Source organism: Phocoena sinus, chromosome 17 (assembly GCF_008692025.1).
Source record: "Phocoena sinus isolate mPhoSin1 chromosome 17, mPhoSin1.pri, whole genome shotgun sequence".
Lineage (NCBI taxonomy): Eukaryota > Metazoa > Chordata > Mammalia > Artiodactyla > Phocoenidae > Phocoena > Phocoena sinus.
This window is the reverse complement of record NC_045779.1, coordinates 59,934,343-60,006,431: the sequence shown is the minus strand read 5'-3', so window position 1 is coordinate 60,006,431 and position 72,089 is coordinate 59,934,343. Positions and strand designations below refer to the sequence as shown.

The following is a 72,089-nucleotide window of genomic DNA, read 5'->3' as shown; positions in this document are numbered from 1 at the left end:
TTGCGGAGCACAGGCTCCGGACGCGCAGGCTCAGCGGCCATGGCTCACGGGCCCAGCCACTCCACGGCATGTGGAATCTTCCCGGACCGGGGCACGAACCCGTGCCCCCTGCATCGGCAGGCAGACTCTCAACCACCGGGCCACCAGGGAAGCCCTATATGTGTGTTTGAACAAGTAGCTTTGTGTGGTTTAGATATAATTGGAGGAGGTTAGGATGAGGCTGGAAATGTAGGTTGAGATCAGGTTATGAGTGGCTTTGAATGGCATGTGAATGATTTAGAATTTTTTTTCATAAATTGTGGGGAACTATTAGTGATTTTAAAGAAGGAAATATTGATTAGAATAGCGTTTACGTTGGAAACATGTCTTCTGGCAGCACAGAAAGTAAACCGGAGAGAGAAGTACAGGTATCCCTCACTATGTGAATGCTCGCTATTCAAATATTCACTATAACTACTTGTAAAATATTTACCCCAAACTTACTACTTTAGTTGAAATCCATGCTAATGAAGTTACACACATGGGCTAGCAAAAATTGTTTAGATTGAAATCTGGACAAGAAGATTCAGAGGGAGCTGCTTTCACCTCTTCTCTGTTTTGACAGGATGGTGTCTCATGCTCCTCTTTTAAAACCACTTTCTGTATCCTTGCTATCATCTGCCTGACATTATTAAGTAAAAACGTTTTTAAAGAGAATTAGGTAAAAAAACTATAAAGAAAGGAGTTATCATACACTTAAAAAGCTCATACAGTTAAAAGAAATGCTGGAGGTGATAAAGTATATAGAGCAAAGTGAATGCATTAAACATATAAAACTTGGCCATACACAGGTCTGGACCTATTGTGTGTGTGATAACAAAATAAATATTGTGGAAGTGTTGTTGATGCTGGAAAGCTCCATTGTGTTACTTGAGAACAGCATAATATTTTTTAATAACTAGAGAAATACCTTTTGTAATGGCTTGAGAGCTACACTCAGCATGGGATGCCATTTAGCACCATGTTGAGATAGCAGAAGGCACTAGACGTCTCTAAAGATCTGAAGAAGGCAATGGAGAGAGGGAGTGATTAGGTGGGGGAGCTGAGTTTCTAAGCAAGTCAGGAATGGTTTGAGAAATCTGAGAAGCTGTAAGATTTTATACTTGGAGGATTATTGGCAGGCCCTCTCCAAACACTTGCAGAGCCTGGGGTAAAAGAAGATCCAGCCCACAGCTCACCCAAACTTCTCCTGACCAGCTCCATCACATCCTGGAGGGTCTCATCCACCTGAATATGAACATTCCGGCCCACACTTCAAAGCTCCATCCATTGACTCTCTCCCAAGCCCAGGCTCAACAAAGAGTTATGCATGGCCACTCCTCATGTAGCATCCAACTTTTGTAGCATTGGTCTAGAGAAAGGCCTGTGCAGGCCCTGGAAGTGAGCTTGTGTCCATGTGGGCAGGGAATTCTGGGTTTTTTAGGTACCTTGACTTTGGTCTAAAAGAGGGGCAGAGACACTAGGTGGTTACATCTTCTTGAACTCTAAGTCTACCTGCTCTGTGAGGAGGGGTCTGGAAGAAGGAGGGCCAAAGGTAGGCCCAGGGTAGGTTTGCTGAGGTCTAAAGGCACTATTGATTATGGTGGAAGAAGTTTCCACTAATAGTGAGGGTGAATCAATCCTTCTCAGTGAAATAGAAGGAACCACTGACGAAAAAGAGGAAGAACCATGAATGGTAGATGATAAATCTTTAAAAGAAACTTTAGGTGATATAGACAAATATTGCCTGAATATTGACCTGAATAGGTGACATTGACCTGAATAGGAATATCAAATTTTAAAAAGTGATGACATGCACCATCTCACACTAAAAGGAGCTGTATAGGGCTTCCCTGGTGGCGCAGTTGTTGAGAGTCCGCCTGCCGATGCAGGGGACGCGGGTTCGTGCCCCGGTCCGGGAGGATCCCGTATGCCGCGGAGTGGCTGGGCCCGTGAGCCATGGCCGCTGAGCCTGCGCGTCCGGAGCCTGTGCTCCACAACGGGAGAGGCCACAGCAGTGAGAGGCCCGCGTAACGCTAAAAAAAAAGAAAAAAAAAAAAAAAAAAAAAGGAGCTGTATAATTGCAACCAAAGGACTTCAAAATGGTTGCTAATGAGACTTCCGTCCCAATGCTTTGTCTATGGTTTTAGATGGTCGTATATTTTTGAAGTATTGGGTGTCAATAAGTGAAGTCTGTAAACCTCACACATTTACTTTTTCACTTATTTTTCTCACCAGCTCATTCTAGCTAACCTTGGTCACTACCAAAGTTTCCAGTGACTCCATCCCCTGCTTCTTAACCCAAACCTCACTCAAGCAACTCTTTAATCAGTACTAAACAGGTTTCTTCCTAAAATTTAAAAAATGTTATTTGGGGGCTTCCCTGGTGGCGCAGTGGTTGAGAGTCCGCCTGCCGATGCAGGGGACGCGGGTTCGTGCCCTGGTCCGGGAAGATCCCACATGCCGCGGAGCGGCTGGGCCCGTGAGCCATGGCCGCTGAGCCTGCGCGTCCGGAGCCTGTGCTCCACAACGGGAGAGGCCACAACAGTGAGAGGCCCACGTACCGCAAAAAAAAAAAAAAATGTTATTTGGTTTCTTTATGTACCCTAAACATGTAACCATATTTCATTGCTTATTTACATTATAGTTATATTCATTGAAGTATAAAAGGAAAACAGTTTGTAAAAATTCTTGTAGTTTCATTGTGTACTGAACATAAGTATATCCGCCGTGCCTGTTAAATGTTAGTTAATTAGATAATTGGTGTTTTGTATGCTTTGTATCACACAGGAATCCTTGAAGGATTACTGTACAAATATTTACAATAGCGTTTCTAAACTCAGCTGGGGGAATAGGTCCACTTATTTAAAAAATTTCCAATCCCACACAGACAAATATTACCCAAAATATGATAAAAATAAATTATAAACATAACAAATAGGTTAAATTGATTGAATTCAGGGAGCATTGTTTGATGGTTCCCATTGTCATACTTATGCTGCAGAGAAGAGCTATCAGATAGCTCTTCAAGGGAGTGTACCTTGAACTCACTGGAGGAAGGTGGTTAGGTGTTGGGTGAGCAGATTTTACTTGAAAAATCCACCCTAGCATTCCAAAGGCATTCTAAATCTTAGGACTCATTATTCTACACTACGCAAGAAAATTCTGGCATTTAAATTTCACTTAGTGTAACACTACCTTTAGGTTGAGGTTTGAGTCAACCAACCAAGTGAAGTGATAAATCCAATCCATGACCTTTGAAATAGTGCACTGAATCCAGACTCTACTTATCCATATCAGTGAATAATATCAACATACTTCTTTCACTCTGGTTCAACAGCATTAGGTTCGATTCCTATACATATTCCCTTGGTCTGATAATTCCAGTGTTGATACAAATGTGGAATAGTAGAAACTTCATACATTGCTATGATGGACAGTTTTATGTGTCAGCTGGGCTAGGTTATAGTCCCTTGTTATTCATTCAAACACTAACCTAGGGGTTGTTGTGAAGCTACTTTGTAGGTGTGATTAACATTCATAATCACTTGACTTAAAGTAAAGGAGATTATTGTAGATAATTCTACAATTATCTGCCCGATTCTATCAATTGACAGTCGTTAAGGGCAGAACTAAGGTTTCCCTGGAAAAAGAAGAAATTCTGCCTGTCTACTCCAGGTGTAGCTTGTGTCCAAGAGTTCAGTTCTTCCTTTCTGATGGTCTACTCTATGGATTTTGGATTTACCTAACTAGGCCCTAACAATAGCATAGGCCAATTCCTTTCAACAAATCCCTTAATATATGTCTCCTACTGGGTGTCTCTCTCTTTTTTTTTTTTTTTTTTTGGCCATGCGGCTTGCAGGATCTTAGTTCCCTGACCAGGCCCCCCTGCAGTGGAAGTGCGGGGTCCTAACCACTGGACCACCAGGGAATTCCCTGGTTTATGTCTCTTGTTGAACGCTGACTGATACTGCTTAGGATGTAAATTGATATAGAACATCTTTGTAGGCAATTTGGGATATTTACAAACTTGAAAGTGTGCCTATCCTAAATTCCGTTTAGTTTAAACATTTAAACATGTTTAGTTTAAAACACTAGGGAAACTCTCATTTGTGCAAAGAAAATATATATACATATTTAAATTTTTTTATTGCAGTATTGTTTACAATGTGACTATTTGGAAAATAATTGTCACTCAATTGGAGAATAGATAAATAAATACATAAATAAATAAAACATCTCACAAGAACAGAAAGTAACAAACCAGAACTCCCTGTATTAATATGAACAAATTTAATATAATATAATATAATAATATAATATGATATAATATAGTACAATATAAGAAAGGTGGTGGTGTCAGGGGAGTATTTTTTAAAGCTCCTTGAATTAAATGAAAATAAACAAAGCAACCACCAAAAAACCACAGAAAACATCTTCAACCAAATTAGATAACAAAATATCCTCATGAATTTCAAAATATAAATGGGGCCAAACTAGCAAAACCCAAAATACCTCATGTGATACTAAAAAAGTGGAGAATAAAAAAAAGAAAAAATGGAATATCTGAAACCCCTTGACCTGAAGCACTCAGAAATCACTGACAAGTAGTCATTTCCAGAAACAGGGCCTTCTTGGGAGACCCTGTTAGAAATAAGTGGCTAAAACTGGGAGGAGGCCAAATAGACTCCAATTCATGGAGGAGTGAGGACCAAAGAGAGATCAGATGATGCTGGGGCAGCCTGGGTCTTATGAAGTTCTGAAATTGATCAGGATATACCTGCTTCCAGGGCAAAGACCTGCATTGAGTAGAAACCCAAATTAAGCAAGAGAGAGTCATTTGGGACTTCATTCCCTGGAGTGATCACCCAGCTAGCTACCTGGTGGCAGGTTAATTACACTAGGCCACTCTCATCATAGAAGGGATAGCTCATTGGTTTTGCTGGAAAAGTCACTCTGGATTTGGATTTGTCTTTTCTGTTTGCAATGTTTCTGCCGAAACTTCCATCCATGGATTTACAGAATACCTTATCCACTGTCGTATTATTCTACACACCCTCTCCCTTGTCACTGCTCTTCAGTACCTCAATGTTCTCTCCCAGACATGCTTTCTCATGTCTTACTGGTTCAAAGTAGCCAAGTTCTGTAGTCTCTTTTGGTGAATAATCAACCTTTTCCCTACCTTAGCATGGCAGCACAAGTATGCAACGCTGATACTTGAACTTAGTTATCGCCCAATGGTCAGTAGGGGAGGTGGAGGCAGATCCTGAAAGGTACTGGTTGAGGCCTTTGCATAGCCTTCAGGCAGGAAGGGGAGGGCAGTTGGGGGGCCGATAGGGGAGCTGAGTGCTGTCTTCTAGCAAAAAGAAATAGCTATTGATGCAGACACAGGGGGCTCCAGGGAATATTCTCAAGTACATATACCCTGTTGCCCTATCCTAAACCTTTGGGTCTGACTCTTTTCTAATCAGGCCTCTGACTTTGGTTAGAAGCTTGTCGGGGCTGCTAATTCAGGCTCCTCTGAAGTTTTGCTTATCTTAAGTGCCATTAAAGAGGCCTTCTGACGTTCACACCATGCTTTAAGTTGTTAACTGGCTGACTTGAGTCAATTATTTTGTTTTTTCTTCCATCAATGGTGCCTAAGAGTATGATACCAATCTAAGCATCAAAGAGAATATCTGCAATTAATGAAAGCACCAAATATGGTACATGAGTTTATAAAGGTATTTAAAAATATATCATTGGTCACTTTTGGAGGGTGCAAGAAAACAAACTCATTATTTTAAAAACTGGTAAAGGAAAAGAATCAAATATACACACATACATTAAAGATTTTCCAAAATTTAAAATAGGGAAAATGCAATATAAAGTTTAAAAAATGTTGAAAGATATGTATAGTATGATGCCTTTGGCACAACATGCAAAGTAATAAAGTGTATTATTTATCGATATCAACCTGTGTAGCAAAATTTATAAAGCATACAGTGATAAACATTTCAGGATAATAATTATCTTGATGGAAAGATGAGAAAAGAATGAAGTCAGGAATTTTACACAGAAAACTTTATTGTATCTATAATGTATTTTTTGGAAAAAATTAGAAAAAAATATCTGAAGAGAATATTGCAAAATATTAATATTTGGCAGATTTGAATGGTGGTTGGTACATAGTGTTTCTTATTCTCTCATTATAAATATGCTTGAAAATTTTCATTATCTATACTTAAGATAAAGAACAAAAAGCAAACTTTGAGACTTCCCTGTTCCTAGTCCGAGTGCCCGGGTGATGGTGATATAATTCAGTGTGACAGAAGGAAAGAAGAACAACCAATTTCTAGGCAAGGATAAGGGATTAAGCTTTGGATGTATTAATTTAGAGAAGCCTGAAGTGTTTTTCCACCCTATACAGAGAAAGCTATCCTCATGTCTTTGTTTTCCTTTCTCTTTATTTTTTAATGAGTTTTCTATACTGGTTATGCTCATCGTGAAAATGAATAGCCTTGACAGAGTATGTCTAGACTTTGATAAAGAAAGTAATGAAGTTTCCCATGTTCCATAAAGACCCAGTGGAGAAAGGTGGACTAAATGGAAGTCCGGTTAGCATTACTCAGGATTTTTCATAGAACTAGTTATAGTTTGGCCCTGAATAGATTAGTGGCAAACAGCAACGATGTCTCTAACACTTAAATTGTATTTTGTAAGAGTTTTTATATTACAAGTGGTAAGAATGGGTTAATGAGCTAATCTTTGCAGCAAAAAAAATTGTATCTAACATTTTTTGTATCTAACATTCTGTGTGCTAGGCTGTGTCATAAACACTTTGTGTACGTCATCGCATTTTAATGATCACAACGGCCCTTTGAAATAAGAATTGTTACTATGCCAATTTCACGACTGAGGCAACTCAGACTCAGGTTAAGTAATTTGCCAACGTCATTCAGTAGCTCACACACTTATTTATTTTTACTGCCTTTCCTGAAATTTCCTAGGGGCCACGGGAAGAGGCAGTAAAGCAAGATGGTTATGAATGTGGATCATGGGAGTCAGGCCAGACCTTAGTTTGAGTTTCAGTTTTCCATACACTAACTCTGTAGCCTTGGGAAGTTACTTAATCTTTCTAATTCTCAATTTCCTCATTAAAAATGGCAATAATAATAAGTGCCTGATTTCATAGGGGTTTTGTGAAGAGAAATGAGATGGTGCATGTAAATAAAGCCCTTCTTACACGCGCAAACATGGTTGAATGTCAGCTAAGAGCCACCTTAGGATAACACAAAGGGATGACTAATATGAATGATAACCTCTTGGAAACACGTTTTTGCCCGATACCCTTGGGGTTACATCATCCAGTTGGCTCCTAGGTATGGACTGGATCCAGGTTAATCCACATTATGGATAATATGCATCTAGATCATTTTGGAATGAGCTCTTTTCTGCAATGATGACAAAGCAGAGACTGAGTTCTCGGACTTCGTTCTTTTGTTGAGAATCCAGTAGGCTAGAATCCAAGCTCTCTTCTACTTTGAGAGACCAGGAAGAGTAGCCCTGTTGATAGGTGAGCTTGTCACACATTTTTAAGTTTTGGACAAGCAATGAACTCACAGTGGATGTCCTGTCAATGCTGAGCAGGACACGGCAGAGCTTCAAATGATAACTCGATGATAAATGCTTTTCTCAGTCAAGCTTGCCAAGCTCACTCTGACCCAATAGGACCCGTTAGCCCAGAGCCAAGATGAATAGCTCAAAGCTTTAAAAGGTTTTTAAATATAACTTTTCTTGGCGTAAATGTAAAATAATGCTATTGTAGAAAATTGGGAAATAGAGATCTTCTATGTATATTATAAAAGTAAGGATATTTTCCAGCAATAGATGGTCTTAGTTACAATCATGTCCTTGTCTAGATTTCCTCTGATGTGTGCAGTGTCGTGAAAAAACTATGGATTATTTTGAAAGAGAATTTTACAGATATTTTTCATGGATGCTGTGTATTTCAGATTTTCAGTTGAAAAGGCTTCTTTCTGTGTCACGCTGTGAAATTTAAGTCAACATGACTTTTTTTTTTTTGTCTTAGAAAAGCAGGCTTAAGTCCTTGGATTCAGTAATTGGCTTATTTAAATCTCAGAGAAAGGGTTTATGGTGATCACCTTCCATCTGAGGTTTTATTCCACGGGGTGGTATTTGACACACTAGCATAAAACATGAGCTGAATGGAACCCCTCACCCCATGCCCGCAAGCAGCACAGCTCTTTGGGGGAATGAGTGCTTTGCTTTGCCTTTTCCTTAGCTTCTTGCATTAAGACAGGAGATCTCCAGGTATAGAGTTCAGGATAATGCAAGTATGTATTTTTGATAAGGTTTCAGGGGATTTTCTCAACGTGTTTAAAAAAACCATATTTTCCAATAATTCTTATTTTGTGGTCACTTAGAAAAATTCTGGGAAGCTAGAAGTTGTAATCTGTGTCTTTCAGATGAAAGGTTTATTTTCTAATTTGGTAAGTGGCTATTTGAACTCTTCCTGAGGCCATGTCCTTCCTTTCTGAATGTATCAGAACAATTGATGCATGTATTCCAGTCACCTGTCGGGTGCCATGGGAGAGCAGGGTGTTTTCCGACTTGGTGATGCTGGAGGCATGTGTTTTTGCAAATCCAAGAATATCTATTTTGCCCTCTAGGCAAAACACTCTGAGGCAGATGAGTTAATGTATAAACTACACAGGGAAATGTGAAACTTCTCTTGGAGATTTTTGGGAAACAGAAAGAAAAATTAAATTATTTAATGTTAAAAAAAAATTCTCCTGCATTTTAAGGGCTCTTTTAAAACCTGGCTTTACCTGGAAATAATTACTCTCAGGTGTCCAGTGGGATCCACTGACTTTTGGGGTCTAAAGAGAAGGTGATAGAGATTGGGGGAAGTTTAGCTGCTGTGAAGGCTATTAGGCCTCTGCCAATGTCTGAGTCCCAGGCTGCTTCTTGAAATGAGTCTCTGAACCCGAGACCATCAATGGAGGAGGATGAAGATGGGGAGTGGTGCCATTCAGAATCTCCCATGGGTTGTTAAAAAGTTATACGTGATCCCAGATCAGAATCTTTGCCTATGCGTTCGTGGAGAGAATTATATGTAATATGGGGGAAATACACTGTTAGACTGCTACAAACTAGCTGACTAGCTGTATCAGATCAAACCTTTCTCTGAGAATAGTTGAATAAAGAAAAGAAAAAAAATATTTGAAGGTATCTGAGTGTTTTTAAGACTGCCAAGATTCGTGGGTCCAAGATGCAAGGGAGGAACATTGGGCACCCCCTTTTTTTTCCAAGGCATTTGTAAATTTGAAAGCAGGAGAGGGGTTGAGGAGGTGAGCAGAGATTTGGGCTAAACACAGGGCTGGCAGGGCAATAATTGGAATTCGGAGCCTTACAAGGCCACACCCTGGATGTGAGGGTCAACTGGAAACAGATCAGTCCTCAAAAGACGAAACCCAGCTTCAAATGTATTCAATCTCGAAATGGAAACCAAACAAAACATGATAAAACAAGAACTAGTCCATCACTCTGTCCTCTCAGTAACTGGAGGGAAGTGACCTGTCTCTTACCCAAGGCCAAACCCTCCTCCAGGGCCCTCTATTAGTCAGCGCCCCCTTCCATCTCTCTGTGAGTAGAATTGACTCGAACCTCAGCTCGACACAGGGGCTTTCTCTGTGTTTTTTCTTCCCCAGTTGGTTTTCTTAGACGTATTTCAGATATCATAGAGTGATTATTATGCTAATTAAATACATGAACTTTCTTGTCAAGAATCTTGCTCTTTCCTGATTATTCACCACAGTGCAAACCATATTACATGGCAGACCTTCCTGGATAAGCCCATGAAACACATGGGATAGGGTCCCCAAGTACACATTTTGGCTGAATGCTCAGTGACCAAGGGTTAAAATCCATGTTTGGCCAGAACTGAAGCTGAAGACTAATGGACTGAATTTCCAGGACACAAGAATAAATATTAAAATTTCCAAATTTAATTTTGTCATTCAAAGTACCAGTAGTCAAATTTTAAAAGTTTGACTTATTGTACATGACAGCAGTTTCTTAGACCTCGCAGCTAAGGTCCATACGTTCAGCCTTTGCAATACTAAATAGATTCTCACTTTCAATTCAGGTCAAAGAAAGACGAAGCTATTCTCTTTTGAGCTTTGCCATTGTAAGTGCTTCATATGGTGAAATAATCCCCAAGTCATTGAGCTTTCCTTCTGGACAAAATTGCAACATATAAAGCATATAAGGAGATTATTTTTTACTCTAAGTCACATATTTTGTTTCTTTTATTTTGTTTTGGGGTTTTTTTGTTTGTTTCTTTTAAATTTCATTTTTATTTTATATTGGAGTATAGTTGATTTACAATGTTGTGTTAGTTTCAGGTTTATAGCAATGTGATTCAATTATTCATATACATATATCCATTCTTTTTCAGATTTTTTTCCCATACAGGTTATTACAGAATATTGAGTGGAGTTCCTTGTGCTATGCAGTAGGTCCTTGTTGATTATCTATTTTATACATAGTAGTGTGTATATGTTAATCGCAAACTCTTCATTTACTCCTCCCCACTACGTTTCCCCTTTGGTAACCAAGAAATTGTTTTCAAAGTTTGTGAATCTGTTACTGTTTTGTAAACAAATTCATTTACATCATTTTTTAAGATTCCATGAATAAGTGATATCATATGATATTTGCCTTTCTTTGTCTAACTTACATCACTTAGTGTGATAATCTCTATGTTCATCCATGTTGCTACAAATGGCATTATTTCATTCTTTTTTATGGCCGAGTAATATTCCATTGTTATACGTACCACATCTTCTTTATCCATTCTTCTGTTGATGGACATTTAGGTTACTTCCATGTCCTGGCTATTGTAAATAGTGCTGCAGGGAACACGGGGGTGCATGTATCTTTTTGAATTATGGTTTTCTCTGTATATATGCCCAGGAATGGGATTGCTGGATCATATGGTAGTTCTATTCTTAGTTTTTTGAGGAGCCTCCATATTGTTCTCCTTCGTGGTGGTACCAATTTACATTCCCACCAAGAATGTAGGAGGGTTACCTTAGGAACCAAGAAAAGACTGTTAATCTAAGTGAGGAAAGATATATTTTTTTGCCTACAAAAAACAGCCTATAATACAATCTTATTAGGCAAATAGAAGGAGATTTCTGATGGCATCTGCATAAGAGACAAAAGTTCAGTCTCTTCACATGGATGATTCTCTGTCTACCAGAGCCCCTTCAGTTATTGCTCAAAGTTAAAACTTATCAAAGAGCCTTAGCAATCTAAGCAAGATGGACACTTTCCTTTCAGATTTAGGCTCTGCTATTTGTTTTTACTTGGAATTAAATAAAATTGGATTTTCCTTGTTACACTCTGATATTGGTTGACTATCTGCATCAAATGCAGTCTCCAAGGAGGCAGGGCATTGATCATTGTATTCTAGTGCCCAGAAAAATATCAGAAACATAGTAAGAACTTAGGAAGTATTTGTGGAATTGATAAATGGTGCTCACATTCCATAAACGAGTAAGTAGATTCTCAAAACTGAGTTAATTGAAAACTGTGATCAATCCTGCTAAGGAGGAAACACAGAGCAAAGTGAAAACGTATTTAGGGAGATTGGAGGGAGTGACATCTGAAGGAGACCTGAACCATGTGCTCTGGCAGAGAAAGAGCGTCACAGGCAGGGAACAACCTCTGGAAATCCAGAGGAAAGAAAGGACTTTAGGTGTTTTAGGAATTTAAAAGAGGGGTGGTGTGCTTGGAGCAGAGTGATGAGAAGAAGCCTCAGATGAGTTTAAAGGAGTAGCCATGAATCAGATGGTTTGGGTTCTTGAAGCCTGGGCTAAAGGATTTGGAATTATTCTAGTTGCGATAGAACATCGTTGAGGGGTTTTAAGCAGGATGTGCCATGATCTGATTTAGGTTTTTTAAATGTTTATTCTGACTGGTATATAAAGAAAACATTAGAGGTGGTTAAGAATACTGGGGTGTCAGATGAGAGATGATTATCACTTAGATTAGGATGGTGGCACTTGAAACGGAGGAAAGTGGGTGGCTTTGCAATGCACTTTGGAGGGAAAAGGGAACAAATTTGTTTATGAGTTGGAATCAGGGGAGGGTAAACGAAGGAAAAGAGAACAACAAGGAATGACTTCTCTTCCTTCAGCTTCAACAACTAGTGGTGCCTTCTTTAAATAATTTATTTTTGGATGTGGGAAATGAAGAGCTTTGTTTGAAAAATCTATTAGGTGGAGATGATGAGTTGAAGATCAGTAGGGCATGAGTCCGGGGTGCAATTTGGGAATGAGCATATGGATGGTATTTTAAACCACAGTCCTGGATGAGATAACTGAAGGATAGACGTATACAGGGAAGACAAACTAAGCTAGGAATGAGTCCTGAGTCATTCTCTCTAGGAACGCATCTTGTGAGAAGTCTGGGCCACACCACGTGCAGAGGTAAATCAACTAGTCTAGCCAGGAGACAGAAACCACACCAGTTATTTGAACAGGGAAGAGTATGGTACCAATTATTAAAGTAGAAGAAATGAGGGAAATAGAAAAATTATCTTTAGACAACAATAGCAATAATTTTACAGATAAGAACCCTTGATAAACGCTAAAATTAGTAGGCAAATGTATATAATGAAAAAGATATTTGTATGAAAAGATACTCCACAGCATATGTAATCAGGAAAATGTATATTAAAACAACAGTGAGATATCTCTGCATATCTATTAAAATGCCCCAAATCTGGAACACTAACAACACCAAATGATGGCGATGATGTTGAGCAACAGAAGCTCTCATTCACTGCTGGTAGGGATGCAAAATGGTAGAGCCATTTTGGAAGACAGTCCTGAAGTTTCTTACAAAACTAAACATATTATTACCCTATGATCCAGTAACCACCCTCCTTGGTATTTACCCAAAGAAGTTGAAAACTCATGTCCACACAAAACCCTACACGCTAATGTTTATAGCAGCTTTATTCACAATTGCCAAAACTTGGAAACAAGCAAGATGTCCTTCAGTAGGTGACTAGATAAATAATCTGTGGTATATCAAGACAATGTAATATTATTCAGTACTAAGAAGAAATGAGCTATCAAGCCATGAAAAGACTAGGAGGAACATTAACTGCATATTAGTAAGTGAAAGAAGCCAGTCTGAAAGGGTTACACACTACATGATTCCAACTATATTCTGCAAAAGGCAAGACTACGGAGACAGTAAAAAGATCGGTGGTTGTCAGGGGGTAGGTGGAGGAAGGATGAATCGGTGGAGCATGCTGGAAGTTTAGGGCAGTGAAAATAGTCTGTGTAATACTACGATGTTAGACACATGTCATTATATGTTCGTCCAAACCCATTGAATGTACAACACCAAGAGTGAACCCTAATGGATATTGGGTGATTAAGATGTGTCAGTGTAGGTTCATTGACTGTAACAAAAGTCCCACTCTAGTGGAGATGTTGACAGTGGGAGAGACTATGCATGTGTGTGTGTGGTGGGGGGGGAGGGGGTAGATGGGAAATCTCTGTTTTGCTGTGAGCCTAAAGCAGCTCTAAAAATGCAAAGTTGTTTTTTTTTTTAAAGAAAAGGATATTTGCGTTATCTCACAGTCTTTCTTCATAATCGATTCATTAATTACAGTGGGGAAAAGAGTAACTTTACAGACCTGAAAGACACCATGGTAACCAATTCATCAAAGTTTATATATCACCAGTAGTCAGACATGTCAATATAATGTACCCCATCTGACGCATTGAGAAGGACACAGCATCACTTCTGTGACATCCTTGCCCAAAATGAATACTCTCTATCTTTCATGTCTAACATGGGGAAATATTAGACAAACTCAAATTGAAGAGTATTCTAGAAAATAAGTGACCAGTACTCTTTGAAGGTGACAAGGAAATGAAAGGAAAGAAAGACTGTCATAGATTAGAGAAGGAGATTGACAGTGAATTTCAATATGAGATCCTAAATTGGATCCTACAGCAGAAAAAGGACACTGTGGGAAAACCAAGGACATTTAAATAAAGTCTGTAGGTTAGTTAATAGTATGGTAGCAGTGTTAATTTCCTGGTTTCAATAATTGTACTATAGTTATGAAAGATATTAGCATTAGAAGAAGCTGGGTGACAGGTATATGAGAATTTGCTCTACTATTTTTGTAACTATTCTGTACATCTAAAATTTTTTCAAAAGAGAAAGAAAAAGATACCTGCTTAGTAAGTCTTTTTAATTAGACCGATGAATAAGATCTTTTGCCTAACATCTTTAAATACCTATAATCTCTTTCAGATTCTCTACATCAGCATTTTTCCCTTTTCTAGCCTAGAATTTCCACTTACATGCACTCATCTGCTTTTTCTAACTTCCACCCATGCTTCTTCCTCTGATGTACAGCTTCTCATGTTTCAGTGGCCCTCTAATTTATACTCTACAGTGAGACCCTTTTGATTTATACACAACAAATTTCCTGGTACATGGAGACACAAAGCCTGTCATTATCCTTGCTCATATACACCCAAGTGCTTATGGGTGAGATCACCAAAGCCTCAGATGGTTATTTCTCTATCTTTAGCCTTGTATGAGAGGTTTTTTAAAAATAATCATGTCAGATTCTTAATCTCAAAATTTGAATCCCAAGAACAAAACAAACCCAGGCTGGTATCTTGAGCTTTGATATAGCACTTTCACCAAGGAATGCAAAGCATTTTATGGCATTGAATTCTTGTAATTAGGCCTGGCGTGTTGGGCAAGTATTGTAAGCCTTATTTCTATGAAGGGATAAAATACTGAGCCCAGAACTCGAGTGTTTCATCCGACACTTACAACAAACTGGCAGCCGGAGAGGAGGTGTAGTCTGGCCTCTGACCTTCATTTTCCTGCCGTCATTAAGAGTTCCACCCACTCTCCCTTTTTTGAGATTCCTTATCTGCAGGTTGATAAACCAGAGACTCATATTTCTGAGTAGTCAGCAGAGACGTCTTGGCCCACCTTGTCTCCCAGCTGCCGTTGAATGAGGGACGGAGATAGGTTATGGATTTGCTGGTCACTTGCTCTGTACAGCTCAGTACCTCTACTCAGAAAGTAGGCTTTCCATTCATGTTTGAAGCTGTTTGTTCTTGTTCTCAAGGAGACAGGCTATTTTTCTTTTCTTTGGTGAAGTGCGCTATATTATAGGCACTATTTCAAAGGGAATAGTTGGATCAGGCTACACTGAGAAAGCCCTAGTAACCTGCCATAAATTTAAAACTTTTTAGTAGAGTCAATATTTTTCAAATGCTATAGATAGGAAATATGGCGATTTAAAAAAATTCAGCTAGTGTATTCCCCAAGGAGAACCCTTACCTTCTTCCCACTCTTAGCTGCTGACTTATTCTAAGGACTCTTTCTTATCTTAAAATATGTTGACCTTAGGAGTAAGCCAGTAGGACCTAGCTCCAGATTGAAGAGATGAATATTCAGAGTGGGAACCCTACGATATGTATCTGAATAGACCTACCTTTGTTCATTTTATGTCAATTGGGTACACCAAACTCTTCTAAGAAAACTACATTAGTGTACCAAGGACTCTGAGACTACAGAGGTTGCAACCTAATAACTTTAAGGCAAATTCCTTCTAATTTTCAAATTAAAGGTTAAAATTTCCTTCCATCAAAACAAAGGGCTTAGGAATGAATAAAATCTATGAGATGCTCATTGCAGAGATGTAGTTTCTTAAATCCAGACCAACTGGACTAAGGTTGCATAAGAATCCCCCAGAAATCTTGCTAAAAATACAGATCCTTTAGCTCCAATATTTGATACCCCAATTCAGTGATGCATAGCCAGGCTAGGAAAGCATTGCCTTGAAGGATACAAAGACCGAATCATACTAGAGGTTTATAAGTTTGGAAAATATCTTTTATTTATTCATCTTTTCATTTATCTATCCACCCATCTGTCCATTCAATGTATGTTTATTAAATCTCCCTATATAAACATCTACTGTATGTTAGCAATAGAACTATGTGCCAGGTGTATAATTACAGTAATATATAATCACGGTCTAAAAGGGCATCCAGTTAGAGAAGATGTACAAGAAAATAGGCGACTTTGCTGTAGTCTATTAAACGTAATGTTAGGGGCATGCACATGGTGAAATGGAACCCATAAAAACCAGTACTGAATCCAGCCTTGAGGAGTTGGGGAAAATTGCTCAGAGGAAGCAAGTTCTGACTTGGGTTTTAAACGACAGTAGCAATTAAATGGATGAAGAATAATTGGTAAAGAGGGGTGAGATGATGAAAAAGTGTATGCCAAGACCCCAGAAATAAAAAGAACATGATGGAGAGATTTCCAGTAGCTTAATACAGCAGGAATACAAGAAGGCCATGAGGAAATTGGTGAAGGGTAAGACTGGAGAGTTAAGAATAAGTCATGGGGCTTCCCTGGTGGCGCAGTGGTTGAGCGTCCGCCTGCCGATGCAGGGGACGCGGGTTCGTGTCCCGTTCCGGGAAGATCCCACATGCCGTGGAGCGGCTGGGCCCGTGAGCCATGGCCGCTGAGCCTGCGCGTCCGGAGCCTGTGCTCCGCAACGGGAGAAGCCGCAACAGTGAGAGGCCCGCGTACCGCAAAAAAAAAAAAAAAAAAAAAAAAAAGAATATGTCATGAAAAGCTCTATAGTGGAGTGACTCCATGTGCCAATTCACCTGAGGCAAACCTGGCTCATGCCTGTTGCCCCAGATGAATTTTAATAGACTCTCCTTTCACTCTCAAAAATGATATATGTTATGGTTGGGTAATACATTGTATGATTGGCCCACTTCTAGCTAATGCCAAGAAGTCTGCCCTTTTGGTCAGTGAAAGACACGTTGTCCTTAAAGGGTTTCAGAAGAACAGTGAAGTGATCTGATTTCTGGTTTGACAATTTCACTCTGGCTGCAGAATAGAGAACAGATTGAAGAGCGACAGGACTGGAGTCAGGAGTACTGTTTGGTGAAAAGTTGTAGAAATCCTGGCAAGAGCTGATCGTGAGTTGAACAAGATGATGGCGGTGGGAGTGAGCAGGAAGGAATGGATTCCTCAAATACTAAGACTTAGACTGGACTTACCACTTCACATGTGATCTTGAACAAGTTCACCCAGCACTCATCCTGTGAGGCCCTCAATAACTGATTTCCCTTTCCCTGGTAACCAATCCCTTCATCTCCAGAGCACACTGCCCAGGTCCACCTCCTATGGTCAGCTCTCCATTTTTCCAAATTAGGTGGTTCTAATCCTATTCCCAGTTTACTGGTGCCTCTAACCCCACTTTGCATTCCTTTAATGCCGAGATACATACAAGTAGATGTCTCCAAAAACAGCCTGATTTACTGAAAAATATGTTTAAGATTTATAGTTGCTTGAAGAATGCATGTATCGATTAGAACAATGACAACAACAAAAACTCCACCAGGCTCTAACCTAAAATCATATGCCTTGAAGGCTACACACTTAAGAAGTGTGACCTATGAACATGGTAGCTGTGTACTCAGGGTTTCCTAAAACAGTTCCGTCACCTGTCCCCGTGGTTTTGGTTTTGGTTTAGAACGGTTCAGTCACCTGTCCATGGTGTCTTGGAAGAAAGATGGCGGTTTCTAAAACTCAGCTTCACCCTCCATCATAAACCTGCTTTCCTTTTCCCTTCTCCTTTTTTCCACCCCTTCTCTCCTTCCTTCATTTCTTGTCAATGGCTTTTCCTTTTTCTCACTTTCCCCTTCCTCTTCTGTATATGCGTTTTCCTCTAAGCTCACCCCTTGGGAACCTTGACCTCTGTCGTTTGGCTTCAGTGCCCTTTATAACCCAGTTCCTCTCCACCAAGGTGGACTTTTGTCCAAGTCAGTTCCTTTCCTGAAGCATGGCACAATTTCCCCTTGTCGCTGTGTTTTATGCTGAGACTTTACCCATCAAAGTTTTGCGTCTGAGTTGATTCTACTGAGCGAATATCCTCCTTCTCCATGAAGTGCTTTCATTTTCTACTCTAGTCTGGAGTTGGCACCCTTCTTTCTCACCTCCTCCCAATTCCTTTAACACCGATGATCTGACTCTTTCTACAGTATACAATTATGCTCTGTAGTGTTATAAAATTTTTTTATTCATGTCTGTCTGCCTGATCTTACCAACTAGGCTGACAGCTCCTGGTCAGGAAATTTTTGTCTTACATGCTCTTATATCACCCACCAAAGCTGGCATAAACTTTACACACAGTAAGTTATAGATTATTATTTTTTTTTTTTGCGGTATGCGGGCCTCTCATTGTTGCAGCCTCTCCCGTTGCAGAGCACAGGTTTCCGGACGCGCAGCCTCAGCGGCCATGGCCCACGGGCCCAGCCGTTCCACGGCATGTGGGATCTTCCTGGACCGGGGCACGAACCCGCGTCCTCTGCATCGGTAGGCGGACACTCAACCACTGCGTCACCAGGGAAGCCCTAGATTTTTAATTAATATATGAGAAATAGAAAGAAGAGCTCCTTATTATCTCTTTCTTTTAGGCTTTTCTTTTCATTTGGCTTCCAGGTATCATTAGTGTTCTGGTCTCTTAGTAGGAACCTTGTTGTAAGTCACCAGGATTCCCGGCTTGGGACCCTAGGAGAGGTTAATTTCTCCTATGGAAAATGGGCATATGAAATACTATTACATTTGTCCTTCGAGTTATCACAAAGTCAAATGAAACAATGTATTGTGGTTTATGCTGAATTTATTTTGTGAGTGCACATCGATGGAAAAGTCAGTTAATATGTTTTAAAAATGATTCACCTCATCATGGACAATATCCAGCATGATACCTTTCCTGTTTTCCATTGCTACTGAGTCACTGCTCCTCTGGGCCACTGTTATTTGTCCTCAAACCTAGGGGTAAACGTACAACTGGTTCATCCCTAAGTGAAAGTCCAGGGGGAAAATCACAGAACTCGTTCTAGTAGACTAGAACTCTAGATATTTGATTTTTCCTAATTTGTAGAGGTAATTGGACAGTACGTGGTCATTGTTGGAAGAATTCACTATGATGTTTTAATCTTTTTAGATTAGGCTGTGAGACAAGAGATCATGGTACATGCTGCGTTTCTTAATGGAACTTAATGGAAGCTAAACAGGTAAAGAAAAGTCTTCTTCCTTCTAACCTATCTATGTTAGCTAATGTTTAAGTACAGTAACCCTTCCCCTCTGCAAACAATTCTTTAGGTGAATGGGAAATATTTTTGGAGAAAGATGGAAAAGAGGCATATTTGTTCAGTTTCATCCTTCATTCCTTTACCCTGCCACAAATATTTACAGTTTGTACATTACGTGGCAGGCACTATTCAAGGCTTTGGAGATACAGAAGTGAACAAAAAGAAAATTATGTCTGCATTTTAGGTGTTTATATTCTAACAGTAGAGACAGTAAAACAAATAAATAAATAAGGTACGTATAATCGCTATAACAGCCACATAGAATGTTAACAGGATGATATAAGAGAGAATGATGGGGTATGGGCTATGTGAGATGGGATGAGCAGAGGTCATTCTGAGAATAGCATACGGACAAATTTGCAAAGAGACATGGAAAAAGTCTTTTGGGCAGCAGGAATGGCTAATGCAAAGCTCTGAGGTATGAAAGAGCTTGACAAGTTCAAGATACAGAAAGGGGGATGATATATAGCTAAATAGGACTAAAAATCAGAGAGTGGCACGGAGTAAAGTTGGAGAAGCAAGTGGCCAAAACCAGGAGTGACAATAGAAATGAGCAGGCAACTGAATGAGAGGGGTGAAGTCCCTTTTCTTCAGTTACTATTGATGTCTTTAAGTAACCCGTGTCCTTTTCTCCTAAACCTGAAACTGCCTTATAACCTTTGGCTCACCCCATCTGAGCAGTGGTATATGAGTTGTCTTCTCTAATTCAGACCTTCCTCTGTTGATTTTACTCAGGAAAGCTCCTGTTTGCGAGGCCGTGGGGAGACACTTTCCATATGCAATTAAGATAATTATTCAATAAAAATGTCCTAATGTAGTGTAGACAAACAAGTTACGTTTTATCCATCTTCCCATGGGGTTTCTTAGAAATCAAAATGTTTCTCTTTGGTTTATAAACTCATATGGAGTTGAAGGCAAATTTAATCTGGAAGGTTCTGATTCATTTACATTTAGCATAGCATTCTTTTACAGTGGTTTGAAGTTTAAGAAACCTCTTGAGACATGTATTTTGAAAAACAACTATTTAACTTTTAAGAGCCCTTTTAGCTCTCTTTGTTCTTAAGAACAGGAAATTACGATTTTTATAAACAAACAGAAAAGCCTGTTGCTAGAGTCCAGTTTGCAACATAAACAGTGATGGTGCTTTTTGTGTAAGTTTCAAATTAGGCAAATAGATTCACACGTTCATGGTTTAATGAGAAAATCAGACTTTGGTAAAATGAGCAATGGCGTCTTTTATGTAGAGTAGAAAACTATAACTTGTTATCGAGATGCAAGAGTTTCGCTCTGCATATTTTCTCACTTCACCTCAGTTCAGTGAGTTATTGAATTTCAGAGATTCCAGAAATACCAGACCTTTAGAAAAAAGTTATCAAATCATAAACGGACAGTGTTTGGAGAGACTTTGTAAAAGGTCATTTTATTGGTTAAGGCATTCTACATTGCAAGTGACAGATAATCCACCCAGACTGGGCTTAAACAGAAGAAGAAATTAATTAGCTTATACAACTGAAAAAGTCAGAGGTAAAGGGGGTTTCAGGCAGGGGAGAATTTAGAGACAAGCAATGTCATCAGAACTCTGTGTCCTTCCACCTCTAAGCTTCGGCTTCCTCTCTTGGTTTCTTGTGATAGCGAGCTGGCTTTAAGTAGCTTGAAGCCACGTGTTCCTAGGTTCCACTGATGTCCAATGGGGGATTAAAGAGACACACACATGCCCCTTTCTCAGTTATACTGGGTTGGCCAAAAATTCTTTTGGGGGCTTCCCTGGTGGCGCAGTGATTGAGAGTCCTCCTGCCGATGCAGGGGACACGGGTTCATGCCCCGGTCCGGGAAGATCCCACATGCTGCGGAGCGGCTGGGCCCGTGAGCCATGGCCGCTGAGCCTGCGCTTCCGGAGCCTGTGCTCCGCAATGGGAGAGGCCACAACAGTGAGAGGCCCGCGTACGGCAAAAAAAAAAAAAAAAAAAAAAAAAAAAATTCGTTTGGGTTTTTCAGTAACACCTTATGGAAAAACCCTAACGAACTTTTTGGCAATAGTTTCCAGACTCCCCAGATCTCTGGTTGGGTCAGGAGTTCATTTCTGAGCCAGTCACTGCTCTTGAAGGGTGTGATTCTCTGATTGGCCTGGCTCCAGTTATGTGGAACTAGGGATTTGAGTGAATTTTGCTTGAACCACAGAGATAGAGATGGGGAGGTGATATTCCAGAGGAAAATTGGATAGTAAAACAAATACTCCAACAAACAAAGCCAAACAAAAATGTCCACCCTAGAACCTTCTGCACCCATTCATCTGATGTTTGAATCCCTTGAACTGGGAAAGTAGAACAGCAGCCTGGATGGAAGTCTTAGCTTTGCCATAAATTACCTTGCTGATGGCGCCAAGTCCCTTCACTTCTCTGCACCTCGGTATCCTCGTTTCTAAAAGGAAGGGATTGAACTTTATGTTCTCTCTGAGTTTTCTTCCAACTCTGAAATGGTAATGATCCCAAGCTCGCCAAATGAGAATGGGAAGATTCTTCTGGACTAAGATTTCATGGAAAAGAAAACGGAAGCAGGCCCAGGTGCAGGGCAGAAAAAAGCCAGCAGACCCTGGGCCGTAGAATGAATGAAGCAAAGAGAATGCCCGGGGGAGCAGGGTCAACTGTGGGACAGGACATCTCTCTGCAAGCTGAGGGGCACCCTGCAGTCTCTGCTGAGTACTCTGGGGGTGAGTGCACTGGAGCAGCGGTGATAGTTGCCATAGAAAGGGATAAATAGACTGTTGTTTGTTGCAATAACTCGGTTTCCGCCAGAAAGTTTCACACTCAGAATAAATATTATATATGGCTCCCATCAGCAGTTCCTAATCCGGAAAGGAAAAAAAATGTACATTTTTGGAAGTGTTTTAATAGAGTGCTATGATTCTAGATGTTCACAATTTCTCATATAAATTCCTTGAAGTCATATGTGTTTTGGAATCCAATTTTTTTTTTGAAAAACAATTACAGAACACGTACCATATATTACCAAAAGAGGGATATAGTGTAGCTGTAATCATCTGTAATCATCTATATCAATATTTCTGCAGTAAAACACATCAATGTTCACACTGAGAGATAAAAACTAAAAATAGTCTCTTAATAGGTCAGGTCAGATTTTTGAAAAAAGAAACAAAACCTGTTTTCAGAGATTTTTGGATTTTGGAGTTATGGCTAACTATGGACCTATAAGTACTGGAGTTGATTGAGATCATTTTGGAAAAGATAAAGAAAAGAGATGGAATCTGGAGTATTAGTGAGTAAATTGAATTGTTTTCCCTTATTAAAATCAAGGGACATAGAATTTACATCCTTGTCTTTTTCATCTGTGCCTAGTCTCTTGTAGGTGTTCAGTAACTCTTTGTGAAATGGATACTTTCCATTCACTGGCTGTGCTCTTACCATTACGTCAACTTCTCCGCTGAATGGACCACATCAGATTCATGCCCTTACAGCATTTGACAAGCTGATCACTTTTCCTGGCTCTGTCTTTCACTGACTTGTGTCAAGCCACACTGTATCTAAATCTCTGGTTCATCCTCCTTGATTTCTTTCTTGGGCTATTTTTCTTCCACCCACCCTTACATACTGGTGTTTCTCTTTCTTTTTCTTCGCGAATTTCTCAATGGTGTGCTAATAGATCACCTACCCAAGGCATCGCCCACCACTTGGATGCTCACATCTCCAAAGCTGTGTCTCTAGTTCCTGTGGTTCTTCTGAGATCAGAACCAGTAGTTGAGAAGGCATTTCCAAATTCAAATATGCAGATGAATTTCAGCAGGAACCTTGCCTCCCCTTATCCTCCATGCGCGCAACTTGCTTTAGTGAAAGGTACCACCATCCGTTCAGGTACTTGAGACAGAATCCTGAGAGCTATTAAGTTATCAAGTGTACCTAGTTCATATCTTCCCTATATATTTCTTTTTCTCCGTCATTTACTCTGCCACTGTCTTAATTCTGAACTTCATCATCTCCTGCCTAGATGACTCAGGGGTCTCTTAACTCACTTCCCTGTTTCCAGTGACCACTTCCATCAGTATGAGAGAAATCCTTCTCAAGCAAAAATCTTATCAAGCCACGACTCTTGTTTCAAATCATGTGGCTTTCCTCACCCTCAAGATCAAGCCCAAACTTCTTTATATGGAAAATACTCCAGATGAACTAGCCTCTAATATCTAGACTCACTTCTGCTTCCTACATTTTGCCCCAATCCTAGGAACTGTTTATAGTTCTTCCAACATGCTGAAGCCATCTTGCCTTGTTCCTTTGTCCAGGATATCCTCACTTTCTAAGTGGCTCATCCCCTCAAATGCCTGATTAACTTACATTTGTGATTCAGACTCAGTTCAGACAGCTGCTCCTCCAAGAAGCTGTTCTGATCATGCAGCTGGGATCAGGGTCCTCCTCTGCACACCTATAGCATTCTGTTTATGACCTTATTACAACATACTTTATAATGTCTATAGTTTTTCACGGGATTGTTAGCTTTTTGTGAGCAGCGGCTAAGAAGTTCATATCCTATTACGTAGAAAAATGCCTGACCCATAATATCCCTCAATACATTTTTGTTGAATGAAGGAATGAATGAACACATACACACACATATACACACACACACACTCACACCCCACATATTAAGGCTCCTATAAGGCATTCAATATGTCCTTTTACTTTCCTAAAATGTAAAATATTGGCCCATTAAATCTAGGAAATGTTTTTTTGATTTTTCGTGACTCAAATGACTAGTATATCGTTCAGGGTAGGTGCGTTATTCTGCAGTAGAAAGCAAATAAGGGTTCAGAGATCCATAGATACCAAGAAATTTTGAAAACCCAAACTACTACACTGCTTGTGAATCAGTTATACTTAATATAATTATAATCACAGTATATGTGTAATTTTCAATTTTACTCTTTCACTTAATGTTAACACTTGAGTTTTTATGACTCAGCATTCTTCTGTGTATTGTCTGAGAAGGGTTTCTATTTTTTGTCTAACATTTCAGAAGCTACAGTTAAGCATACAGACTGCTGTACCTCTGAATAAGTTTTGCTTTGATTCATAACACTTTTGCATGGGGCTTTAAAAAATGGAATATAATTTACTTACAAAAATTACAGGTCAATGACAGTTGTATACCCCGTTTTGCAAGTTGTATAATTGCATTAGCCCACTACACAAAACAAGAAATAGAACATTTACATTACCTACATTACCCCAAAAATTTCTCTCATGTCTGTTTCAAGACAGTTTCTTACCCCCGGGAGGCGTCTATTGTTCTGATCTGTCATCATATCACTAGATTTACTTGTTTTCCAATTAAATATAATCAGTGAAATCATAAAAAAAAAAAAAAAGTAGTCTGGAATCTTTGAGGCCACCTGGGTCTTAAGCAGCACAAGCCCACCATGTGCCCAAATCGTGAAACATCTCGAGTATGTGAGGATCAGCAGAATTTTAGATATGAAGACATTTAGTTTGTTTTTCCACACTTAGAACTTCAGATTTATGAGGAAAAGCACACCGTTTAATATCACCTGTGGATTTTTTTAAAAAAAGCAACTTCTAGATCAATATAAATTTATTTTATTCAACTTCTTCTACATCAGCATCAGAAGCCCTGATTCTCTCAGCTTTTACATCTTTTTGTTTTGTTTTGTTTTTGTATCTTAATTTTTATTTTATATTGGAGTAGAGTTGATTAACAATGTTGTGTTAGTTTCGGGTATGCAGCGAAGTGATTCAGTTATACATATACATATATCTCTTCTTTTTCAAATTCTTTTCCCATTTAGGTTATTACAGAATATTGAGCAGAGTTCCCTGTGCTATACAGTAGGTCCCTGTTGGTTATCTATTTTATATATAGCAGTGTGTACATGTCGATCCCAAACTCCCAATCTATCCCTTCCGGGACCACCACATACCCCATCATCTGAGTCCTTCCTTCCTCCCTCTCCCTGCTCCTATCACCCTAACCATCACCTCTGCGGGCCTGGATTACAGCACTAGCTTGCTGGCTATCCCGTGTCTCCTCCTTCAATCCATCTCTACACATTACAGCTAGAATAATCCTGCGTGTCAGTGTTTCTCCAGAGTTTACAGAATAAAATATTAAAGCTGTAGCTTAGTATCCAAGACCTGTTATCATTTGTCCCTGACCTCCACTGTGACCTCATTTTCTCATTATCTCCCTGTGAAAGCCTTTGGCTCATGCCCAGCGGTCCTCCTTGAGTCTTCTGTGTCTTATCTGTCCTGGCTTAATAATGATAGTCCTTACCTCTTAGGGTTGTCATTAAGATTGAATGAAACAATATATGAAAAGCCCCTAGCACACTGCCCTGACATACGGTTGGGCTCCTGATGTTATTGTAGCACGTGGTTAAAAATACACATGACACCTTTATGACACTCTCATTAGCAATCTCTTTTTAATTATCAGTGCCTGTGTAGTGTGCCAGTGGCATCCCTCACTCATTAGGATACCCTGAGCATAAAGAACATTGTAACAAACACACACATGCCCATCAGTCATACTGAAAAACTAAATAGTTCTAACTTAGTTCTTTGTGGTAATAATTCTAGGTCTCATCTTTCAAATGAGGGCGTGCACGATATAGTCCTCAGTCTTGTGGAGCTTCGCTGTGACCACCAACAGTTAAGCAGCCACTCAAAGTTACTATTATTTTGAAGATCAAAGAATTTGCCTTTTTTAGGTACCAGGGATGGACTGTTATAAATCCACTATGCTGTGTAGTATTTTTTTTTTTTGGTACGCGGGCCTCTCACTGTTGTGGCCTCTCCCGTTGCGGAGCACAGGCTCCGGACGCACAGGCTCAGCGGCCATGACTCACGGGCCCAGCCGCTCCATGGCATGTGGGATCTTCCTGGACCAGGGCACGAACCCATGTGCCCTGCATCGGCAGGCGGACTCCCAACCACTGCGCCACCAGGGAAGCCCCTAGTATTTTTTTTTAATAGAAGTATAGCTGATTTACAATGTTTCAGGTGTACAGAAAAGTGATTCAGTTATACATACATATATGTATACATACACATATATTCTTTTTTAGATTCTTATCCATTATAAGTTACTACAAGATATTGAACATAGTCACCCCCTGTGCTATACCGTGGGACCTTGTTGTTTATCTGTTTTATATATAGGGTATTTATCTGTTAATACAAAACTCCTAATTTATCCCTACCCCCCTTCCCACTTTAGTAGCCATAAGTTTGTTTGCTATGTCTGTAAGTCTATTTCTGTTTTGTAAATTAGTTCATTTGTATCATTTTATTAGACTCCACATATAAGTGATATCATATGATATTTGTCTTTGTCTGACTTACTTCACTTAGGATGATCATCTCTAGGTCCATCCATGTTGCTGCAAATAGCATTATTTCATTCTTTTTTATGGCTGAGTAATATTCCATTGTATATATATATATATATATATATATATATATATATATAAAACTACATATTCTTTTTTTTTGGTGGATGGCTAACATTTATTTCATATCTGAAGCTGCACATTTAAAAAAATTTTTACTGGAGTATAGTTGATTTACAATGTTATGTTAGTTTCAGGTGTATGGCAAAGTGAATCAGTTATACATATACGTATACATATACATATATCCACTGTTTTTTAGATTCTTTTCCTATATACACCATTACAGAGTGTTGAGTAGAGCTCCCCGTGGTATACAGTAGGTCCTTATTAGTTATCTATTTTATATATAGTAGTATGTATATGTCAATCCCAATCTCCCAATTTATCCCCCCCTGACCCCTTGGTAACCATAAGTTTGTTTTCTACATCTGTAACTCTATTTCTTTTTGTAGATAAGTTCATCAGTACCCTTTTTTTAGATTCCACATATAAGCGATATCATAATTTTTTTTCTTGCCTCTCGGCATGCAGATCTTAGTTTCCTGACCAGGGATCAAACCCATGCTCCCTGTAGTGGAAGCTCGGAGTCTTAACCACTGGACCGCCAGGGAAGTTATACCACATCTTCTTTATCCATTCATCTGTCGATGCACATTCAGGTTGCTTCCATGTCTTGGCTATTGTACATATTGCTGCTATGAACATGTATCTTTGCAAGTTAGAGTCTTTGTCTTTTCCAGATATATGCCCAGGAGTGGGATTGCTGGATATGCTGTGTAGTATTAAGGTGATCAAGGATGTCACACTGGTGCACTTGCTGAGAACAGGGGTGGGACGCTTGTTCATTGTTTATAAATGTACCTTTATTTAAATTGCCTGAAATCAGGCTATAAAAACAATGCTGTACTGAAGCAAGACTACTGGACTAGGAATCTGAAAATCTGTCTTCTGAGACCTGTTTAGAGCTAATGGTGTGATCCATTAGCAACCGTTTATTTCCTGGTAGAATGTGAATAATACCTGTCTTCTTAGAAGACTATTGTAAATAAATTACACTTGTGAAAATGTCTTGTTTAAATTGATAGTTTGGTTTCTGTCTGCAATTTGCACATATAAAACATAGTGTAATATGCAAAGCATGTTAGAAAGATTTTCTTTATATTTGTGGTATTTGCTGAAAGCATTGTTTCTTCAAGACCAGATTAGGGTCCATTCTAAGATGGAAGTAACCATTACACTCAGAGTCAACTACAAGTAAGTATGGAGAAGGTTTTTCATTATTATTTCTTGTTGCTTTTGCTGTTGGTATTCCTGAAGGGAAGGAAGGCGCACGGAAGAAAGGGATTTTATAGAGAAGAGGTAATTTGAGAAATATGACTATTTTGGGGTGCATGAAAACAAATTTGAATTTTTCTCCTTTATATTGAAAACTGACTTGTTTGATAAAAACCAGATTTATTTGGGCTAATGTCTGTGCTACTAGAACAATGCGAAGGCTGCACTACACCTTGGAGGGACGTCGCAGGTCTTTACCCAGCTAGTCTGGTCGAATAACAGTGGCAAAACAGCAGCCCCTGCTTCAATTCTTACTGCTCAATAAAATCAGAGCGCTGCTCATCTTCCAGACTGCAGACAAACCTGACCCAGAAATGACGAGACTGGCCCCAAATCTCACGACTGAGCCAAAATATGAAACAAGTTCTACCTGGCTCCCAGCTCTGTGTTCCTTCCATGGCACCACCCAACCAAGTTGGTTGTGAAAATAACTGTGACTTCAATCCAGAGGACAAAGACAGAAGTAGAAGGTTACTACAAGATGCAACACTTTTCCTTTTTACTTTGCTTATTACATAACACGCGTGCTGGCCTCAAATGTGTTACTAATAATTCAACCACCGCTAAGGCTGTAAGTGAAGGCTGACAGAGCAATGCCCATCCTCAGTAGGAGGAATGACCAAGATTTGCAAACGGGGAGCCCAGGGACTATGTTCCCAAATCGTATTTTGATTAACCGCGAAAAATATTGAAAGGTGTTGAAAAAGATGATTTGTAATTGTAATATAGTGAGTGTCTCAAGGACATGAAAGGCACTGATGTTTTTAGCGTCTCCCCTCACACCCCTACCCCCAACAAGTGGAAACGGGCATTATGATGACATTTATTGCTATCTGTTTTTAATGATTAAGTCTTAGCTTAATGACTTAAAAGGAGCCGTTAACTCTCAGCCCTTACTTAGAACAGTATGGCCTGAAACTGTGAGTTTACACGTTACCTTGAGGCAAGGGACTCAAGAGTATGTCATATTAAAATGGAAAATCTTTCTGACGTTTCCCACCCTTAAGCAGCTGCCTATCGTCTCTAAAATGTACTCGGACTGCCCTCTGCTGGTTGGATGGGAGAACAGCGAAAAGAAAAGTGATGAACATTGGTTTCAGCATTGAATGCTCTTTGATTAATCTGAATTTAATAGAAATGGAAACTACCAAGTGGTCAAGAGAGAAAAACAATGGGACAGAAAAAGAATTCTCACTTGTCACTTTGCAGTGTAAATATAAACCCAGACTCAACGAATTGCATGAAAAAGCATCCCAATGTTGGACTGAAGTCTTGCTTTAGGGTCATTTGATCAGTAATGTTGTCCCACAGCTATCGACTGTGAGTGACCAGAGCTCATCTGAGTTCTGAGTAGATTTGTCTCAGGTCCCCTAAACTGTAGGACAGGATGCAATGGAGCCTCGGGACAATGTTGCATTTGCTTTCATTCATTTGTTCACTTCATAGCCTGGTGCACTTTGTTGAACCCTGGTGGCAGATGAAAAGATTGGTATCGGGCTGGAGTGCAAAAACAGAGGTAGCTGAAGATCCATGGAAAATGTTATGTGTTTCACTTTAAAATGCTGTCGCATTTCTCCAGTGTTTATCTACCAAATTCATGGCCATGATAAAATCTAAAAAGTATAAATTTACTCAACTCATTGCACTAGATTCAGAATTGTAAACTGTCTTAGGTACCAGTACTTCCTGGCTTCTTGGACCATATCGCTTGGGTTGGAGGTGTGGCTGTGCTCCTAACTGCATGCCTTTACACAAGTCCCCAAGTTTCAGCGAACTCAGTTTCCACATCTGGAAAATGGTGATCATAAGGGTATGTCTTGGGTTATTTGGAGGGTTAAGTATGGTACATCCAATATTCTTGGATCAGTGATTAGCACATAGTAAATGTTCAATAAATGTTAGCTGCTAATATTATTCTACAGTCAAAAGAGAGGGAACTTCTGCTAAAACCTTCATTCACAGAGGAGCCATAAAATCATTCCCTGACATTAACGTGTCTAATATTCAGAGAGCAAAAAAAAAAAAAATGCACATTCAAATTGGTACAGCCACTATGAAGAACAGTATGGAGGTTCCTTAAAAAACTAAAAATAGAATTACCATATGACCCAGCAATCCCACTACTGGGCATATATCCAGAGAAAAACATGGTCCAAAAGGATACATGCACCCCAATGTTCATTGCAGCACTGTTTACAATAGCCAAGACATGGAAACAATCTAAACGTTCATCAACATAGGAATGGATAAAGAAGATGTGGTATGTATGTATGTATACATACACACACACACACACACACACACACACACACACAATGGAATATTACTCAGCCATTAAAAAGAATGAAATAATGCCATTTGCAGCAACATGGATGGACCTAGAGATTGTCATACTGAGTGAAGTAAGTCAGACAAAGAGAAATATTGTATGATACCCCTATATGCAGAAGCTAAAAAGAAATGATACAAATGAACTTATTTACAAAACAGAAACAGACTCACAGACTTAGAGAGCAAACTTATGGTTACCAGAGGGGAAGGGTGGGGGGAAGGGATAGTTAGGGAGTTAGGAATCGACATGTACACACTGCTATATTTAAAAAGGACAACCAACAAGGACCTACTGTATAGCACAGGGAACTCTGTTCAATGTTATGTGGCAGCCTGGATGGGAGCAGAGTTTGGGGGAGAACGGACACATGTATACGTACAGCTGAGTCCCTTTCCTGTGCACCTGAAACTATCACAACATTGTTCATTGGCCATATGCCAATATAAAATAAAACGTTAAAAAAAAAATGGCCAGGCAATGATAAGTACCCCTCGAGGGCTTCACTTATACACATGGACAGGAAGTTGGCCCCATATGTGCTTGCCTTTCATCTTAGCATCATTCCAATCGTTTAAACTAAAGAAGACTTGGCACGTGACTATACCACATATCAGATGTGCACATTTGCTCTCGAATCTGTGAGCAAACATTGAAAAGGGAGAGGGATTTCTGGCCATTCTTCATTTCAGAAACAAATAAAAAGGATAGTTGTGTGCTAGGTGAGGTTGCCATGTTAGAATACCAGGACACCGGACAGCTGACAGCTGATCAGGGGATTAGGAGAGTGAGTTAGTAGAAAGAGAAAGGAAGATGGACTTCAAAAATAGGACCTGCTATCTCTGATTGCCAGAGGATGCACTGCTGTATGTTCCCGAAATGAAGCACTAAAATTCTCAGACTAACATGGTACAGCCAAGACTTTTGGACAAACGTCCAGGGCAACCGGGAAAATCTCAACACTCGCTTGAGGCAGAAGAAAGTTCTATGTGTGAAGAAAGAGAATTTTATGACAAGTTAGCTGGGCAGGTGCAATTTGGTTTAGAGTGGGCTTAAGCCTCTTGGGGCAAAGCCCAAACTCCTTAGCGTGACACGGCAGGATCTTCATAATGGGAGCCTGCCAACAGCTCCAGCATCATCCTTGCATCCGTCACTATCTCACATTCCAAGCTGCCTCCACACTGAACCATTTTGCTTCCGGAACACAGCATCTCTTTTTCTGTTGGACCTCTACGCAAGTGAGTCTGATACCAAGCAGGACCCTGTGGGGCTCCAGGGCACAAAAGCCTTTCTCCATCCCCCATTTCTTGATTACAGGAAATAGGCTTCATTCAGCCTCCATGACCTTCCATGAGTTCCAAGGGCAGGTTCAAACAGACACTAACTAGGGAAGGGAGAAGACGCAGAGAAAAGGGGAGGAACAGTCAAAAGAAACAATAGTGCAGCCTTGGGTCAGGGTCCTGGTTCCCCCTCAAGCGATATACATAGCGATATCTTTGAGCTGTTTTGCAGGTACTGAAACCTCCACCAGGTGGGAGAAATTAAGGGTATGGTGCTCACCAGCATGTAGACCCCAGACCTGGTGGACCCAGAAGGTTGATGATGCTGACTCCCACTTACCTCACCATCAACCAATCAGAAGACTGTCCACAAGCTGATCACACCCTCTTTGAACCCTTACTATAAAACTCACTACGCCCTCCAGGTTGGGACACACAGTTTTTGAGGGCATTAGCCTGCTGGGGCCCCCTTTGCCTGGCAAAGCAATTAAAGCTATTCTTTTCTACTTCACCCAAAACTCTTGTCTCCAAGATTTAATTCGGTTTCAGCGTACAGAAGCTATATTTGGCTTCAGGTCCTTCTGCCTGGAATGCCCCTCTCCTTATTCTCTTGATACTTTCTCGACTAACTCAATTAATTCTTCAGACACCTTGCATATCACTTCCACCAAGAAGCATTCTAACACCTCTCCCCTCTACAACCAGGTTAGTTAGCCTTCTCTCGTGCTTCCATAGCATCCTGTGCTTATCTCTAAAATTAGCTTTTTCTATCTTTATTGCATATTTATTTATAGACTCTCCTCCTTATGGACAGTTGCTGGGTCTTATTCATCATCATAGTTTCATCTCTTGTACAATGCCTGTCCTAAAATAGGTTCTCAATGTATAGCTTGAATGGGTGAAAAGACTTTCTTACTTTCCTTAGGAATAATCCAGAATTTCTACTTGAGAGGTTCACTTTGTGGTTGATTTTACCTTAGTGGTGAGGTCACCCTTTGGGCATTGCTTAAGGAAATGTCAACACTTTAAAAGCCCTGACGTCAACAACTGCTCTAGAATTCTTCTTCTATTTTTAAGACTCTCCACCAATGTATAATTTATCATTATTTGTATACAACAGCTGCCCTGAAGCAAGCTGACATTTTAGCTTTCAATACAACCAGTGATATACTAAAGCATGTTATACTCTGAAAATACCTGTTCCAACAGATGACAGCTGCATACAGAGCTATCCACAAAATATGAGGGGCTTTGATTCATTTGCTTGGTGGTACTTGAAACGTCTTAGAGGGCTTCACATTCACTGTCCTATTAGACTCTCACAATAGCCCTTTACAGGCAGGGATTGTATTTTCCAGTCTTATAGAGGAGGAAATTAGGATTGCTTTATAGTTTTCCCAGACTTATTCTGTAAACGAGTGGGTGCCAGAGTTGACAACCCTTTACCATTTCTAACATGGATCTTGCATCTGAACTCCAGATGTGTATATCCAACCACTTCTCAGCATGGATACCTAAGGAATCTCAAACCTAAAAGCAAACTTGACATGTCTGTATGGGTTAAATTGTGTCCCCTCCCCGCTGAAAAAAATTATGCTGAAGTTGTAACCTCCAGTATACCTGGGAATGTGACCTTATTTGGAAACAGAGTCTTTGCAGATGCAATCAAGTGAAGCGAGGCCGTTAAAGTGGGTCCTAATCCAATGTGACTGTGTCTTTTTTTTTTTAACATCTTTATTGGAGTATAATTGCTTTACAATGTTGTGTTGGTTTCTGCTGTATAACAAACTGAATCAGCTATACGTATACATATATCCCCATATCGCCTCCCTCTTGCGTCTCCCTCCCACCCTCCCTATCCCACCCCTCCAGGTGGTCACAAAGCACAGAGCTGATCTCCCGGTGCTATGCGGCTGCTTCCCACTAGCTATCTATTTTACATTTGGTCGTGTATGTATGTGACTGTGTCTTTTTAAGAAGAAGAGACAAACATACAGAGAGAATGCCTTGAGATGACAGAGGCAGAGATTGGAGTGATGCAATTGCAAGCCAAGGAACCTCAAGATTGCCAGTCACCACCAGAAGCTGGGAAGAGGCAAGAAAGAACTCGATCAGAGTCTGAGAGAGGGCGGGGTCCTGCCAACGCCTTGATTTCAAGCTTCTAGCCTGCAGAACGTGAGTGAATACATTTCTGCTGTCTTAAGCTACCAGTCTGTGGCACTCTAATACAGCAGTCTTAGAAAACTAACACAGTGGCCCAGACCTCACATTTCATTCTCTCCCAAACCACTTGCTCCCATAGCCTCCTGTAAAGCAGAAGATGGCCGCTTCATCCTTGATCTCAGTTTTGTTTCCTCTCTTGCTCACACCCCAAACCCAATCCATCAACACACTCTGCTGTCTTTCCCTTCACAGCGGGCCTGGAGTCCAACCACTTATCACCACCTCCACTGCTGCCGCTCTGGTCTGACCGTCAGCATCTCTCTCACCGGGTTTATTGCAATAGTCCCTTAAGGAGTGTCCCTGCTTCCACCCTTGTTCCTGTAGAGCCCATTCTCAGCCCAGCAGCCAGCGTGATCCTGTTAAAACTTCAGTCAGATCATGCCACCCTTCTGCTCGTGACCTTTCAATGGCTTCGCGACCAACACGGAAAAAGGTAGAGTCCTTTCATTTGAACACGAGACCCTATATAAGCTGCATCCTCCAGCACTGCTTCCTGCCTCATCTCACCCCACTCCTCCTGTTCACTTCTCTCTGGACCCACTACCCTCCTTGCTGAGTCTGGATCGCACCAGACATGCCCTGAACTCAGTCCTTTGGAGGGACTGTTCAAATCTCTAAGGCCTTTTCCCTTAGACACCTGCTTGTATCCCTCCCCTAGCTTCAGGATTCTGCTCATTGCCTCTAAGCTAGGCTTTCCCTACCCAACTTATTGATTAAAATGATAACTCTGCTTCCTCTGACCCTCCTATACTTTTTTTTTTTTTTTGCGGTACGCGGGCCTCTCACTGTTGTGGCCTCTCCCCTTGCGGAGCACAGGCTCCGGACGCGCAGGCTCAGCGGCCATGGCTCACGGGCCCAGCCGCTCTGCAGCATGTAGGATCTTCCCGGACCGGGGTACGAACCCGCGTCCCCTGCATCGGCAGGCAGACTCTCAACCACTGCGCCACCAGGGAAGCCCCCTCCTATACTCTTTACCTTGTTTTGTTTATCTCCGTAGCACTCATGAATGCCTTAACATTTCATATATGTGCTTTGCATTTGTTTATTGTCTCTCTCTTCACATTAAAATGTGCTGTATAAAAAAATAAATAAAATAAAATTAAAAAGTTTTTTAAAAAGAAAGTAAATAAATAAAATGTAAACCCTATGAGGACGGGGACATTGCTTTCTCCCCTATCTCTGTAGCATCTAGAACCATAGCTGACACGTAAAGGAATTCAACAATAAAATAAACATGTGTTGAATAAGTGGATGAATGAATAGTCTCTTAAATCAGTCTGCTACTTGTGTCATTTGTGACACAAATGACAAAAAAGAAATCCAGTGTCAATGACATAAATGACCAAACTAGGTTAGCTTTTAAAAAGCTACTGAATGCATCCAATACACTAACAATTCATTTGCATTCCCCCGAATTAACCACCATAAAATATTGAAACAATTTAAATACCCTTGTCAGACTTACCTGAAATAACCAATAGATTCAAAAGTGGAAGAGGAGAAAGAAAAGAGAGAAGAAAGAGGCAGGAGGAGACCTTTTATAATTTATCAAGATGAGAGTGTTCACTATCAAAACAAAATGAACAAATACCACAAGTAGATTTAAAAGTGAATGGTTTCAGGTGACATAGAATTGTCTGAAGGAGATTGATGCTAATTTGGGGAAGCCCTTACATCTTTCCTCAACTTTGTTTTAGCGATTCATCTGGATTTCTTTTCTATGTTTGGAAACCAAATCTACTCAACTCTCTGGACTAAAAACATGTTATGTTTAGCTATTGGAATCTTAGCAAATTTAGCAATGATACCCTAGAGTGAAATAGTGCTTTTTTGGATTAGTAGCAAGCACAATTATACATTTATATTCAACTCTGTAAGAATAGTCAGTGGTGCTGATAAAATAAAAATCACAAATATCTTACTGGGTAAATACAATCTCCCTAACATAGGAGAATGTCCCAATGGAGAGGAATACTCTGGGCGATATGATAATTCAGGCCTTTGAAAACACAGAGGAAATAACACATGGAATGAAACAATGGGAGAAAAACGCAGCTAAAAGCACACACTCAAGATCTGACAGGTTTACCGAACTTCAAAGGAGGCTCCACTAGGGCAAATCTATAACACTAAGGTCAGCATTCTGGTGAGGAAAGCCTGGGACACTGAAACATGCGATGGGCATGTTTGAACAGATACTGTCAAAGACTGTGGTCCTCTGGAATTCCCTGAAATACTTGGAGCTGCAGAGGTGACTCATCCCTCCTTATTTAGAGTTAGTACTTTCCCCTGCAGAGACCTCTGGCCGAGGACGTGTCCTCACCTTTCTCCTGGACATCTCCCTCAGGGTAGCCCAGCTGAATTCATGTTGGGTCTGATAAAGAATAAAGAGATTTTACCCCAAAATAGTTGCAAACTTAACTAGCATGTGTTAGCAGGAGCCAGTGTACCAATGCTTGATCAAGAAAAGAACATAAGACTGGATAAGAAAGAATCCCTTAACCCCAGGGGATGGTGCAGACCCCTCAGGGATGAGGATTTGGGTCCCAATACTGGAGAGATGACCAAGACCTGGAGAGGAAGGTGATAGCTGCTGGGGGAATTCAAGGTGGATAATCACAGAGAGATTACGAGCATCGAGCATCGGTTATGGTCCCAAGACCACCTGCAGTGCTGGGGTTAGTAGTTTGTCTGACTTCCTTGTTCTAATTCTTCCCTTAGGACAAGAGGCCCACAGGAACCCTGGAGAAGTGGCTCCTGTGACATGCATGGAGAGGTGGATTTATTTGGCACAAGGAGTGGAAAGTGGCCGTCACCAAGGGTGCTGTTCAGAATTCCAACAAAGAGCCATCCACAGGGAGTGCAGGTATCTGACAGCCTCCAGCTGCAGGTGCCTTCAATCGTCCTTTAGCTTTTAAGGCAGTGATCTGAGGTCCTACTTTTTCTGGGCAATCCACAGCCCATGCCTGGAGTAGGTACAAGGGCTCATCTCTTCTAGCTAGTGTGGGATTCCTCTATGGGCAACCTTGGTGCTGGAGCTCCGTAGTGCGTTTGGTTGAGACTTTCTCAGAGCTGGAACCCAGTCTGGAACTCCTCCTGCCTACTATTGCTTCCTTTTCCCTTTCCTCTTTATATTTCATAGGCATTACTTCCAAAAAATTGCTTGTACTTTTGACTCTGTCCTGGGTTCTTCTTCCCAAAGGACCTACCGCCACAGGTCTGTAAATATGCTCCCCATTGATCGATGAGAATGTAGGCTTGGATAAATGGACTCACCTCAAACCATACAGCTCTTAATGGAATATTTTTTCCTATTTGTTTATTTAGTTTCATGCTGAATAATATCCATGAAACCATGCCTCTGATGTGCCAATTATACTTTCCTAATGAACACTGAAAGCATAACTATAAAAAAAACTGTCTGCAGCAACTCATACTCAACTAGCATTGGGAGAGAACGTAGCATATCCATGTGCCGAGAATTTATTTGCCCCATAAAACTTTACTTTTAGACATAAAATATATTTAGACAACTTTTCCACTCAGAAGAAATGGAGTAGCTATCATCTCACCAGGAAACCAAAGCGAAGGTATTGATAAAAGTCAAAGCCTATGACTGCCAGACCCTAAAATACACACCTTCTCTCTCTTATCTAAATAAGTGTCTAAATAAGACATTTACTTAACACGTCTGTCAAACTAGGAAAGGAGATAAATCCACTTTCCTGACCTCCAAATCAATGATCCATCTCTGTGGCCTCTCAAATGAGTGTACGCACCTTAAGAAATACTGAAGATAACATCTTACACAGAATATATTTTGACTCTGTTTTAAAATTAAAATGCTTTCCTAATATTTAATATAGGTTGACACTAGTTCATACATTTCATACACATAAATAGGGTATTATGTTCAAAAATTGAGACAACTGCTAAATTGCCTAAAAGTAACAAATCTTTATTCATCCACTGTTAAATATTTTATACGCTTATGCATATAAATAAATGAATTTACTCACACTTCAAAACATTTCCACACAGTTTTAATGTATTCAGCAGGATGGCATATTTAACGATCAATAACATGCATAATTTCATGAAAAAGCAATGCGGCCCAGTATACTGATGCATCAGAATGTCCTTGCTTCAGCTAAACTGTACCTTGACTCAGGACATCAGGGCTATTTAGAATGGCACATTAAACTATATACAGGGAATTCAACAATGGCCTTCATCTAGAATATCTCTCATACATACATATCCAAGGATAAAGCTTGGGGTTGGGAGACATGAAAAATCAAAATGCCACATTATACAGATACCTCCACCTCTTGTTAGGTTTACAACAGTAACTATCATAATCTCTGGCCAAAACTACTAGCCACAGCCCTCCACTCCCATCATAATTATAGAAAAATGACAGTCTTTGATAATTAGTTCTTAGTTCTGATGATGCTTTCAGGATTATCTAAGTCAGCTGAGTGCACAGTGACACCTTTGAAAATGTTTGAATAAAGACCTAATGAGTTTACATGGAATGTTTAATTTTTATATGTTATTATTTTCTCTGCTATGGAAGACTGATTATATAACATTTTCGTAATATATTGATACATATATTTAATTAGTAGACAACCTATGAGGTTAAGATTCACTTGAAATAGATTCAGAGCTAGGTAAAAAACACCTAGCCATTTTATACCAGAACTTTTCAAGTGCTGATAAGATCAATTTTTATAGAATATATTGACTGGAACACAAGAGTAAGGTATTGTCATTAATATTCATTCATTCTCTGATTCAATATATAATTACTGAGTACCTGCTATTTGTCATGCTCTGTTCGAGGCACTGAGGATAAAGCTGTAAACGAAACAAATAATTCCTTTCTATAAGTCTTACACTCCAGTGGAGAAGAGGACAAACAAAATAAACAAAATATATATGCTATATATGCTATATTGAAAATATATAAGTGCCATGGAGAGAGTGCAGAAAATAAGAACAGGGAGTGCTGGTGTGAGATTCAAGTTTAAACTCAGTTCTCAGGGAGGGCCTCCCTGCAACGGTGACAACTGACTTGAGACCCAAACAGGGTGGGGAAGCAAGCCATGAAAAACTCGAGAAAACAGGGCTCTGGAGAGAGGAACTTGTATTGACCTACTGCCCGGGGCACAGCTTAATACGTGCTCACTCTAAAAAGCTGAGCTTTCAAAACATTAAAATACACACACACACACACATGTGCGCACACACACACACGTATGTTCTAAAGATGATCACCTCTCCAAAACCCTGGACCCCTCCCCCATGAATACATTAAGTTGCCACCTAAGACACTGGTTCACTTAGTCACAAACTTGAAACATGATGTTGAGGATAGAACCTTTGTGATTATGACCCAGAATTCCAGATTCTGACATATGAAGAGGTGTAAATTCATACTCTATGTGTAAAGGTCTAATGGTGTATCTCAGACTAGAGAACCCTTCTGATGTCAGTTCCGGGGGATGATCAGAAAGCCAAGCCCATTCAGGAAAGCACTGACCTGATGCAAGGCAATGGAGCAGACTGAAGCCACATAGTCCATAACCAGAATTAACGGACCAGAGAAATAATTCAGGCAGCTAAGCGCTCTGGAGAACTTTGCAGACCAAAGCGGCCTAACTTTTTCCCTATCACGCAGGTTTCACCTAAGTTCTTACAGCTAAACTCATGAGCCCTTGGTTATGACAAAAAAGAAGTTCTAAAAGATGACATCTGTCATAAACAGTTTTGTGTATTCAACATTCTTCTAAAAACTTCTTTGGGAGAAAAGGGTCATATTTTTGGATATATAAAATATGTAAAATCCGGGAGAACTGAGTGATACACAACCATGAAGAGCCTGGACTTTGCAGCCAGACTGCTGAGGTCTAAATCCCAGCTTTCCTACTTGCTAGGTACATGACCCCGGGTGTTCTTAAGGTCTCTGTTTTGGTTCCCTCGTCTTTAAAATGTAACAATAATATCTATTCCATAGAGTTGTCACGATGACGATTAAATGAGTTAATATTTGAAAAAATGCTTAGAACACTGCCCGGCATATATTATACCTATATAAATGCTTTATAAATAAAATAGAGTAAATTTAAACTTCCTTTATAATATCACCTCCAAAGACTCACCTCCTGAACCTTCACCAAAGAAAAAAGATTTACTGGCATTTCCTGAGAGACTGTCTTTTACATAGAAATGTTTAAAGCCGAACTCTTATATATTATGAGTCTAGAAGCTCCAAATCTGTCAAGTTTATATCAAACCTTTAACTGAATTTCAAAGTAAATTGTATAAAAAATAGATGACCCCAAAAGATTATCAAATGAATACTTTATTAGAGTCATAACACTTATAAAATAAATTTCTTTTCATCATGGAGTTAACCAGATTTTAAAACCAACCAACGCTTCTCATTTTTACAGCTAAGATATATAAAGAAATTCTCAAATGCCATAATTTTTGTTCAAGTGCTTTGTCAGTCAACTCACAAATCTAGATCGTGATTAATTTACAATTCTAAGTATTCACAGTTAGATGAGCTTTAGGCTTCGTTCTTAATGTCCTAGAAGCAATCCATTTACAAAAGTGTCACCAAAGCAGTTTCGTGAAATCATTTAATTTAATGCCACCAAGCATGGACCTGTTATACCTTGGAAACAAAAATACAATCTCACAACTAAATCTAGCAGACTAACTTTTAACAATTCTAGCCGGAATGGACAATATATCCTTATGGCACATATATGACTCTGTAATATACAATTCATAATTCAGGGTTTAGAGTGTGGCATGGAGCTAGAAAAACCAGGGAAGTTGGATATTATAGAAAAGCTATGACATCAGTATAAAGTCACAAGACTGATATCCTCTTGCCGCATAGTAAATATACCTTTTATCTCTGTAGTTACATCACAAACCAAACCCTAATCAGATTCTTCTTTCTAAGGGATTATCACATAAACAGGATTTGATCATTGAGCATTGATTATGCTACTCATTCAGGATTGTTCTATTCCATGAAATCTAACAGCCCAGCTTATACATGGCACTTGTAGTGGATGATTTAGCCAAAAAGCAAAGGGTTGAACGTATAAAATATTCAAAAGCCCTCTTTTCCCAGAGGTAGCCCTCTTGAGGCAAGAGGTAAGTATCTTGTCTGGATGGGTGGTGTGAGCTGGGGGCCTAACTCTAGCTTGTTCTCCCCTTCAAGCCATTTTTGGCATGTCACCACGACCAGGGTCTCTGAGGAGGGTTCAAATACTTTCCTGTGCTACTCATATTCAATAGATGTCAGGACTGTTCTCTAAACACGTGAGGATCTACAACTTTAAGTTATATTTCGTACTCTATTCAAATTTAACTCAGAGTCATGTAAAAGAATTAGAAGTAAAAAGTTCACCCTTTGGAGAGCTCTACTGGATAAAGCCTCACATATCCACACATTAATATCTGTATATTCAAGCACAGGGTAAACAGCTGCATTTGAAGCATAAATAAACCCACAGTAAGACATCAGGAGCTAGATACCAGTTCCAGGAGTGGTTAGTGGTCTCTGGGGCTCTCATTTTAAGGACGCCAGATGAGCATTTTGCTCAGTTGTTAGGAAACACTTAGGTGGATTAAGCAACTAGGGTTCACTTCATAAATTACTTTTTCCTGTACCCAAGACTCTGCTTGAATTAGCTTGAGAAACTATAGCCCCTTCAAGGGTAAGTATTTGACCATTAACCTAAAGGCAATGTAATTACTGCATGAGACTAAATACTATGTGACTTCTCTAATTCGCTTTATACCTTTCAGGATCAGTTCCATAAAATACAGAACCCATAACCAAGGTTTTACACCAGAGGTTCGCAAACGATAGCCTGCAGCCCACAGGCCAAATCCAGCCTGCTGCCGGTTTTTGTAAATAAAAATTTATTGGAACACAGCTACACTCACTCATTTACTTACTGTCTACGGCTGCTTTCACGTAGTAACAGCAGAGGTGAGTAGTTGTGACAGAGACTGAATGGCCCACAAAGCCTAAAATATTTACCATCTGGACCTTTAAAGAGTGTCGATCTCTGTTTTACACTAACACACAGAGTTCAGTGGGAAGTTTATTTGAAATGTGTTTTTCTTGAGGAGTTTTAGTTACCTATTAAAATTAAGGTTCAGGTGACTCAGTAACTAAACACAAGAGATACCCCTTTTTTTCATGAACAATATCTGTGTATTTTATGGATGTAAAGGGAAATTTTCTTTAAAATAAGAAAAAGAAAGAGACAGATGTAAAACTAAAGGCTATTTCTCTGTTTAACATCATACTGAAATTAAAATTCCATCCATGAAATGAACCAAAACTTATACTTAAGATTCTCTCCATATACTAAACAAATTACTTTGGGGATGTTGTTATATCTGGACAAAATGGTATCCAAATTGATGAGACATAAAAAGTACACAAATGAAACTAACACACAGGCGGCGAGTTTGTAAGGGGTGTTACGGTCGCCATCGTCGTAAGGCCAGACCCAAACTGCAACCGTAACAAGCTGTCGTCACAAAGGCAAAAATCTAAGAAAAAAGAAACAACAATTCACATCAGATTCATAACCCTGGCTTTAAGAGAACATTCGTCCAAAGGAGCAACTGTCTGAAGACTGACCAGCCTACTTAAAGATACTTCAATGCTAATGAGAATCGTTTATATTTCTCTCTTTTCTTGATGATTTTATCCCCTCACACCATTAACCTTTCTTTTCAACGTTCTGGCCCCTAATAATTTTCTCATTTGTAGACAGCCTCAGGGTGAGCCTTTTTTCACGTACTGGACTCATTTGTTAAGCAGTGGTGAAACCCCTAACATGGTACGTATTCACGAGGAGATGTCTATTTGCACAGTGATCTCACAGCCAAGCAAAGGGCAGCTATCAGGACTTGAGGATGTAGCAAATCATTTCTGTGACAATGGAAAGTGACCTTAGAGCTGAGGAGAGAAAACCCACAGAAATGAATCATCAGATTGGCGTGGGAGATAGTCCTCAAGTCTGTACTTAGCTCTGAATCACTGTTCTTTGCATTCAACAAGGATTTCTTTAGCACCAACTATGTATACATCAGTACATTTGGTACATATAAACAGATAATAGGTATTGTCCTCACCCTTTTGGGGTTTATGATTCATAGAAAACTACCAAAGCAGTTAAATATGTTAAAACATTGTATGTAGTACAGGAATCCTTTACAAGGAAACCAGAGCTCTGAGAAGGAATATCAGATCCACCTACAGAACATTTTTACAGCATAATTACCATTCTGCTATTATCCCCACCCTTCTTCTGCTGGTTGTCTCTCTGATACATCTCTGATCTAGGCATTTTCTGTTGAATGAGAATGACCACTTTATTTTAAAGTACAAATGTGAATGTTTAATTAGAACAAGAAATCACAACAACCATGGATTCTGAAAAGCTGACAAATGTCACAAATATTCCTAAATCTAAAACAACAATATTCTTGTTTTATTACCTGCCTGATACATCTTATTTTTGGAAACCCACTTTCTTTGATATCCTTTTCACAAGACAGTGTGCTCTTCATAAGACAACGGCATTAGAGAGATTTTGTGATCTTGGAGAAAATCTAGTATTTCCTCTTCCATGGTTGATCAAAATTTGTTTTATTTCAATAACTTAGAAAAGTTTATTTCAGTTTTATACCGTATTTGTAATGACATGCAAACAGTGTAGGTTTGTCAAATTTGGGAAACGCTCTATCACATCTCATACACGATTTATAAAATTTCAGGACATTTCAAAATTTCTTGAGCAAAGATACTCTTTTTGTTTTTTTTAAAGACACCAATTGTACTTGAACATTTGTTACTTTTTAAATTTATTTATTTTTGGCTGTGTTGGGTCTTCGTTTCTGTGCGAGGGTTTTCTCTAGTTGTGGCAAGTGGGGGCCACACTTCATCGCGGCACACGGGCCTCTCACTATGGTGGCCTCTCTTGTTGCAGAGCACAGGCTCCAGACGTGCAGGCTCAGTAGTTGTGGCTCACGGGCCTACTTGCTCCGCGGCATGTGGGATCTTCCCAGACCAGGGCTCGAACCCGTGTCCCCTGCATTAGCAGGCAGATTCTCAACCACTGCACCACCAGGGAAGCCCAGCAATGATACTCTTAAATGATAAATCTCAAAGTGTAAATCTTAACTACACTCTGAGTTGCTCACATGTAGTTACAATTGTCCTCCATGTCCTCTTTGCAGTGGCAGGTTATGAATTTATGTTATCCTCATTGATATCAGAATCCTGGGGGGCTGCATACACGTGGCTCCCCCCGGTTCTGTTTATAGTACTGCTCTTGTTTGTGCCTTGTAAGCACAGGAATTCTGATAAATTCTACCTCTAATGACTCCCATCAAAAAAAGAAAAAGAAAGCCTGGTGCATTTTTAATTATATGTTGAGTATACACCTGAAAGGAGAGAGTTTCTGTTTTGACTAGGAATTCGCTTATGCTTTTGTTCATCCGATGATCCGATCAGCGAGGTTGTTCCCCATTGTGAGTCAGGCTCAGCTGATTTCACTCACCCACACTGGGCTACCTGGCACCTGCATGAATGACCACTTTTGATACCTCGTACTAGGGAAAAGGAGTTTTCCTCTCTAAGGTATATTGAAGTAAAAAGAAAAGTGAGGGACTCAGTGGAATGTCACAAATGAACGGCTCATGCATTTAGCTTCTGTCATTAAAACTCAGAAGCTAAAGATTTACGTCTACTGGAGTGTATGGATGAAATGGGGATTAATGTAGAACTTGAAGCATGTAGAGGTTTACTAGGGCAGCTTCACTTAGAGAGAGAAAGGGAAGGACAAATCTCCCTAACCATGTCTGAAGTTACACCAGGTAGAAAGCACAATTCGTTCTCTTCACAAAGTAGACTTTGGGGCGCAAGGTCAACTACTACCGCTGACAGGTGTGATCTTACATGAATGTCAGCCTCCTCGTGCTTCAGTTTCTTCATCCACAGCACTGGGGTAACAACTTGGCTCATAAGGCTACTGTACAGATAAACAGCTGTTATACGTCTCATGCTGACGGTTATTACTAAAGAAAACTATCGCTGCCGAAGGACTTTCTTGGAGACCTTGGCAGGGGAGGGGAAGCGCTAGTAAACCGTATTCATCAAACACTTACTGTGGCTGCCACGTTGATGCTATACTGGTTACCGTTCAAGAGCGGCTGCACAACCACGGTTCGATTGCAACGTAGATCGTGCAGTGATGTGGCAGCTGCTTCCAGCAAGAAGGCTCCAAAGTAGAAGACGAACACTGTAAAATGGTAAGCGAGATCCTGAAAGAGGGTGGAAAAGGGAGACAGCTACAATGAAAAAGAAGAGGTTTTTTCTTCCGTTCCTTATTTCAAATGAAGTTTACGTTCAGGAAAATTAGAACACTGAGACAGTCTTTAACTGCATCCGCCATTTCTTTCGGCTCCCTCAGCAACGTCAAGCTGTTAGAATCCCAGTGAAAATCAACTGACCCGTTGCAATTGGCCCAGTGGCAAACCTTCAGATCCACTGAATTTTAGAATAAAATACATAATTTCAGTTTCGATCAAGGTACCGTAGAATTCCTATCCTTAAAATTCAAGTAAAACAGCATTTCAATTACATCTTGTTAGGGTTATTATAGAAATCTACTTTATTATTGTATATTATATAGTTATATAATTATATACACATTCTATAATCATTTTATTTTTGAGCAATTATTATTTTTATCCATTAGGTTGTCATTCCATACACTATGGGCCTATGAAATCACTGAATTCAATACCCTATCTCCCGATATTCTAAAAAACAAAACAAACATATACTTCTACAAAAAAGCAGAGGAAATTTTCATACAAAACTCAGTTGTGATTATTTATCTCTCGCTGCATTGATGTCACACGCGACTCTTAAAATTCACATCGTCTTAGGTGAGTTAATATACCATCAACACATCGCTGTGTATTTTTGTTAACAGTTCCTACAGCAGGTACTTACCATTTATTATTATACACCTTACAATCACCATTTGTTATTTCCATTTGAAGTTTTCATCTTAAAAGGAACGGGAAACGTTTGGTGACACGGCCTGCGACTCTTGGTACGATATGCTTCCTTCACCAGCCTCATCTGATGCCACCCTCTTTCCTCTTTGAACATCAGCCACTCTGGTCTCATCTTGGTCCCTAGGAATCACTCTATACCTCAGGGTTGATGCTCTTTACACATGGTAGCGTCTCTGACCGGAAAGAGTCTTCCCACAACCAATTGCTTGCGCCTGTCCCCCAGCCCTCCACACCGTTCCCCCCAATAATACCACCTTTCTACTCCTGCTTAATTTTGCCTCCTTCCTCCTTTACAGGAGTGTCATACAGGAGTATCAGAACAGATTTGTGCTGAAGGCTTTCCCTGTCCAGTCCTGTTTCCTCCCCCTTCAGCTTTCATAGGTGTTACCATCCGATAAACTTCTTACACGCCCAACTCTGTATGGCTTGGGTCATACTATCCAGCTATCCGTACTGGCCTTAGGGTCCTATGCACTCTAGAGTGATGGAGGAAAAGACGTAGTAAGGAACTCATGGCAATGGTGGTGACAAAATCACGACATAGGCTCCTAGGGTTCTAAAGTCAGGCGTGTAAGTTGTACTGGGGAATTACACGTCTTGGAAAAGCAGCTCCCGGTGTCATCCTGGGCCATCGGAGAGAAGAAACACTTGATCTTGAGACACCAAGTGACTAGTATCTGGAACTGCTCATTAAGAATGGAGTTCTATCCAAGCCACCAACTCATAGAGTCATACACAGCACTGCTTCTTCAGATGGGGCTGAGCTGGGCTACAGGGCACAAGTCTGCTGCGTGAGCAGGTAGCGCAGGCCCCCATGTCACCCCCCAGGACGGGACTGCCCTCCTTCCTCAGCCCACACCTATGGCCACATGGGGGAGGGGAGCCCTTAGGTCCAGATGAAGGAGAAAGAAAACACCTGTGCTTGTTTCTGACGGCACGCTGCGCTGTTGCAAGGTGAAAAGGGACAGCAGCTGCATTACACGTGCATTACAGCCACACTCAGGGCTGGCTTGGAAAGACAGAGGTTAGGGAATATTTTCCGAATGGATGCAACGATGAGTGGTGCCGCATATCATACACTTTGTTAAGAAAGCAAAGCAGCCCAAGGTAAGAACACACAGAGACTTGTGGTCAGTGGTGAATGGTCTGGCAGGGTAGTCGGGGCCGTAGAGAATAAAAGGCTACAGGTTAAAAAAAAAAAAAAAAAAAAAAAAAGGCTACAGGTTTAGAGACAAGGAAGTATGGAGCAGGAAGACGGACATATGGGATTAAGCATACAGTGTGAAGTGTGACCTTTCTGTTACGTGGTCACGCCCACCAGAAGCATCCACCATGGGATGGCACATATAGAAAATGACCTGGCCAGCTGATGCAACCAGCCTTTGTCACCAGCTACCCGGTTAGAGGCATTGTGGGTACAAGAACAGAGTCGCCACGGCTGGGAGGAGGAGGCTATGTCAAGGCCCAATAGCATGGACTCCCAATTGCCAAAGCTGACCCAGCTACCGACTTTTCTTAAGGTGGAACCTGCCAGCAACAGAGACTGACTCTGAGACCCTGATATGGCGCTATTCGCACCTGGTACCAAATTGACGAAACTCAGTTCCTACCTCCCTGGGAGACATATGGTTCATTCTCACAAAACAGACACTCATTCTGAGTATGGATTTGCTTTTCTTCCCTGCAGAACCTCAGCCTCCAAGACTATCCAGGGACTTACAGAATGCCTGATTTATAGGCAGCTACTCAACACAGCATCTGACCAAGGGACCAACTTCTCAGCAGAGGACTGGGAATGGGCCCACGACCATGAGTTGCCTTGTATGCTGCACCATCTAGAACTCGCTGGCCTGAGAGCATGACAGGATGGCTGGCTGAAGGCACACCTGGAGGCACTACCCTGTGAGGGTGTGTGGCCATCTTTCGGGATGCGATAGACACGGTGAAAAGGAGTTTTCAATACGGTGTTGTGTCCTCATTGGAAGAGTGAGAACCAAGGGGGGAAGGAGTTTCTCCTCTTACCATCATCGCTCCCACTTACCTGATGAAAGACTGTGACTGCTGTCCCCACAACTCTGGGCTCTGCGTGGTCAGAGGTCCTGGTCCCCAGGGCATGTACTCTTGCTAGAGGATACAGCAAGCATCCCATTGCACTATGAGCTATGGCTGCTGCCTGTGTACTTTGGATTCTTTGTGCTCAGGGATCAAAAGGCAAGAGGAGGAATCACCATCTTGACAAGAGAAGGTAGGGTTGCTGACACACAGGAGGGCAGGAAGGAGTCTATGTGGAACTCGGGTGATCTACTTGGGGCCCTGTTAGAACTCTCTTGCCCAACTGTGACTAAAATGGAGAACTGCAGCAATACTGGCCTGAAAGGATAAAGTTACCAGGGAGGGTTTGCATTCCACCACCAGGTGAACCTCGGAGAGCAGCAGACATGAGTGCTGAACAAGGGGAGTTTAAAATGGTCAGTGGAGGGGGGAGGTGACCAAGACCAGCTGTGGCTCTGAGACCAACTCCAGTCAGAGGGGCTGCAGTTTGTCCCTCTACCCTCTCTCTTTTAAGTTCTGCTTCAGGAAGAGAGGCACACTGGAACCCCGGAGGAGCGGGGCCCCAAACACGGATGGAGAAGTGGAACCACATGGTGCAAGAAAAGGTCTGGAGCACCCACGTGTCCCTTCCAGAAAGAACCTGACGTTCTGCTGTGAGGAGCATAGTTAGCTGACAGCTTTGGCGCCAGTGGATTTGAGATCTGCTGCTGTGTGTGAACTAAGGTCACATTCTTCCTGGGCCGCCCTCAGCCAATGATGGCCCAGAGCAGATTCTGGTGCCTGGCCACCCTCCCCCAACACAAGAGTCTTAAAGGGAAGGCTGTGCTCTGGAGCTTCTCACTAATTTGGCCAAGACTTTATCACTCTCTAAGACTTTTCTGCTTTATCCTTCATCCTCCCTCTTTTGAAGGTGTTATCTCCTCCCCTCTCCCTCAAAAAAAAAAAAAAAATTCTCTTATACTTCTAAATCCATCTTAGAGTCCACCTCCCAGTGGCCCAGAGAGGATACGTACACTCTTCTTATTCCCTTCTTGGCCATTAACATAATTGTAATTGTTCTGTCAGTTGTGTAATCATTTCCTCACTGCCACTGTCTACTCCAACAAACTCTTTGAGAGCCACTACCAGGCCTGTCTTGTACACCATTGTATTTCTAGGTCTTAACATAGGATCAAGCATATACTAGGTGCTCATTAAATATCCCCCACCACTGAAGAGCTACACCCACATTTATATTTGGCCACCCTGGACATCTTATTCTAATTCCTGCTATGTGTGGGATGTGTGCACAAATGTCTTCCTCACTCACAATTTCACTCATGGTTTTGGACAATACAGATTATTTGCTCTAAGCCAGAGGTTCTCAAAGGTTAGTGTGTATCAGAAGCACCTGAAGAGCTTGTTAAAACACAGACTACTGGGCACCAGCCCCAGAGTTTCTGACTCTGTGTGTCTGGGTGGAATCTGAGAATCTGCATTCTTAACAAGTTCCCAGGTGATGCTGGGGCTGCAGGGCAGGGAACCACCCTTTATGGACCACCTGTCCGAAGCCCTTGGCCCTCCCCCGTTAGCAGAGGACCCCATCCCCTTTCTGAGTCTCCGTCACATGCTCTTGCTTTTCTGCCAATCTTCCCAACACTCACGCACCCCAGAGCGCAGCTCACCTGTCGTCACCTCAAGTAAACCCAGCCTCAAGCATGCCTTGAATATTTTCAGCAGCAGGTAACTCTTTCCCACATTCTTATCTCCAGCCCATGTTCTGCTTCTCAGCTCAAGGTCAAACTTTCACTAACTATTAAAGAAAAAAAAAAAAGCCACGCTGTATATAGGGGGATCCTGTTTTACACAATGGCAGCATGAAAAAGGGATAATAGTCAATCTGGGCTGTAGTTTTCTCATTTGTAAAAATGAGGACAGGGCTTCCCTGGTGGCGCAGTGGTTGAGAGTCTGCCTGCCGATGCAGGGGACACGGGTTCAAGCCCTGGTCTGGGAGGATCCCACATGCCGCAGAGCAACTGGGCCCGTGAGCCACAACTACTGAGCCTGCGCTCTGCAACAAGAGAGGCCACGACAGTGAGAGGTCCGCACACCGCGATGAAGAGTGGCCCTCGCTTGCCGCAACTAGAGAAAGCCCTCGCACAGAAACAAAGACCCAACATGGCAAAAATAAATAAATTAATTACTAAACTCCTACCCCCAACATCTTCTTAAAAAAAAAGGACAACCATCATTTTCTGTAAGGTCAAATAGGGGAATGAATGTGGGGACAGAAAACATAGCTCAGGACATTTAAAAAATATTAAGTGATTTCCACATTGGGCAGATGGTCACGTGTGCCAGCTACATTTTGGGGAAAGAAACATGTTTAATTGTACAAGGCCTTTTTTTTTTTTGGTGTCTTTTATTTCTCTAACATATATCTTTCCTTAACACTCCATCTTCCAAAAAGGGAAAAATAAATATGACATCTGTTTAAAGTTAGGTGAAATGGTATTATTGCCAGTCCATATAAAAACAATGAAGAAAAAGCATCTCAAAATTAAAATCTGCTGCTTTCCTCAAATTAGAAGGGGGCAAGTTGTTAGCACTTAATATATGTTATTACATATCATATTTTTATTTCACCATTTACACCCACACTAGAAAGCTTGGGAAAAAATACTGAGGACATCAGCCATGAATATTAATTTAATCTCATGATCAATAAAAACCAGAAGCTATACATACTGTAGGTAATATCTCACAATGAATACTTCTAGAGAATAAATTCTTTATCAACACGCATTCTTCCTTCACGCATGGCATACAGGCGACATTAAACTGTTATCACAGGGTGGGTGGATAGCAATACTTTTTTGAGCAATTAATGTCTAACAATTCCAGAATGCAGCAATTAAAAACTGTTACCATCTGGTGACAACTCCATGATATGCATGGCTCAAAAATTTACCTGGCTGAGAGTATACAAGATAAATTTTAAAATCTATCAAAAGCAGCCATGCGGTCAAAAATGACTAAGTATGTAGAAAATCACAAAGTATGTCCACCATATGACAAGACTGTGTACTAACAACCACTGCACTGTGTCCTGTGTGTGGCTGTCCCCATTTTCCCCTCAGTAAGAGTGGCCGACTCCAGCTAGAAAGCCGTAAGATAAACTTTGCAGGTGACCTATGGAACAGATTGGCAGTTTCAATTGTCCCTTCCATAAAGTGGTTTAATTAAAAAAAAAAACAAAAAAACCAACGTTTTATTGTATCTGAACATCAGATACAATGCTGCAAATTGGAAAGAAAACCTAACAAATTTAGGAAACCTAATATTAATGCTTATACTCAATACCGAAGATAAGACTCAATATGAAAGAAAGGAAACAAAAGGGTATGGACGTTATGTCTAATAAAACCAGGAGTGATATTGGAAAAATATGTAAACATTGGTAAGGCGTGTGCATCAACCAGTTAGACAGAACGCTGAGCACTGCAGGATCCTGGAGACTCACTACTTTGCCAGATATTAACTCTTTAGTTGCTGGGCTATTAGGAGGTCCAGGAAAGGGCCAGGGTGAAAGGGAGCACAGCACTTAGGAAGAGGCAGTAGATTGGGGAAATGGCTATGTATTAACCAGTACCAGTAGGGCCATACCACTAGTACATACTGGCCAAATACCATCTTCAAGCCTGATATTAAAAGAGCCTGGTGGCACTCACCAACATTAGGGATTGACTGATTCATTCATGAATTATTTTAGGAAAGCCAGGCATCTAGAAAAAGGAGATTAAGCATCTATTTGTAACTTAAATAGGGATTTTTGATCTTCATCACTTGAGTAATTATTAGAAATATTTTCTCATCATTAATGAGAAATCAAGGCAAAAATGCAGAAATACGTTGTATCAGCAACCTAAGAAATAGGACTTTCAAAGTTTCAAAGTGCACGCCTCAGCGTGTTTAAGGACTTACGGTGATTACTGATCACTTACTATAAATCAGACACAAAGCTGAGCACTGTATACTACATGAGTTCCATTATTCCTTGACAGCATCTGGTGAGGTCGGTATTATTATTAGTGCTTTTACAGAGGAAGAAATGAGGTTCAATATTTTGCCCAAGGCTACATGGTTAGTAAGCAAACCAGACTAATCTCAAAGCCTGTGCATTACTATAACCACCACACTACACTCTTCCTCCTTAGCTTTACCCTAACCCGTGCCATCTGCCCCGGGCTGACTGAATGGACAGCCACATTTGCTTAGACTTCACTGCTGATAACATCTGGGATGATGGTTCTCTTTATGGTCTATAAATAAGACAAGAACAAATATTTTCCTTGCTGCTGAATAAAATACTACCACACCAGAAAGGAACATATATAAAGCCCGACTAAAGGTCTGATTTAAGTTCCTAACCACCAAAGCGTGAAGGAAACCTAATGGTGGTTCTTCGTGAACTTCATTAAAGCACTGTCCACCATGCATTGGAATTCATGCTCCACTGGGGCCCATTTTGAGACAGTCCCAGAGAATGAATAACCACAAACATGAAAGAGGCTCCCTATATTATATGAGAAAAAGGGAAAGTAAGTTGACCCAATTTAATGGTGTCATAATTTTTAAAATGGTGTCGATGGGAAATTCATTTCTTAAAACGTATCAATTCTTGCTAGTCTAGGACAGGCGTTGAAAATAAATATAAAATATCCCCTTTCCTTTTCTAAGTATTTGGAGAGTAACATATAGAGCTACTTGTTTTCTGAAAAGAATATATGTATTTAATATCTGAAGCAGGAATCAATGGAAAATTTTAAGATACATGGCACAGCATCCATCTCTCCAATAGTTCAATAACTGTAACGTGATTCATTTGTTGTATGAAACAAAACAGTCTTTGCGGAAAGGTCATCTAACTCATAAAGGAATAACAGAGAGATGGCTCAGCTCTGTCACTACAGGACCTGAGCAAGCTGGGACCCTGCTGTCCAGCAAGGCCGGCCACATAGCAGCACAGCAGCCTCTGTGCTCTGACCTTTTCTCTCCCACCAGAGGCAACAGATAGAACAGGGCATCCAGCATTTCAGGACAGGACGAGATATTTATAAGTTTCTCACGTTTTCCTGAAAGAGACTTAAATATCCCTTACCAGGAAGTTCCAGTTGGCATTAATCTGAGTCACCACGCCAGAGAGGAACACGCCCAGGAAGAGGAGGGAACAGATGAAAGCCGTCACAGACACGAACATGACCCATCCTTGCAGCAGAGGTAGAGGAACATTGGAGGAGGCGACCAGGATCCACACGAGTCCCCCAAGCACCTAAAGGGAAAACGAAACACGGTAATGGGTTTGGGCCATAGAACTGAACATGCTTGCGCCAGGCTCACGACTGCCTTTGCTCCCCCCCAGACTCCTGCACGTGTTCCTGCAACCCCGCCAGCGACTCGTCTCTATCATTACTGGAGAGCTTTCTTCTCTCAGGTGTAGGCCAGCACTTCTACTCTGGGACCTGATCTGACTCCACGCCTATTTCTGCACCTGCCTTCCTGTTGGACCCTCATCCTCAGCCCATGACCAGGCTCAGTATTCTTTCACCATCTAAAAGTATTTTCCTTTAAAAGAACTTGAAAAAGAATAGATACATGTATATGTATAACTGAATCACTTTGCTGTACACCTGAAACTAACACAACATTGTTAATCAACTATGCTCTGATATAAAATAACAATTAAAATAAATAAATAAATGAAAGTATTTTCTGTTGACCCTGCTGCCTCTCGAACTACTGCCCTCTCTGAGGATTTCCCTTTTCAGTACACCATTTTTACAAATTCATCTTTGCTAGGCCTCCACCTTCTCTCCTTGCTGTTACTCTTCAAACCACTGTCCACTGGCTTCTGCTCTCACCATTTCTGAGAGGCTATTAACAACGATCAGCCATGACTTCCTAACTTGTCACTTCTAATGGCCATGTTTCAGTCCTTATCGTGACCGATTTGTACAGGTGAGGTCATTGCCTATATATAGAATAGCAGCTATTGTACATGACAGTAAACAATAAAACCTTCCATCATTTACTGACACTCTTCTATGTGCTGGGCATGAGAATAGATACTTGAGATATTCACAGATCTAATATTCAGTAAATACCTACTGTCGGGCATTGTGCCAGGTGCTAGGAATAAAACGGTCAACAGTGGTCTCGACCATCACGTAATTCACAGTCTCTTACAGAAAAGAGAAAATTAAGCAAGTCACTAAGATGCTGCTTCACACAAGTCACAACTGGGCAAACACTGGGCAAAGTCCACACAATGAGGGCTCTAAATCCAGATCTGAAAAGTCAGGAAACACTCCCTAGAAGCAACAACCCAAAGGGCCAGGGAGAGCAGCAGAGGGCAGAGAAGGCTCTTCCAGGGCAGGGGGGTGAGTTGAGTCTTAAGATGGTTTGGGGAAGCTGAGAAACAGCCTGGTAGAGCTGAAGGGCAGAGCTCAGGGTGACAGGAGCAGCGGGCACCATGTGCAGAATGGCCAGAGGTGTGAGCTGGACACGCAGCTGTGGGGGGTTCTGAAGGTCAGGTCAAGGGGAGGAACTTCACCCAAGGGCAACGGGAAGCCCCAGATCAGCTTGAGCAGGAATGAGTGTGCTCAGGTTTGTATTTAGGAGTTTCTCTCTGGCTGGAGTGTGACGATGGGCTGGAGGGGAACAGGTGGAGGACTGGGGGACCACAGCGGAGACCGTTACGGTAACAGAGTGTAAAGTAGACTCAAGGAGCTGAGGACAGACAGAGGTGAGTGGCTCAGAGAGAAACTGTGAAGTAGACATGAGGGTGGCTGGTGGCTGATCAGATGTGGGACATGACGGCAAAAGAACAAGTAAGGAAAATACTCAGATTTCTGGCTAGGACGGCTGGGACAGCTGGGAGGGAGTGAGAAGACACAAGAGGAGAAATGGTTAGGGGTGAAGACAGGCAGTTTTACGATCCTGACAGCAACAGCCTCGTGCATACTACCACTAGAGAGATAAAGGCTACACACCCCCTGCATGGCATTCCAGGACCTTTATGAGCAGACCTGCCTTTTGCATACTTGTCTCTTGCCACTAAACCCCTCACATCTCACATTATAGAAAAAGAAATGAACAGTCCAGAGACAAAGCTCTTTCACATCTGAGTGGCCTGACATATGCTGGCCCAGAGCGTCATTCCCTCCCCATGTGTATCTGAGAAACTCCCATGCACAGCTCATCCTGAAGAGCACATCAGCCTAAAGGTCCCTCCTGAGTTCCAACCCATGCTCAGGCCCGCCTCTGCCCTCTGGGCAAGCTCCCTACTATGGATTTGTTACGTTGATGGGAAACATTGTAATTGATGCCCCTGGCTTTCAGTCCAACCGTACTGTCAGATCTTCCTGGCAGCATCCTGCCTTATAACGGCTTGCATCCCATATCATTTATTAATCTACATAATAATTCTTTCCTAACTCTCAGTCAGGCACTGTGCTACATTTGGCAACACAAAAACCTAGGCTACGGTACACCTGCCTGGAGATACCGACAGGCAAATGGGAATCCATTCCCCCCGGCCCCCATCCCCCCACACAACATAGGCGATATCATAGAAGCAGGTACGCCTGGCATACGGAAGGCTCTCAGCTATTTGCTGAGCGAACAAACTCCTAGTTCCCATATGAGAACAGTTGGAGCAGCAAATATTAAAAACCAATAATCACGTGACTCTTGCTAGATAATATCCGAACTGTGTAAGTCACTAAAAGTTAAAAATACAAGTATTAACTTGCTTCTTTAAAAAAGGCCCATACAATTCATTAGTACTTTGAGAAACATTTTGGAAAGTCTAATAAATTATCACTTGAGCAATGATAACAGAAGCCCCAATCTAATAAATTGATAATAGTGGTGGTATATCTCAAGTCCTTATTCCAAATCAAATATGAAGAGTCAACCCAGAAAGTTTTAGGAAGTAAATCTAGGTCATGGGTAATAATGCATATTAAAAAAATGTAACCACAACCTTATTAGTAGCTATGAAAGAAACAGTGTCCCAGGTAAAAGATTCTATACTCTTTCATACTGTTTAATAAATATTTGGAGGTGATAAGATCTTCCATTTTTTCTTTTTTTCTCAGCCTCTTCTTGGTAGACTTTTCTTACTCTCCCATCACAAATAAGCTACATTAAATACTGTTTAAGAAATATATATCATTATTACATATCTATTAATTCAAGAATCATTTATTGAAACTCTAGGTGCCGGTATAAAGAATAATAAAGAACAATTGGCCACTGTTTATTAGGGACAGGCAGACTCAGATAGATAAGCATAATTATATGATATCGAGATTATGATAATTTCACACCTCTGAAGAAGAGGCTATCCGATCCCTTGGAATTAAACATAACATGTAATAAACCTGGACTGGACCTCAAACTGGTCAGCCTCAAATCTGCTGCCAGGCACTGTAGAAGGACACTGAGAAAAAAAAAAGAAGGCAAGGTTCAATCTCCAGGAGCTCTAATAAGGGAGAAATAGACACCATCAAATCTGATTCAGGAGCAGATTGTGGCCAGTGCTATAAAAAGGGCTCAACACTCTGTGCTCCGAGAGAGTGCCAGAGGGAAGAAGAAACAGAATGGGAGGAATCTAGACAGTAGGCAGGGGAGGCAGGTTTTTTTTTTTAAACATCTTTATTGGAGTATAATTGCTTTACAATGGTGTGTTAGTTTCTGCTTTATAACAAAGTGAATCAGTTATACATATACATATGTTCCCATATCTCTTCCCTCTTGCATCTCCCTCCCTCCCACCCTCCCTATCCCACCCTTCTAGGTGGTCACAAAGCACCGAGTTTATCTCCCTATGCTATGCGGCTGCTTCCCACTAGTTATCTATTTTACGTTTGGTAGTGTATATATGTCCATGCCACTCTCTCACTTTGTCACAGCTTACCCTTCCCCGTCCCCATGTCCTCAAGTCCATTCTCTAGTAGGTCTGTGTCTTTATTCCCGTCTTACCCCTAGGTTCTTCATGACCTGTTTTTTTTTTTTGAAGTGGGCTTTCAAGGCAGACGAGGGCTGTGACAGCGGATGCTAATGTGAGACAGTAGAGATGAACTCTTCTTGTCGGACTCAAAACTACAGCCCCTCCCAAACCTCAAAAGCTTGGAAAGGGAACTAAGTGTGTATATGAAAAGAGAACAGACTTGCCTCCCCATTTGTGGTGTGTGTGTGGCTGGAAAGGGGGCAGGGGAGGCAGGAAGGTGTATGGATGCCTCCCCCGTCCCAAATATACATACACACACACTACATCCCTAGATCGGAGCTTTGGAACATAGAGGATGGCCCAGAGAAGAGAAATAGTCCCACACTGGAGATCCACCTTCCTCGTTGCAAGACTGTCACATTGGTGAATGGGTCCCTAGGGCCTTGACACAGTTATTTCTCCTTACTTCACGATAAGCTACCTTTTCTTTTGGCCAAAAGCTACCTTTTCTCCTGAGCTTCCCAATCTAGCTCCAACTTTAAAAACTGAGCTTTTAATAACATTACCAATGCTTAGTATATTCCCTTCACCTAATTCTGCACATTACAAAGCTCAGAGTATTTACCATTCATGTTAATTATCAGCATCGCTGTTCAGTAGAGGTGGCTCTGGAGGTAGCCTGTTTTTAGAAGTGAAATGCAGAGCACAGAAATGGTTAAAATCTGAGGGAGAATAGTTGATATCGTTTCGTAGCAACCGCAGAGTGCACACACCCTGAAGAAGGCTGGAATTCCTGTTCACTCACGGTGAACTGAATCCACATTCTGACCCCTTGTCTATCACGGCCTTCCACCACTCTCTGGTGTCCTAAAAAGTCTGATAATTATACACAAAACTCCCAAATGCACCACCTTTTGAAAGTTCTGTAAGGAACCAAGTCAGGGCTCATGACTCTGAATCTCAAGCTCTGACAAAAAGACAACCCGACTTCCAGGTAATGCACAGGCAAACACGTCTTCACGTAGATATCGGTCTTCCCCTGCGACCCCTCACCTCCTGAGCTCAAATTTAGGTGAACCTGGCACACACCTCAAGTGCTCAAATATATCCCGAGTTGCCGTGATTAAGTTGCTACCCATTCCAAGACCCGCGTCTCTCCTTTGTGGCTGACTGTAGTATATGCTCATCCTTCAGTTTAGCTCCTGCAGGGCAGAAGGGTGTACCTTGGCTGAAGCCTTCCCATAAGAAAGCCATGGAAGTATTATTCATCCACACGTCACACCGAACTGAACCCTCAGAGCTGGAGCTAAAACATGTTTTCACTAGGAACTGTGGACTGGCAAGAATATGTAACCCCGCGGGAAACCATGGTCTTTAGCAAGCAGCGATTCTGGCTGTGTGGATTACAGACTTCCCAGATTGAGTCCTATTTGGACGGTCTTCCTATGTCCCCAAAGGATTCCTTTTGCAAACACCCTTTTTCTTTTCAAATGTTGCTTATTTCCTAATAGCGTGCTTTTAAAACATGCCCTCCGACATCTTGGCTAATAATTTTCAAACCACTTGGACACCTTCATCTTAGTATACTCTTATTATTCACTGAGTAAACAGGCCAATTCCTACTCTGACCTATTTTCAGTCAGTGTTTGGAATGAAACCAGGGAAAGGTAAGTGAAGCTGAAGGTATAAAGGACTGGTTAGACCGCCCTAAGGAGAAACATTTCAATACTTAGAACTTTCTGTGTATAACATATGACCCTCTCTTTCCAGTTCTCCTACTGCTTACATGCTGGGCTTTTCATCACTTTAAATCAGTGAGGACGAACAAATCAGAAAGACTAGAGGAAAAAAATGTCTTCCAACCTGGCTTACGGAGTTAATCTGAGTAAGAGGTCGAAGCTGGTGAGGGTAACAGAAATACGAGCTAGCATTTATCTAGGTCTTGTGTTCAAGCACTATTCTAAGGGTTTTATTTGTACCAATTTAATCCTCTGAGATTAACACTGAGAGAATAAACACTGAGAGCTAAGTACTATTATTATTACCATTTTATAGAGAAGTTAATCAAGGTAGAGAGCCATTAATAAATTGTTCTAAGTTATGCAGTTAATAAATGTTAGACCTGGGATTTGAACCCGGCAACTGGCTACCAGAGCTTATGCTCTTAACATTACGTTAGGTCGCCCCCATCAAAGTTTCGTGTTTATTCTAGAGCAGGGTTTCTATACTTTTGCCATGGATTGGTTTGGGGCAGGGGCAGGGTTGATTCTCCAAAATCATATCAAATTGGGTAGATAAGTGCATATACATTTTTCTGAGGGCACAGTCTACACTGTTCATCAGAATCGCAAAGTGGTTTGTGGCCCTCCAAAAGTTCAGAATACCTTATCTTCTTGATAACCCCTCCGATTTCAATGGGTGCTACAAATGAGACAATAGGATTAAAGGATGTTAAACACGCTCAGACCATTTATCTTCTAGTGAATAGATTACCTATAACTCCATTTTACACACAACTTGTATTCCAAAGAATGTTTTTAAGTGGGAACATCCTTCAGTCAACAGATACAATACCTGATAGCTGTGTTTACAAGGCAGCCCATCAAAGTGTAAAGTCACTCATGATGTGACTGCAGTCCCGTGGCTACAGCACTGGTGAATACTCCTGCCTGCCTCTCCAAGCTCACCCTCTCCCCTGCAATGCTCCTTTCCCTGCCACCCTGTCTCTGCACTGCAGCCTCTGTCCCTCATCCCCTGCACTCAAAGCGTCTATTACGCTGGTCCACGCTTCTGCTCAGCATGCCGCCATCAGAATTTTCGCTGGATAACTAAACTCCAGTACTATGTCTTCCAGAAAGACTTCTCTGGCTGGATGCCATCTCTCGGTGCTTCCATGGCTACCAAGCTGATAGTAATCTTAAAATGGAAAGCCCATATTATAGGGGAGAAGTATGCTCTGGCCCTCTTTTATTCTTATTTATAATTGCCCTTGATTTTTAAAATCGTCTTTTCATGTTTATAGGTAACTAGCTATCACCTAGGTTAAAAACATTCACACATGCCTATGCTTCAGTATCAACAAGGACTGTACAAGTCATTCCCTCTTTTCTTTCTTTTTACCTTCCTTCTTCTGAAAGCTATTATACGAAAGTTAGGGATGTCATCTATGGCGACTACGAAAGGGCATGGCCCTCTTCATATAAAATATGACAGAGGAAATTCAGGTCAAACTTTAAACTCCTGGAGAGGAGTCATGACATTTTAAAAGTTGGGCAATAATAAATGCTGGAGAGGGTGTGGAGAAAAAGGAACCCTTCTACACTGTTGGTGGTAATGTAAATTGGTATAACCACTATGGAGAACAACATGGAGGTTCTTTAAAAAACTAAATAGAGCTACAATATAATCCAGCAATCCCACTCCTGGGCATATATCCAGAGAAAAGATACATAATACATAATGCATAATTCGAAAAGATATATGCACCCCAATGTTCATACCAGCACTATTTACAATAGCTAAGACATGGAAGCCACCTGTGTCCACTGACAGATGAATGGATAAAGAAGATGTAGTATATACACACATGGAATATTACTCAGCCATAAAAAAGAATGAAATAATGCCATCTGCAGCAACATGGATGGACCCAGAGATTATCATACTAAGTGAGGTTAAGCCAGACTAAGACAAATATTATATGATACAGCTTATATGTCTAATCTAAAAATGATACAAATGAACTTATTTACAAAACAGAAATAGACTCACAGAAATAGAATATAAACTTATGGTTACCAAAGGGGAAAGGGCAGAGGGATAAATTAGGAGTTTGGGATTAAAATATGTACACTACTATATATAAAATAGAGAACCAGCAAGGACCTACTGTATAGCAGAGGGAACTATACTCAGTATCATGTAATAACGTATAATGGAAGAGAGTGTAAAAAAAAGCATATATATACATATATATTGATAATTGAATCTGCTGTAAATGAATGAACTGTGCTGTACATGTGAAACTAACACAACATTGCAAATCAACTATATTTCAATAAAAAGTTAAAAAATAAAATGCTAGAAGAAAAAAAAAAGTTGAGGGCTTCCCTGGTGGCGCAGTGGTTGAGAGTCCGCCTGCCGATGCAGGGGACGCGGGTTCGTGCCCCGGTCCGGGAGGATCCCACGTGCCGCGGGACGGCTGGGCCCGTGAGCCGTGGCCGCTGAGCCTGCGTGTCCGGAGCCTGTGCTCCACAACGGGAGAGGCCACAACAGTGAGGGGCCCGCGTACCGCAAAAAAAAAAAAAAAAAAAAAGTTGGGAAAGACATAAGAGGGCGTACTCCAAAGCTGCTCTTCCCCGCTCCAGTCAGTTTCTCTAGAATATTTTCACACTGTTCAGTTTGTCCTACAGAACAATCACACAGCATTTGTTAAGTACTGAACGTGCGTGGTATTGGCTACACCTGCCTGGTTCCTGTCCCATGTCATTACACAGTCTTTCCTATTCAGCTATATCTATGCAGATATGCCACACCCATGGCTCCTACCACCCGGTACGACATTTCTATCAGGCACCACAAGACAAATCTCCTCTCCTTAACCTTTTCCTTTGGAGCTCAAGGTCAAGGTTTTCAGCAACTTGGTTTGAAGTTTTCCATGTTTCAGTTCTTTCTAATTCTTACAGAACTGCCAGCCAGGGAAAACGATTGCTGAAAATAATCTCTGGCAGGGGCACTTTTTTTTCTTATGAAGTTTTAAAGACTTTTTTTCACATGGATGGAGATTTTTAACCCAGACGCAAAGTAAAAATTTTACCTATAGAATTAAAACCCCTTTGAAGCAGGGAAAACACACCCACAGGTAGCCCCTCCTTCACCACTGCAGACACACAATGTCCCTTTGCAACCAAAATCTATTTTCTGGGTGAGAAGAGAGAAGTCTATACAGCTGAACATTTATGTGTTAGTCCACCTACAGTCAAAGCTGCAGGTTGAAAATAACCTGAAATCCCTTCCATAGAATTATCTGCATGACTGCACATGCCTGCTGCACAGCCCCTCCTTCCCCACCATCCTTTCATTAACATTTCATTTTTCTGGCATAAGTCCTCTGTGTTACATCTTATACTTAAGTTTGGTCTACGATCATTTCAGGCCATGTCAAAACTTTACATGGGGCTTCCCCGGTGGCGCAGTGGTTGAGAGTCCACCTGCCGATGCAGGGGACACGGGTTCGTGCCCCGGTCCGGGAAGATCCCACATGCCGCGGAGCGGCTGGGCCCGTGAGCCATGGCCGCTGAGCCTGCGCGTCCGGAGTCTGTGCTCCGCAACGGGAGAGGCCACAACAGTGAGAAGCCCGCATACCACAAAAAAAAAAAAAAAAAAAAAAAAACTTTACATATGTGGCTGGCCTTGTAAATATCAAATCTGTGCCTCTTCTCGGCTTCTTTTCTTTGTCCCACTTCTAGTTCTCATCACCCCTCATCCAAACCACTGCAATAAGCCCTTTAGCTGACCTTCCTGCCTTCAATCTCTCTGCTTTATAACCAAACTTCATTACTCAAAGATTTCTGCAAGTCTGATCAAGTTATCCCTGTCCTTCAGCAGCTCCCCATCACAGACAAAAACAAATGCTATGCCTTGGCCTATCATTCCTCAGCAAACCACACCTTGAACCCTACCTGCTCTTTTTCCTCCTCCTGCCACCTCCCCATAAGTCATGTAGAAAAACACACACAGAAAAACACCAACCATTGCCAGAACTTCATGCCATGGTCTTTCTTGTCCCTGGGGTTTGCACATGCCCTTGTTTCTACCTGGAATTCTCTTGCCCACTTTTGTCTACTGAACCTCTACTCATCATTTCAGGCTAAATTCAAATGTCACCATCCCATTAAAGCTGCCTGTCCTGGCCTTCCCAGTGGCCAGATGTACTCCACCCTGTTTTTCAATAGTACTTTTCATAAACCAATTTTTTTTTTTTTTTTTTTTTTTGCGATACGCGGGCCTCTCACTGTTGTGGCCTCTCCCATTGCGGAGCACAGGCTCCAGACGCGCAGGCTCAGCGGCCATGGCTCACGGGCCCAGCCGCTCCGCAGCACGTGGGATCCTCCCGGACCGGGGCACGAACCCACGTCCCCTGCATCGGCAGGCAGACTCTCAACCACTGCGCCACCAGGGAAGCCCATAAACCAATTTTATCACTTCAAATGCAGCTCTGTAATTCTTTCTTGGATTTATACTTTACTGTATAGGACTTTCTTTTAAGGGCAGGAGTTATGTTAATTATCCTATTTCCAGGGCATAAGGCCTGATGCATAGCAGGTTATTAATTATTTGTTGAAAAAATGAAAATTATTATCGCATCCAAAACACTGCAGTTAGAAGGCTGTGAATAAGAGTCCTAGACCATCTCCCATAAAGAGAAATGTTCAGGAATATCATGGGGAATGTAAACAGTTTCCTAAATACTGAAACTGTGAAACACACTGAATTCAATAATGACCTTTATTCTTTTCCATGTTTAATACTGTTACTTCCAATCTTCTTGTGCATAATACTCACTGAGGACAAAGGACCAGAAATAGCTTGTTTAGCCCAATAGTACAGATGTTCCCATGTCATTTTCTTATAATACACCTGCCTGGAAAGTGCTTTAGCTATAGTTCACTTTCCATTGTTGTGTCTTTATTCCCTGAATGGTAGTTATTTTGGGGGCATATCCTCTCAACTAGGTTATAAGCTCTTTCAAGTGAGGCAGAGTTTAAATATCTTTGTTCCCAGAATAGTGTCTGCCGCACAACAGGTATTCAATAAACACCTGATGAATGATTTACAAAACATTAATTCAGGAAACACTGAATCAAAACAGTAGATTTTGAAAACGATAACTTTGGAAGGCAACGTTTTCCATCTTAAACTAAAAGGTTTCACTTTGCAAAACTAACTTAGTATTAAACTCTTCATAGCAAGCACACATTGGTAAGTATAGCTGAGTGCAAAAACCCAGAGGTAGACAACTTAGGTGTCTAGCAGTACAACATACCTATCTCAAGAAAACCACACCATGCATGTGAAGTTGCAATACCTCCACCTATAAAGCCAGTGCTATAAACTACTTTGCCTGTTGTTTGGAGGCTGGCAATATCTGTATCTTTTGAATTATCTCCCCAACAAATGCCTGACACTTGAGAGATTGTGAATGTGGTACAACAAGGCAAATCGAAATTAAATCATTGAGCAAAGTTACTGGTTAGTGCGAGAAGTGAATTCCAAGATCATGGTTTCATTAGCTTAGTCAACTATAGATAGCCCAGCATCTTTGTCAGATGCAGCTTTCAGGTGTTCAGTTTTAGACAGCAACGGGACATAAAGAAATTGCAAAGACAAATGGATTCGACAGAAAGTCAAAATTAAGGAGTTTGGGCATATTCAGAAACACTGGCAGAGGCTAAAACAAAGGGGTCCCCAGAAAGGACATCACCCAGAGCTTAGAACTGCTTCTGGTGAATTCTCACGTTTAATTTACAGAGAGAAATTTCTGAAGAGGAGCCATGGGAGACTGAACAATTTCAAGGGATCAGAAAATCAGAGGGATATTAAGAAATCCGGGACCAAAGTGCTTCAAAAGTGTCTACTTTGCTTATATCTGTGCACCTCCTCTGGTGTGGATGTTCTAGGTAGAGAGAGGGGACCAAGGTGGCCTCCACGTCTGCTCTCTTAAAGCACGTGATCCAATAGCTCTAAGTGGCACGGCAGAATGAGGGCCAAGAAGGAGCTATAGTTTGGCTCTAATGTGGTCTCTTGTTTCTCTGAGGTCACCAGTTTCACCGGAATATTCTGGGCCTTTTATTTTTTGCAGGTTGGGTTGGGGAGGAAGGAGGTTGATATCAAGTAAAAGGTAATGGAGGCCTATGATTTAAACCTATCGAGATATTTGGCCAAAGAAAGTGAAAATTAAACGGAAATGGCTTTCAGAAGTGATGCTGTTCTATCTAGATAAGGATCCTGGAAGCGTTTTGGGGCTAAGAAGCCAGAGGAAATGAAGAGACGAGAGGAAGGGATTGGATACTTCTGTGAGCCTGGGATTTCCCCTGGGATGGGGCGTGGCAGAAGTTCTAGCAGAGGGAGAGGATTCACATTTGCAAGAGAGAGCTGTCTTGTCCACAGAGCCCCGAAAAGGCCTCCCTTGGTGGTTCCCAGACATGACCGTACATTAGAACCTCCCGGGAGCTTTTTAAAAAACCCGAATGGACTCGGTAGCTCCCCAGAGAGTCTGATTTAATGAGTCTGGCCTAGCGACAGTATTTTAAAAATCTGCCCAAGCAATTAAGTATAGCAGGAGTTGAGAACTAACCAATGGGCTAGATAAATGAAGAGATATGGGGGTGGGAGGGAGGAAATAGAATAAACCACTTTCCACTTTTTTTCTCAGAATTAGGTGGAGTTTCCAAAAGTGTCACATGATCACCAGTGGCTCTTGAGATGGCATTTGATTTGATAGCACATGGCTAGGCCTTCTTTGCATATATATACATATATGTATGTCACAGTTTTTACATATATATGTAAACATATAAGTATCTATTTGAATAAATATTAGAAAAATATGACAGCATATCAAATTTGAGAATTCATGTTTTTATTGCTTAGGATGAGGCTAAGGTCAGGTACTGAAGCTCAGAAAGTGAGTGCATTTAAAGAGCACAATCTGTCAATTCTAGAACAGGTGAATATGGCAGGCAAAAGCTTCTAACAGAGGTAGGCGAACAACTGGAGTCTGAGGAACACGGAACTAAAGTAGCCCAGAGCCTATAAAATCTTTCTTCCCAGGCTTCACTGCTCTCAGGCTGTCCCCCTCCCCACAGTGGGGCTGCCCACCAAGGCCACCCTCTCCCCGCTCTTCTCACCTGGATGCCCGCACCTCATCCCAAGCATTCAGATGCTTCCAAACTGGGCTCAGACTCAAACCAGTTTCTCCTAGCCTCGAAGTCACCATCCGATTACTGATGTCATAGCCGGTAACTCACTTGTCTCCTTTTTCAGATTCAAATCTGAGCTAAACTTAACTTAGGGTGCCTTAGCAAAATAGGGCGGAAAACCAATGCTCACAAGGCGTTCCAGCCCCACAAGCACAAAAGTGAAACCGAAGCGACCCAAATCCAGGTTATGCAAACTCCAAGGTGTGGGTGTGGGTGAGGGGGATGATATGAAAACCCCAAACCGAGCAAACAAAGCCAGCCGGCAGGAAAGGCACTGACTGGCAAATGTTTCACTCTGTATTTGCCATTCTCAGGGCATGATGCAACCTCAGGTTGCCCAATTTATATTTGCACATTTTCCCCAGCGAGCTTCAAAACCTCCCAACTCCATTAAAGTGCCTTTTTAAAAGTTCACGTCTGCAGCCCAAGAAGCCTGCACGACAGGCCGGGTGACCCGACGGTCACCTAGGCCCAACCAAGTGCGCTGAGAGGGTTTGGAGTTGCAAAGGTAGACTCGGAAGGGAGAAGGCGCAAATGCAGGCGGCGAGGAGCTTGACAGCCACGTTTGTACTTTTACCCTACCATTCTTAGCCCACTTGATTAGACACTGCCCAGGGCACCGTATGGGCTTCACCTTTTCCCTGCCCTGCCTCCTGAGCCCCGCTCCTCTCCCCAATCCAAAGGGCGCTCATAATGGTAAAAGGAAAAAAAAAAAAAGCCCACGTCTTCTAGCCCTCCTCCTCCGCTTCCTGGTACCTCCTGCCCCCTCCTTCCACATCCTGGCGGCCTCCTGGTCACCCGGTCGTTGGCTCCACCTTGCAGCACCCAACAAAATGGCAGGTAGCATCAGGCGAGGCCGAGAGCGCCGGCACCCGCTCCAGCCCAGCGTGGCCCCCGGCCAAACCGCCGGGGGTCTCTGACAGTACCCCAACTCCAAAGAGCCTTCTCCTCTCAAAGTCCCCAATCCTCGGCCCGCGGGGCCTCCTGCTCGCTCTCCCGGGACCATTTCTGTCGCCAGCGGAGGAGCAGGTGCCAGCGTAACAGGTGCCAGGCGAGAGGGCCAGGGCGGTGGCGCCGTCGCCCGGGTGCGGGCTGCGCTGGGCATCGGGAGGACCCCGGGAGGGGCGCAGGAGAAGGCCACGCCGGGGGGACGGGAGTTGGGGGCCGCGCACAAGGACGCAGCCCGGGGGGCAGGATGCCGCTGCCAGTTCTCGCCACCCGGGGCGCGACCCTCGCCCAGGCTGCCCCACTTACAATCTCCAGGCAGACGAAGGCGCCCGAGTAGGTCCGCAGGATGTCGGGGCCGACGGGCAGGGTGACCCTTGGCGCCGGGAAGGACACGGCGGGGTTCGGGGGCGGCGGGACTGGCGCTCCGCCGGCCGACATGCTGCCGCTGTCGCTACTGCGTCTCCGCGCGCCGCCGCCACCTCCCTCCGCCCGCCTCCGCCTGCCTCCGCCTCCCGGGCTCCCGCCGCCGCCGCCGCCGCCGCCGCCGCCGCTCGGGTCCGCGGGCTCCGGGCGCGCCGCCCGGGAGGGGGGCGTGGCAGCGCTGTCTTCGGCCAGGCGGGGCCCCGCCCCGTCACGTGGGCCCAGGTGAGCGCGCCTCCGCCCCGGCGCCCGCGCGGGTCACGTGCACAGGTGCGGCGGCCACCTGGCTCGGTCCTTCCTGCTCTGTTCTTCTGGTGCCCTTTGCCGACCAGCGGCCAGCGCTCCTGGAGCGTCTCGACGCCCGGCTCACCGCTCCGCTCTTTATTTTTTCCTTCTTTCCCTCCCCTGGTTTCCACCTATTCTCTTCCACCTGTCCTCCCCCCCAACTCTCACAGCTCCCCTACCCCACTTCCCTCAATTTAGCTGCAAGACTGGTCTTGGACCTGTGACTCAGAAGGTGAAATCAAGGTCATCAGTCACACCTAAAAAGTGGAGTGGATCAGCTTAAAATGGGACTCTTGTGGGATTTTAAAAACACCACTAGAACAGTGTCGCCTACTGAAGTCAGATGGGTCAGCTCCAACGTCTATTGGCAGTGTATGCCGGGCAGGTAACCAAACGCTGTGCGCGCCAGTGGTGTGCTCGTCTGTGAAATGGGGCTGAGGTTAGCTACTCCGTATGGATACCCGAATTACATGATATAACATAAAAAGAGGAAATTCATAGTAAGTGCTCCTCAAATGGTAGCTGACATGATATGACTACTATTTTTCTGATTTTTACACAGGCACACATCACACTGTTGTGTACACATGATGTTGCATAGGTTATATTTTCCACATAAAACTTATTGATTTCACCTGTCTGAAACTTATGAATTGCTGTTGTCTTTTAAACGCTTAAAAGGCAGATTTTTTTTTTTTTTTAAGGATTCTGTGTATGGTTTGGATTCCCTGCCCCAGTTCATCCCCATTTTATATTTGGTTTTAACGTCAACACTTAATAAGTGAAATAAAGGAGATGAGATTAATTTTCTCAAAGATCAGCTGAAAATAAGCAAAACTACACACAGCAGCATACACATGTAGAGCAGGTTGGAAAAAATATTAGGCAACATCACCAGACATTCTCCAAGTCGAATAATAATCTTGTCTATCAGGTTTAGCCTTTGAGGAACTGTGTTTAGCTGTATGCGTTGGTCATCAGATTTTAGTCATTCTACCTCTTTATTATTTTAATAAGCGAAGCTCATAGGTGTGGTGGCAGCATCAGGGTAGATACCACAAAACAGGGTGTGAGTGAAACATTTTGTGTAAATCTCCGATCTTCCCCACCTCTAAAAATCATTACTTCTTGACATTCAATGTGTGGTATTTATTTAATAGGAAATTTCATTTGTTGATCAATGAACCCTCTCTGTGTTTAGATCCAGATTGTCAGGGAATGATCTTTCGTGATTGTTTTATTTTATTTTATTTTCTGCCCAACAGCTCTCAATAAACAAAGTACATCCAAAAGGAAGACCTCTTCAAGTTCTTTACCCTGAAAATGCTCAGCTATAGTGATGGACCCCCAGAATTTCAATGAATAAGCCTACAATGACTTTGAAGTTCCCAGAAGTGCTCAGTGACTCAGAAAAGCCTCAACTGTGCTTGTCTTAAAAATTACCACCAAGGGGAAAACTTCACTGTGTCCCTTCCAGCACCCTCCTTGCTGCACCATGCATCCCCCACCATCCCCGACTCTACCTGCTTTCTACCTGCTTCCACAATGACCAGTGGAATAAAAAAAATATCGTTGAAGCCTCTCCTATTTTTGTAACATATTATTTTAAAATGTTACAATAATAAAAATGCATTCCTCTCTAGAATGATTTTCCACTCTCATGACCACTACCAAAACCTGTTTACTCTTTTTTTAAATTTATTTTTAGCTGTGTTGGGTCTTCATTTCCGTGCGAGGGCTTTCTCTAGTTGCAGCGAGCAGGGGCCACTGTTCATTGCGATGCACGGGCCTCTCACTATCGCGGCCTCTCTTGTTGCGGAGCACAAGCTCCAGACGCTCAGGCTCAGTAGTTGTGGCTCATGGGCCCAGTGGCTCCGTGGCGTGTGGGATCTTCCCAGACCAGGGCTCGAACCCGTGTCCCCTGCATTGGCAGGCAGATTCTCAACCACTGTGCCACCGGGGAAGCCCACAAAACCTGCTTACTCTTGATGATACCAATTTCCTTCTAATGGAGGGCAACAGCTCTGGAATCAAAGAAAGAAAAGCACTCATACCATATCTCTCTCTTCCTCCACACAGTCGACTGTGAGCTCTTCACAGCTTCACTTTTCTGCTCTTTCCCCATCCTGTTTCCATGGTTTACTGACTTTCAACATGACATTTACCTTGCTCACAGACTTCCTTTGGACCCCATTTTTTGGAATGTCATCATTCCTATTCAGGACACTTTCAACAATTTTGCCTTACACCACTTGCTACCTTCAATGAGCTGAAATCACATCTGGACCCACCTTATTGCCTGGCACTTCACCAGCACTATTCCCTTGAATGCTGACGTCTTCTGTCCATCTAACTCTTCTTCCTTTCTCAGTCCATTGGCCTTCAGCCTTTCATTCCCTCTTAATTCTCTCATTGGCCCCATTCTGGCTTTTCTGGTTTCTATCCATCCCGTGCTTATGAGAATGCATTTTAGAGATACTTGTAATAGTCCCAGATATTGCCTCCCATTTTATACTTTACTATAAATGTATCCACACTGCCCCATGTTCTGCAGCATGGATCCATCATCTGCATCTGCTCTTTGATTCTACTCTCACACTGCCCAGGGAGGCTGAAAAAATGTCATAATTAAGACTTTTGTTTCCATTATTAATTCATGTTATCTAATCTTGACTTAGGGATTCTGAGGTATCAATTTCCTCCACCACCCCTCCCCGCTATTTTTCTCACTTATTAACCCATACCTTCTTTCACTGTGCCTGTCTTTGTGCTTGGCACAAGTAGACAAGATGCTGAATGTATGAAAACAAATCTAAGCCATTCCAACCTTCCCTACTTTCTCTTACTTTACAAGGCGTTTTAGGATATCTAACAATGATCCTGTTTCATTGAAAACAGGACCATCAATCCAGTTATCCAACACAAACATCTGGGTGTTTCCCTTGATAGTCACATATTTAACCAGTTAGAAGCTCTGGCAGTCCTACCATCTTATTCTCCAGGATATATCCATTGGGATCTCTCCACTCCCATGTTCTCACTCTATCTCAGGATGCTATCCCTTCTCACGATGAATACTTTAGCAGTCTTGTTTCCCTCTCTTGTATTTTCTACACTGCTCTCAGAATGATTTCTAAACACAAAGTTGATTGCAGTCACACCTCTACTTAAAACTCCTCTAGGATTCCCTACTGTCTCAGGATCTATTTCAAACACCCTGGAATGCATTCAAGGTATTTCTGGGGTATAGCTTCTGATGCACTCTCTTACCTCCACCAGACCTATTAATCCACCTACAGTTCCAATAACTCTCCTGCCTCCAGACCATTACACATTGTCTTCCCTCTAATGGAACATGCTTTCTTCTTACCACCCTACCGCGTATCTATTTTCTGGATAATTCCTTTGGGTCCTAAAGGCAAACTCATTATGGCAGCATTTCTCTGGCTACTGAAGATTATGTAGGGTTCCCTCCCACCCAACGTGTTTCCCTAACCGGATGTGCTCACTCCACATAGAACACTTGCTTCACTCAATTGATATTATATTTTCACTTGTCTCATACCCCTTAGCTAGATTCTAGGATAAGAATCAACCACGATAAACAGACCAAGAAATGATACACATGATTATATTAGTAGAAAGAACATTACGACGGTTATTATAAATGTATTCCGTATTTAAAAAAATAGAGTGAGATTGAGCATGTCATGTAAAAAGGACCCAAACTGAACTTCTAGATACGGTGACTACAGTGTCTGCGATGAAAAATACTTTGCAGAGGATCAGCAGTAGTTTAGGCACAGAAGGGAATATCAGTTTATATGAAGACATAGAAATAGAACATAAAATGAAACACACTGAGTAAAAAAAAAGACTAAAAAATAGACAGCACAGTGAGCCGTGTATTCTCAAATGTTTTAATATATTTGTAATTAGTTTCAGATCTAATAAATTCAATCTAATAAATTCAGTGAACCCCAGGAATTAGAAACATGAAAAAAATCTACAAAAAAAAATCAAATTTCTTAAAAACAATAATAAAGAGAAAATCTTCAGGGCTTCCCTAGTGGCACAGTGGTTAAGAATCCACCTACCAATGCAGGGGCCACAGGTTCGAGCCCTGGTCCGGGAAGACCCCACATGCCGCGGAACAACTAAGCCCATGCACCACAACTACTGAGCCTGCGCTCTAGAGCTCGAGAGCCACAGCTACTGAGCACGCGTGCCGCAACTACTGAAGTTTGCGTGCCTACAGCCCATGCTTCGCAACAAGAGAAGCCACCGCAATGAGAAGCCTGCGCACTGCAACGAAGAGTATCCCCGTTCGCCGCACGTAGAGAAAGCCCAAGCACAACAATGAAGACCCAACGCAGCCAAAAATAAATAAAATAAAAATAAATAAATTTTTT

General features: G+C 41.7%; 1 protein-coding gene and 1 long non-coding RNA gene across 2 annotated transcripts; one reads left to right on the top strand and one right to left on the bottom strand.

Moving 5' to 3' along the window:
- Positions 1 to 37,878: 37,878 nt before the first annotated feature.
- On the bottom strand, positions 37,879 to 67,465 carry MAL2 (mal, T cell differentiation protein 2). The gene is made up of 4 exons (XM_032610435.1): positions 67,279 to 67,465; positions 53,189 to 53,359; positions 45,076 to 45,231; positions 37,879 to 42,450 (listed from the first exon to the last, which is right to left on the bottom strand). Exons 1-4 carry the CDS (start codon positions 67,408 to 67,410, stop codon positions 42,379 to 42,381), a joined length of 531 nt encoding a protein of 176 aa, XP_032466326.1. The 5' UTR covers positions 67,411 to 67,465; the 3' UTR covers positions 37,879 to 42,378.
- Positions 67,466 to 67,683: 218 nt separating this feature from the next.
- LOC116742648 lies at positions 67,684 to 69,325 on the top strand. The gene is made up of 2 exons (XR_004346527.1): positions 67,684 to 68,062; positions 68,943 to 69,325. It is a non-coding gene; the product is annotated as an uncharacterized LOC116742648 (long non-coding RNA).
- The last annotated feature ends 2,764 nt before the right edge of the window (positions 69,326 to 72,089 follow it).

What these genes read in the sequence shown, in the direction of transcription:
- MAL2 (XM_032610435.1), bottom strand. Translation starts at nt 67,410, where the DNA reads ATGTCGGCCGGCGGAGCGCCAGTCCCGCCGCCCCCGAACCCCGCCGTG. An exon ending in ATGCCAACTGGAACTTCCTG is followed by an intron (nt 45,232 to 53,188) that starts GTAAGGGATATT and finishes ACCCTCTTTCAG; the next exon opens with GATCTCGCTTACCATTTTAC. An exon ending in GCATCAACGTGGCAGCCACA is followed by an intron (nt 42,451 to 45,075) that starts GTAAGTGTTTGA and finishes CTTTTTTCTTAG; the next exon opens with ATTTTTGCCTTTGTGACGAC.